This window comes from Hoplias malabaricus, chromosome 5, assembly GCF_029633855.1.
Source record: "Hoplias malabaricus isolate fHopMal1 chromosome 5, fHopMal1.hap1, whole genome shotgun sequence".
In the NCBI taxonomy this organism is placed as follows: domain Eukaryota; kingdom Metazoa; phylum Chordata; class Actinopteri; order Characiformes; family Erythrinidae; genus Hoplias; species Hoplias malabaricus.
Window position 1 is genome coordinate 12,494,168 of NC_089804.1, and position 63,919 is coordinate 12,558,086.

At 39.2% G+C, this 63,919-nt stretch overlaps 1 protein-coding gene across 3 annotated transcripts; it reads right to left on the bottom strand.

Moving 5' to 3' along the window:
• Window positions 1–4,637: 4,637 nt before the first annotated feature.
• On the bottom strand, window positions 4,638–55,013 carry prdm5 (PR domain containing 5). 3 transcript variants are annotated; one of them, XM_066671489.1, is made up of 17 exons: window positions 54,777–55,013; window positions 53,736–53,819; window positions 51,721–51,843; window positions 49,283–49,457; window positions 48,321–48,498; window positions 47,528–47,623; window positions 46,784–46,905; window positions 45,184–45,263; window positions 40,938–41,022; window positions 40,437–40,594; window positions 39,557–39,650; window positions 35,517–35,677; window positions 32,872–32,965; window positions 17,188–17,273; window positions 12,066–12,170; window positions 6,753–6,913; window positions 4,638–5,694 (listed from the first exon to the last, which is right to left on the bottom strand). In XM_066671489.1, the coding sequence occupies exons 1-17, from the start codon at window positions 54,873–54,875 to the stop codon at window positions 5,676–5,678; spliced, it is 1,920 nt and encodes a 639-aa protein (XP_066527586.1). In that variant the 5' UTR covers window positions 54,876–55,013; the 3' UTR covers window positions 4,638–5,675. The 3 variants fall into 3 exon arrangements, with proteins under 3 accessions (XP_066527586.1, XP_066527585.1, XP_066527587.1); XM_066671488.1 differs by having other exon boundaries at window positions 4,638–5,847; window positions 40,938–41,024; window positions 45,183–45,263; XM_066671490.1 differs by lacking the exons at window positions 4,638–5,694; window positions 6,753–6,913; window positions 12,066–12,170 and adding an exon at window positions 16,904–17,017 and having other exon boundaries at window positions 40,938–41,024; window positions 45,183–45,263.
• Between the last annotated feature and the right edge of the window lie 8,906 nt (window positions 55,014–63,919).

Sequence of the window (63,919 nt, forward strand, 5' to 3'; positions counted from 1 at the left end):
GTTTCTTCCACTCATTTCAACTTTATATCATTCTCATTTTTCTACTATTGCTCCAACATTATTCCTAATGACTTTCCTTTCTTTCCCCTTTCTCTCCTTTAACCACAATTTTCTTATTCCATCCAGTTCCATTCTTTCTTTTTCTGTCAATTATCTCAATATTTCTTATATATATATTTCTTTTTTCGTTTTTGCCCCATCATCCCATTCTTCAACTCTCATTGGTCCTATTGTTTTGTTTATCGTATTCCACATATTGGCTCTTTTTTTCCATATTCTCTCTCTCTCTGGGAAAGCACTGTTGTAAGCTTAAGCCCCACCCTCCTCATCTTTGCCATGTATTCAGTGGAAATTACCCCACTCCCAAAATCAAACAGAATAAAGTGGAATTAAGTTGTTGCACTTTTTCAGCTGGAATCCCCTCAGAATTGGGAAGGCGAGGCGTTCCAGAAACCGCTAATAACTCTCCAAATGGCAGGCCGCTGCCATGGGGCCTGAGCAGAATAAGCTCCACTGCCGAATGTTTGCCTTTGCTGAAGAATCCCCTGAATGGAATTCAGACACGTGGATTATCCGCTTACAGTGGCGTCAAAGTTCCTGAGAGATAAAATTATGAACAATTCGAACAAATTACTCGAGTGGACTGTATTTCACACCAGGCCTTCACCAAGCCTCAGGGTCTAACAGAAAGGAAGGAAAAGCTGCTTGGAGCAGGAATTCAGGAATCCCGCAATGCCTGGTCAGACTGAAAGACTCTATCAGCTACTAGCAATAGAGAGATGGCAGGGGAAATGTTTTCTTTGGACCAGAGAGAATCTCCAGACGAATGTGATTGGAGAATTGTTAGATAAAGCACAAAAGCATGTGCTGAAGCTTGACATGTCTGAAGAGAATGGCTTCACCACCTACTACTTTAATGGAGGAGAACACATTGTACAACCCCCTTCTCACACACACACACACACGTTTACTGATAATTCAGGGTGGAAACCCAGTAAGGTTGATATTGATGATCCCAGAAGTGGGGCAAATTACAAGAGAAACAAGAGAAGGCATCACACACTGGTCTTTATTCCTCTTGCCCCATGGATGGAATGATTCTGCTAGTGTTTAAAAGTGACATTCACGATTTTAATCAAAGAAATGTAATAAAATTCAGATGTTTCCTCACTATTTGCTAGCTCTCAGGTCTGTGTGCGCACTAGAAATTGGTCTAATGTTTTATTAGGCATGCATAAATGTCATTTTACTGTATTTTTGTACTTCAGAGGCATATAGTGTAATAATGTAATTAATAATTAAAACAATTTGGTTTAATTAAAAACTTTATTGTTCATTTTTGTAATTGTCCATCTTTTATTTCGTATTTTCCCACATTATCCCACCAATAATTTTAATTTCCCTTTTAATCTATCTATCAATAATTTAGTAATGCTACAAGCTCTTGATATGCATTTGCAGTGTTGTACATCTCTGATAAGACAGTTTCCATTATACGATCACGGTTGGGATGTTCTACACTTGGGAGTGTTTATTTATTGGCAGTGCTTATTTAAGAGCAGCAGAAGCCTGATCTATGGCATTGGGATCCATTTCAAAATTTGAGAGCAGAGAAAATAAATTATCAGGCAACAAACAGTGCTCTTGCAAACGGGAAAACATTTCCCGAGAGGAAAATCCACCTTGTTCGAGGACAGTCAAAACAGTGCGGCATGCTCACTGCTCTTGGTTTCTCCCCGCAGTTCGCTTTACTTATGGTGCCATCACTGATTGTGAAATAATTCTGACATTGTGAGCTGTCTGCTTATTAACACAGCAACATGCACTAGGCACAAGTTATCGGATGTTGGTATCAGAGCCTCGTTTGTGATTACGAGTACGAGTAAATGAACACGGTATCAGGTACATGTCCGATACCAGTATCAGTACTCATGCATCTCTAGATTTTATGAATCCCTGGTGTCAGTAAACGAGTTAATAATAAAAAAAAAACAAAGGTGCTCAGTCCAACACGCAAGGCTTTGTCTCTCCACTCACAGCAGAGAAAAGGTTTGGAGAAAACTCTGAGCTCTATTGCTCTAATCCTGCACCATGGGTGGGTGATATTAATTTTTTTTATCTGTAGATGGAACAAACTCTAAATTTGGGAGGGCGCTAGCTGCATGAAAGTAAACATAAACGAGAGAACAGCAAAAAGAACACACAAACAGAGTGAGTGAGAGAGAGAAGCACATTCATTATACATGCCGTTTTAGACTGTAAACTATGTAAAAGCATTCTGTGGCTCAGGGGAGCGTCCCACGCTACCTGTTTCTGTAGTGACGGCAATGTGAACTGATTGAGTGGTTTGTGTGGCATGGACTTTATGACACTCATGAACTCAGGGTGTGGACAAATGTTTGCCTGCGTGCACACAAACACACACACACACAAACAGGGACAACAACAGGAAACCAGTGTACCCAGTTTAAAAAAAAAAGTAAAGCATAATTAGAAACATACACACACTTGAGGGATATGAAGGGTGTGATCCACTGTCACCCTGTGACTGATGTCAAATTCAAGTCCAAGTCTTGTACACCACAGAGATGTGTGAACAGTGTTGGAAACCTACATTCTACAAACTACATAATCAAGGGTTATTTCCATTTATTCAGTTATTGGTTTAATGTGAAGTGCCTGTAATTCACTGTAAAATGATTAGTGATAATATCTGCCATTATGTTTCTGCCATCTCTCATCAATCATCCCATCAATAAATCAGAGTGCAAGCTGGGTTTCACTAGGCTGAGAACAGCATACTTGCTGTTAGTTTTTCAATTTTGAAGCTTAATGTTATTAGAGCAGGTGCTTGTACTGTATGTAGACTGCAATCTTTCCAGCTTGGCCCATTTCACTTGCCAGACCAAATTAAAATTTTGGGTTTAACCCCATTATAGTTTTACCAAAGATAAGCTACTTTATGGTAATAGATTACAGCCCAGTGTGTTTGAGCTGCACAACAAAAAACAAACAAAACCAACAGCAAAGTGCTCTAAAGCAGTGGCCCACACATGCCTCTACTCAAGCATGCAATTTACACATCTTAAATACCCTTTCTCACCCCCCACTGCTGAGATTCCTCAGACATGAGTGTGTTTGAGTGTGTGCTGGTGTATGGTGAGGTGTATTCTAATGCCACTGCACTAATCATGTGGCATTAACTGCTAACACAAATAAAAACACAAGCACATGTCTCCCCCCAACCACCAATGTGGAGCCTCCTCTCTATATGTGTGTGTCCGCTGTGGTCGGTGGGTACAGCTGGCAGCGTGGGACAGCTTAATCACTGTTGTCAGGGCCACGCCTGCGGGGACTGTGGGGGTTGCCGCAGTGACCTTGTTCCCGCGGGAATGCAGACACACTTAGGGAAGTGGCTCATGCATAGGAACATATATAGATCAGACAGATGTTCAGCACATAAACACATAGAGGCTTGTCGTGTTCCAAATGTGGGAAAAGCCAGGAGACCCTGAGAGAACTCTACAAGTTCTTTTCAGACCAGCAACACATTAAAACCCTGTCTCAAACAGGTACATTTATAGATCTGAAAACTAGTGCGTGCTCTGATGCAGCTGCAGTTATGGTGGGATGAAGTATTTCTGTGTGGCTGATGGAGATGGAGTGAGGGATTGTGGAGTAGATAGGGTGTGGGAGCATCACTCACTGAAATGTTTACACTACAAGTGGCGACTATTAATACAGTTGCATGGGAATGCTGCACACATCTGGATGGACAATGTCTGCTCTGCCCCACCTGGATTTCCCAATTTCTGCAGCAGGGAAAGGAGGCTCTTGAGAAAAGCCAATAACCCCTGGGAGCCAGAAGAGGAGCTGTTTTACAGGAGAACCTGAAAAACTGAAAGAAGGAATGGCTTTCCATGTAGACAGAAGAAGATAAATCAGCAAAGTAAGAGAGTAATGTGTTAAACAGCAGCTGGATTCTGCAATTTGATCACATAGCCTGGCCACCAACGCACAAAACAGAATTAACGCTAGAAGTTATAATGTGACAAAGCTCATGTGAATAAGGAGAGAGGAAAAACAGATCAGGAGAGAAAGCAGAAAATTGAATTGAATCTCAAATAAAAGGGTGAGTAGTCCTCATACCGTCCTCATTCTCTTTGCTCTGAGACAGTACAAAGAATATGCTGCACCACAAGAGATCTGAACAGCCTTAAAGCAACACTACTAGTATTTTTACCTTTAAATCACAGATTCAAAATCATTGTGATGCTCCACTGATCTGTAATAGGGAGAATAGAGCCTCTGTCATTGCTACTCCAGGCCCAGCCCTGCAGAAACTGCACTATGGAACCAGCCCCTCCTACCTTACCCTTGATTGTGCTGTAAAAACGAATTACACTCTGCAACTGTTGGGGCAGCCCATAAGAAATAATACCAAACACTACCCAGTGTTCCCTTAACTAAACCATGACTTTAACTCTAGCCTTTAACTATAATGTAATCCCCTGAAAATAGGAAGAAATTAATTCCAAAAGGCTGCATCCCTTGATTAGATATTGATATTAATAAGTACACTTTCATTCTATAAACATTAGAGGGTAACTATTTTAAAACCAATTTAATGACAGGTTTTGAATACCTTTATTTAGTAAAACAACAGGAAATTAAAATGTAAAATATATTTTATGTCAAATACATGCTCAGGTACTACATATTTCAATCACAGATTTGACAATTAATTCTGTACATTCTCAAAACCTGAATGATGTACAGGTTACAGGACTGTTAAGTCTGTGAAACTGTAAGGCATGTGCACTATGCTTTTATTCAGAGCTTAAGACTAGTAGGTGTTGTCTTTGACAAGTCGGTATCGGCTCAAGCCAAGCTAACGCTTTAATCAGGCTCTAACCCGCAGTTACCAAGCTTGGAGTCGGGCTTCAGTTAATGACTGTCGAGTGAACACTTGTAATCAACGCTCAAAGTACATATGATTAGCCTACCATCAACAGTTTACCCAGGCTCAAAGGTTTATAATTAGCAAAAGCAAATAGCTGCCTGGGAATCAGGGATTTTCATAAAGTGCTTATGAGGACACTTTAGCGCAAGAAAAAATAAAAACCCACTCAGTCTGAACAAGCACCAGCTCCACTTTATCTTGCTCATCTGGATTCAGTCTTTTTTCCATTATAATCTAACAACACACTTTTATACATTTGTCGACCAAAACCACACCCAAAACAGCAACATTTCTTACATTAATTATATTATTTTACAAATGAAATAAACAAAACAACCTGAACTTATAAAGCATAGATAGTTATTGGTAGATACAGATGTGTTGAAGTGTCAACAATATTATAAACTCCCATATATAAAATTCAACATTCCAGAAAACAATGGTAGGAGTAAACAACGTGCAACAGACATCAATGACCACTGAGCTCCTTCTTTGGTCGCAATAAAGATAACTAATCTAACAGCTTGTGATAGAAATAGATCATAAAAAACAATACTGACAAAACAATGTTGAATATACTTTTTGTAACATAACTGTAACAAGTGTAAATTTTCATTCCTGCTGAAAAATCTCCTAAGACATCTTTTATTTTCTTTCATATTGCATCGCTCCCATCTTCACTATTCAAAACCTCCAGAGAAACTTCACTGTGTTAAATAGCACCATCTAACCTGGAAAGAAAGTGGAAATGTGTTGTGCTTGTGTGTAACTGTGCAGAATGAATATCTGTATGCTTTACCTTTGAGGTAATACGGCTCTCTTTATGTTCTGGCTATTCAGCAGAATCATGCATAGCTGAGACAAATAATCAGGGTAGAATTGCACTGAAAAAAAAGCACCATTCAGTATTGAATTACTGCAGTATTGCTGAATACGGTAGTGTGTTTGTGTTTTTGTGTTTGTGTGTGTGGGGTGAATTGGGGTGAATTTATTTCTGTAGTTCAACATGGAATATACACAGTTTCTAGCTTTTTCACATATTCGTGTGACTGTGTGTTTGTATTTACTAGTTTAACAGTTGCCATTCTACTAGGTAAATCCACACCTATTGGTAGATGTATTAGAAAGTCCCGAATTTAGAATTAAGGCTTTTCCCTATGTCTATTAATCAGTACCTGCCTGGTTGGCCAAACCAATGTTCTCACAGGTTAACTTGTCCTGCAGGCCACACTTTGAGCAGCTATTATCTAGTTTTTCTTTAAGTGTCAGTATCTGATCACAGGCAAACTTAAAGCTCATGGTTCCTTCCCACTGAAGACAGGGTTAAGAGTGGCTGAAAATTTGGGAAAAGTTAGTTACTGACATTTAGAAAGTGCATCTATATGAGAGGTGTTTCTGATACAATGGGTATAGCACTGAGGCAGGAAACACCAGCTGAGGGTCTCTGGACTCCAGCACTCAGTTCCCAACCCCAATTCCTATTGTTTAAACAATAAAGTAGTACCTGACAAAATGGAAACATGGTGCATGTACTGTATAAATCATCGCTGTCCAAATAAAATGATCTACATCTAAAACTGCAACTTCACAGAAGGGAAATAACTTTAAATGCAATGGATTTAGGTGCATTTCTACTGGTCCGATCTAATGTGAAATTTTCATACAATATAAAAAGCAGCTGATATATTCAAATGATCTAGCAATATAAAAAAAAAAAAAACAGGGGAAAATGGAGAGAGAGATTTCTTCTCTGGACAGTGATGATATGCATGTATGTATTACTCTCTACCCATCAGTCTCTCCATGGACGTTTTCCATGTGCACTTTGAGGTAGTCATTGCGTGTGAACTTTTTATGACAGAGAGAGCATTCTGCCATTGGCCGGTTCGGATTGTGGGTCAGCTTGTGTCTGATCAGCATCTTCTTCAGACTGAATGACAGGTCACAAACCTACAGACAATCACAGAACAGAACAAATATGGATTGATAGGTTGAACTGGACAGTATAATGTCATCAAGTATAAGCTAGTTTCTAGAAATAATTCAAAGAGACAAAAAGGTGTGAACAAGTTTACTCTTTCTGTGATGAAAGAGAAATGGAAAACATGCTCTTGTTTGATTGGTGTAACATCAAGCAAGTTCTCTGTTCATCTTTTCATTGCTTCAGTATTTTAGCAAGGGTGCTTGTCTTTTTTTGAAGTGAATCAATCCTCTTGGGTCTATTTGTGTACTTGTTTACCCAAGTATCTGAGGGTGATAGCACCAATGCCTAACCCACCTGCTGCAGGATGAAAATCTACAGAAAATAATTCTGGTGGTGAGACTCAGAGAGCAGGAGAGTGGGGGGGTCTGATACATTTTGCAACATCTGGATTACATAATGCACACCAAGCACATCTAGCTACTGACCAGACTGTAGTGAAGCAGATGCATCCTTCATCCTTAATGCATTATACACACTATACACCAAATGAGATCAACTATAATATTTCACAATGTGTCCTGCTCTTTCCAATTAAAAATATACAATTTTAAATGCTATAATAAATGAATTAAAAATACAATATAAATGCATTGGGTTGATCTGCACTTATTTTTACTGTGTACATATATGTATTTATCATACTATGGTTGTTTCTCCTGTGTGGTATAATTAGTCTGTATGTATTTTTCCATTATAATCTAACAACACACTTTTATACATTTGTCGACCAAAACCACACCCAAAACAGCAACATTTCTTACATTAATTATATTATTTTACAAATGAAATAAACAAAACAACCTGAACTTATAAAGCATAGATAGTTATTGGTAGATACAGATGTGTTGAAGTGTCAACAATATTATAAACTCCCATATATAAAATTCAACATTCCAGAAAACAATGGTAGGAGTAAACAACGTGCAACAGACATCAATGACCACTGAGCTCCTTCTTTGGTCGCAATAAAGATAACTAATCTAACAGCTTGTGATAGAAATAGATCATAAAAAACAATACTGACAAAACAATGTTGAATATACTTTTTGTAACATAACTGTAACAAGTGTAAATTTTCATTCCTGCTGAAAAATCTCCTAAGACATCTTTTATTTTCTTTCATATTGCATCGCTCCCATCTTCACTATTCAAAACCTCCAGAGAAACTTCACTGTGTTAAATAGCACCATCTAACCTGGAAAGGTTAGTCTGTATGTATCATAATAAAGAAAACATATAATTATGGTTCCCACCAGTAGTTAGCATGACTTTATGCTGCTTTACTTTCTAAGTCATAGATAAGTGAGAGATGAAACTGAATCTGTAACATAAAGAGGACCACAACAGCAATCTAACATAGCATGACAGAAGTAGCAAAGCATAAACTTTCACTACCAGATGCTCCCTATAGATAAACCTAACATGTATACACATACACACAAAACCACTTGAAATAGCACTGCCAGCAAAAGCAAGAAGCACCAGTTAGAACATCAGCCAAGTCATGCAATAAATCATACACACTTCGACCAGCAACAGCCTGGTGCAAATGTGCAGCTAATGTGCACACACACAAATGAACAGGCAAAGTGAACCATTATAAAACGTGCATACCCAACCATTACATCCAGTCAATCATCTTAATACAGCAGCTAAGGCGTACAGAATCTGAGCCGTTAAAGGAAGACAGAAACGCACAGAGAAAGATTGAAAGTGTTGGGAAACAGCTGAGAAGGGAGGGAGACTTGGGGGTAAATCCGGTTGTTCTTTTCAAACTGTACTGAATGTAATCCCTCAACCCAAAGACACAATGTATAGAACACCTCCCATTCCCTCAAAGCTCCCTTTAGGAGCTGTGCATACGGCAAGAACTCACAAGGATTAGAGACTCTATAGTACTCTGTGTTGTGAATTTGCAAATGAGAATACCACCTGGAACGTTTTAGCATTTAGCAGTGGTGTCCTGAAGGGTTTACCGAATATTGTGGATGTTGTGCCTTATATTGACACTCACGGACATTGCAGTGTACATAGTGCATCTACAAAACACGACCTATCCTCACAGGAACACAGTACAAGTTCTCACGGAACAAAGAACAAGGATAAGCTATCATTCAGTCAAAATCACAGTTCTGGCTATAGGCAATCAAATGCCACTCTGCCCCACCTCTTCAATAGTTTTCCACACCACAGAAAAAAAGGTAGCAGTCATTTAAACTTGCTGGTCATTTAATCAAAACCATAATTTGCAAATTACATGTTACAGGCTTCTCTGAACCAAACCCTACAATTGTGTAGGATGTGCACCTGTGTACAGTTTGAATAAAGAAGCGGAAATTCTAAATAAACAAAATAAAGCAGGGTTTTTAAATTAATCTACTGATGAAAATGTTTCAGAATCAATTACTAGTACATAAATATGTTTTGTTTTTGATTCTGAAGCTAGGAAAGGACTGAGGCTGAGGCTCCCAACTGTTCCACATACGCAGGAGGGATTTAGAGACCCAAATCCATGAAATTCATTCGCAAAAGAATCCAAACAATGAATGCTGCATTATTTCTTAAAGCTCAAAGTCTCCTGCAGTTGTCTAAGTTTACAGACGCCAGAACATAACTGCTGTTCTTCACGTCAGCAAGTCTGAAAAAATTTTTAAAACGCGAACCACATTATAGCATTTTCTTTTTAGACTAATTCCACTAAAACCACTGCTCGACCAAAGACTCAAAAAACATGAGACGTAGACATGCCTCTGCCTTCTGGTTAGTGTGTAAAAATATCAGTGTGGACAGAGTTAAGCCTCATCACTGCAAACAGGTTTAAGAACCCTTTAAGGCTTGTGCTCCTCCTTGGTCACATATTAGGGGAGCATATGTTATTATTACCAGAGCATGATACTGTTTTTTTTTTTTTGCTAAATTTGCCATGAAGGAAGGTCTTAATCACCATTAATACCTTCAATAGAAGTGAAATATATATTTTTTAATATAATCAAAAGAAAGCTGGATTATGGGTGGTTTATGCCACTGATCATGGCTGTTTTAGGAGTTTTCTACGCAAACGGTTTCAGGGCTTAAAAGACCTGTCACGTCAGGGGAGAGAGGGCTGGAGGAAACAGCCAATTTCACTGGGTTATGTCTGTAGAGAGGAAGAAAAAGTGGTCAAGTTAAGAAATGCTTGTGGCTTGCCTGAAAAATCAAATAAAAACAGTGCGAGTGTTTTTCATTTTGTTTGATGAGATCAGTGAGATTGCCATGTGTCCTTTGTGTGTGTGAGAGGGGATTCTTTCTTACTCTCCTGTTTCACTGTGAAGGTGTTGCTTAGGAAGTGGAGGGAATGATGAGCATGTGCATGTGTATTTTTAGAAGATCATTATCTATTGGGGTTACCCAGTGTTGGACTAGAGCCAAGTACGGCTAACTATCTCTCTCTCTCTCTCATATAACATCTGCTACCATTAGACATTTCTGTTATGGCAGCCTGGCTGAGAGAGGCAGAAAAAAGTGAGACATCCTTTGTAATGAATAGCTGTGATTCCTGAACTGCCACTAACTGTTTCTGATGGATGGTTAGCTTGATGGCTACATTCTTGTTTGGCCGTCCACAACTTACTGTGCACCTAACTAGTTTTTTTTTTTCATTTTTTTAATCATTTTTCTTCCTGTTTGAATGTACAATCTGGTCTTCTGTGTTCTGCCAAATTATTTGCTATTTGTCAAGTTAACCAATGCATTCTCATTCATTCATTCATTCATTCATTATCTGTAAGCGCTTATCCAATTCAGGGTCGCGGTGGGTCCAGAGCCTACCTGGAATCATTGGGCGCAAGGCGAGAATACACCCTGGAGGGGGCGCCAGTCCTTCATAGGGCAACACAGACACACACACATTCACTCACACACTCACACCTACGGACACTTTTTGAGTCGCCAATCCACCTACCAACGTGTATTTTTGGACTGTGGGAGCACCCGGAGGAAACCCACGCGGACACAGGGAGAACACACCAACTCCTCACAGACAGTCACCTGGAATGGGAATCGAACCCACAACCTGTGTGACTGCGACACTACCTGCTGCACCACCGTGCCGCTCAATGCATTCTCACTTATCAATAATGTACAGTGCAGTTTTTGCCTCTTCTAAGGTTATGGAGGTGTCTCTGATTTATATGTTCTGTTATGTAGCCTCATCGTGACCTGCTTTATTGGTATTGATATATCTCTATTCCTCAACATGAGGGACCAAATAACTGAGAAGTATAAAGTATCCAACTTCTGGTCTGGTACAATAGCTGAACTATCAAAAATATTTGTGGCTCATGTATTATTTGCAGATTCCAGTTTGTATAAAAACAATTATTATCAATGCAACATTGGAATTTCAAATGAAAGTTTAGCACTGTGTGTGTGTGTGTTCAGGCAGGAACATCACAAAAGCACTATAAAAGGTCAGTTTGTGGTCTAGTCCCATATTATTCAGTGAGATTGTCTGCAGTCCCCTAACTGACAGAGAGTGAGACGAAGAGGTCAGGTGTTTTTTTAACTCTGTGGTTTGGAACCTGGCTACTTCTTGGTGTGAGGTCTGGCTAGTGTGTGTGTGTGTGTGTGTGTGTGTGTGTGTGTGTGCATGTCTGTTGAGGTCTGACCGGGATCAATTTGCACAGCGTAGTTTCGGACTTGTGTCCACCTGGCAGGACAACCTTCCTCTGTGGCTCCAACAGCAAAGTAACACTCCATCAATGTGCTCAGACCCACACCAACACACACAAACACACATCTGAATTTGTAATTTGAGTTACTGGCTGGACACACAACTTTCTTAAAACAATGCAGTTAAATCATCACTTTCAGATGCATTTTACTGCCATATTTGTTATGGTTGTAAACAACACAGTAGTTCTGTAATGTGTGGGAGTGTTGTGATAGCATGGGCCATGCCAATACAGAACAGGAGAGAGATTAAACCTAGTCATAGCTCCAATCGCAGGGTTGGTCAGAGTTAAAGCCAGACGTCATACAGCACCCACAAACTAATGAACAAACTACTGCACATACTTTAAGCTTACACTAAAGTTGTGTTTGTGTGTGTGTGTGTGTATAGTGTGGTGCAGTACTAACGTCACACTGGAAGGGCTTTTCTCCTGTGTGTGTTCGCATGTGCTCATCCAAACCTCGCTTCTGACTGAAGGCCTTGTTACACTCACTGCATTTATATGGCTTCTCCTGTAGAAGGGAGGAGAGGGGGGGGGTAGGGAGATAGAGTGATGGAGGCAGTGAGATAAGGAGAATGAGAAAGATAGACGATTAATAAATGTGAAATGCAGAAAAAATGATTCCAAGCTCATTTAAAATTACAAAATATATATTTTATTAAAATACATATTTTATTTTTTAAACATCCCATATCTAAGTAAATATACACATGTGCTCTGTTATGGAACTGAAGATTCTGTGATGTAAACAAATTTAGAAATTCACGGCTCTGGAAACGCACCTGGAACAAATTTTACAGGAAAATCAACCTTAACACAATCCCATTTCTCCGTTCTCTCTTTCTCTCTCTCTTTCACACACAAAAACACAACACAGACACACAGCTCTTCTTCTGAGAAGTACAATCCATTGGTATGTTTCACTTTAGATATTCTCTGGATAATATCAACACTACACTTAAACACTTCATTGAAAAAGAGTGCTGATGTGGTAGGGTGTTGGACACCCAGATAGCATAGACCCAACCCTGACCTAGCAGGTTTAGATGTCCTGGGAATGGGTGGACACAGGAAGTAAGGATCCTGGAAAACTGTGTTATCTTATAGGGTGGGCAAGGAGGGATAACTAACAAAAACACACACACACACACACACTGCACTGAAGATCACGTACAAGTGCTGGAAGAGTGTGCATGTCAAAAGATATGGCAGATAGAGGGTAGCCATGGGCAAATAAATGATTTTATCGAATACTGCGATAATTGAAACCAGTAGCGATATTAGGTAAAGTATTGTTCAATTTATTTTGTGTTCCATGTGACGTACTCTCTGGGAGACAGTAAAGAAAATGGACGAGCTTGAACTGAAGAAGGTTGTCACCGTGCCAGTGTGTCAATATTTATGTTTCCAAAAATTTGACGATCACTTCATTAATGAATTGTTAACACGATAATATATTTAATTTGGATAATTCTTGAGGCAATAATCATTTGCCTAAACTTACGTTATCGCCTAAGCCTAAGAAAGATGGGGGGAGAGAGATGTGTGTGTGGACTCCACTACATCAAGTAAGTTATTAGAGGAGTATTTTGTTGAATCTGTCAATTTAACAAGTATCAGATCAGCCATAAAAAAGAACCAGAGCTGGAGTTTCAGCCATTTGACACTGAAAAATATGCACAAGGTCCAGGTTCATGGACAGGGACTCAAACACTGCTGTGTACTGGAGGAGGATGCACAATGCACTCTGGTAAAACATTACATCTGCAGCAGCTGTCTGCCTTTACGTTTCCTGACCTTTGATCATGACATTGAGCTGTGCCTGTATGCCTGATTCAGTTTTAGCTGGCCGCCAAAATGACATTCAAACATTCTGAGAGCACAGAAACTCCTAACATTTTAAACAAAGTGTCTGTGTGAATTTATTGGTTTGAAGATGGCAAAAAATAAAAAAAAAAATAAAAAAAATAAAACTAGATTGCCAGCCTAGTTGTCTTTCTTCATTCGCAATGACATCATCAAAGTGTCGTTTTCATTGTGCCATCATCAACGCTGCTCCCTCTCTGCTGTGTGTCAGACGTCAGCTCATAACTTTCCCACCAAAGAGCGCCTGGCAGCCTCTCAGCAATCTGTGTGGATACTGCATGGAATCAGCCTTCTGCAGTCACTGAACTTAGTGATGGCAATGCTCGGTTTGGCAAACTAAAGCACAAAATGGAGCACAATAAATTGTGGATAGAACTGATCAGTTGCTCAGCTGCCGTTTGACTCTGGTAGATTACTTATAATGAAAACAGCATATTTTAAAAAAGCAATGTGTTTTGGGTAAATATGGTGTGCCCCATTTTCTCAACAGAACTCGAAATTGCCTTGTAGTTCATTCTGAGACTCTCACTTCCCCAACACTGTGATTGATGCACTGCTAAGTCTTAGACCAAGGTCCTTTTAAATATACATAATTTCTGTGTTATTTTGTCTTGATTGGTTCAGTCATCATATGCCAGTTGTATAAAACAATTTGAAGAGGTGGGGCAGCACGGTGGCGCAGCAGGTAGTGTCGCAGTCACAAAGCTCCAGGGGCCTGGAGGTTGTGAGTTTGATTCTCGCTCCGGGTGACTGTCTGTGAGGATTGTGGTGTGTTCTCTCTGTGTCTGCGTGGGTTTCCTCCAGGTGACTGTCTGTGAGGAGTGTGGTGTGTTCTCTCTGTGTCTGCGTGGGTTTCCTCCAGGTGACTGTCTGTGAGGAGTGTGGTGTGTTCTCCCTGTGTCTGCGTGGGTTTCCTCCGGGTGCTCCGGTTTCCTCCCACAGGTGACTCAAAAGTGTCAGTAGGTGTGAGTGAGTGTGTGTGTGTTGCCCTGTGAAGGACTGGCGCCCCTCCAGGGTGTATTCCCGCCTTTTGCCCAATGATTCCAGGTAGGCTCTGGACCCACCGCGACCCTTAACTGGATAAGCGCTTACAGATAATGAATGAATGAATTTGAAGAGGTAATCCAAGTCTTGATCCTGTGATTCAAAACATTACACTGGGATATGGATATACGAGATGTTTGTTAAAAAATTTGTTCTACATGTTTACATAAACAAATTTATTTTAATTCTATTTGTCTGCTCCACTATAAAGATTTATTTGCACTGAAGAAAGAAAGTAGAAGCACTGGAAAATTACTGCTTCTAGCTGTGTTAATACATTATCAATAAAAATGCAACAATTAAAAATGTATGTCTAGGGTCAAGAAATGTTGTTGGCTTGTAATTATAATAGGAAAAATCTTGCTGTGACATTTTGAATAACATGGCATATCACCAAAAAGAGAAATTCTGTGACATGTCCTCATTTTACCTTACTGAACATACACTGAGCAGAAGATGAGATAGGAAGTCCTTGCACACACAAGAGAGCATGTGTGACTATATTTGCTTAGTCACAGTAAGCTCCGGTTTACTGAAGCATAGCAAATCAAAGGGTATGAAGATAAGCTTTTTCATACACTTGGATATCCTTCAAAGACACACACACACACACACACACACACACACTTTTGCATGCATGGTGAATGAATTGTCGGGGGGATTAAAAAAGGGGGGGGATGGTGGGTTCAAAGGACAAGGCCAGAACTCTAGCTTACATTTTTAATGTGGGACAAAGTCTTATCAGATATACCTCCAAATACAGCATCAGTAAAACAATTTGCTTATATCTAAAAAGTAAAAGCTATTTATAATTTGCTGTAACAAGACTTTATAAAAACAATATATTTGTATATTTTAGTTTAAAATATAATATACATAACAGATCCAAACAATCTCAAATCTCAAAATGAAGGGTGAATTATCCAATCTCTACCTCACCAACCAACACACAGTCCAGTCTTAGCTGCCCTGACGTTCAATGTATATAAAAATCATGACTAAACTCTAGCTGGGGTTTAATCCAGGTGCCCTGGATTCCCACCCAATCCAAAAAACTCATGATGATATAGTGAGTGACTATGTGAGGGTGTGATGCCATGTGATGAACTGGTGATCCTAATGATTCCAAGCAGGCCCCTGACCCACCACAAGCCTGAACAGGGTAAAGCAGTTATAGAAAATGAACATAGTTCAGTGTGGAGGATTCAATCGTATGAATGGTATTTTCAATGCCGTGTGTGGAAAGCTGAATGAAAAGATAAAAATGAATAAATAACAAACAAACAATATTTTCTTTCAAAGTCTGCACATACATTCACTTTTAATAATATAGTGATCACTTCAGTACTGTTATGTTTTGAGACATTCTGCAAGATCTCTACTGAGGGAGAGCACTGCTGCTGATTCAGGGACATCATTTGAAAGTGTGTGGTGTTCAGTTGTGTGGGGGCTTTGATGACTGAAGGATGACTAAAGATAAAAAATCTGTGGAATCTGTCATTGTATACAGGGACTCTCTACATGTGTTTGGATTATAAAATAAAGCCAGGGCCAGGCATAATTACATAACTTGTTTGTTTAAAAAGAAAAAAAACACGCTACCATGTAAAACCATGTACTGTCCCTTTAAAACCATGCTACCAAGCTGTAGTCGCGTGATTCTGCCCCTATCTGGCACATGGAAACAACCTAAACGCCGAAGCCGACCAAGCGACTTCAGCAGCTCGTACCAAAGAAAAACACAAAGCACAGCGTCTGTGGTTTGGACGTGCTGTGTGTTGACTATGATTAAGACGAACAAAAAGAAGTCAAATGTAAACACTGAGAAAAAACGGTTTCAGCGACCAAAGCGCTCACACACCAAACATAAACAGTGCTCAGAAAACAAGGAACAAGTGCCCAGCAACATTAGAAAAAATATTCCAGATTTAATACTGGGGCATATTTACAGCACAAGCCTCATAACTGAACTATGGGTCAAAAACACAAAAACAAAAATATTCATCGTGATAAAATGTACAATTAATCATGATATTGATTTGTGTTCATATCGCCCAGCACTAATCTATCCAAAATATAAAGAACCAAAAGTATAGAAAGAGGGGACTGTTCAAAAGTGGTGAGGGCCATCTCCATCTGGAATGTATACATGGTAGAGGCATTTTCATAAACAACTAGAAATTGTGGGGCCTAAATACTCAGAGAAACAGTTTATTAAACAATTTTCATATGCATTAATATACCAACTTCTCTCACAAGCGCTTATTTTTACAAGGACATAAATACACACACAAACACACACACACAAAGCATGTAGGATGAGGGATGGGGAGTCATGAGAGGATGGGGAGTCATGAGAACCAAAAAAAAAAAACCTAAAATTCCATTTGGGCAGCATTTCAGCATCACTTCAACCAAAAGTGAATGGAACAACTCATGTTCTCACAGCTATGAATAAAGACAAACAGAGAGAGTAGACAGACCGCTAGACAGATATAGAGACAGTGTGCTTATGTGCAGATATATTTCATTTCATCGGTTAATCATTAACATCAGCTAGTCAAACGTTCCAGCTTTTCTGAGTGAGCGAGTGAGAAAGTGGAGGAGACTCGTCTTACCCGAGTGTGGGTGCGGATGTGCATCTTCAAACCATCATTCTTGCTGAAGGCCTTGTCACAGTAGGGGCACTGATAGGGGCGTTCACCTAAAAACACACACAGAGACACACACACACACACACACACACACAATCATCATGGTCATCATCATGCTGGAACACACCTTGTTAAAATTCAGCTGTCAAGCAAGTACGTAACAGCTGCACATCAGCCCAGAGAAATGGCAGAATGTGAAGTGAATCTCGTAAGAGCCTAGACGTGAGCTGAGATGCCATGATGGACAAGTTGGAACAGATAAAAATACTGTGGCACCTTTTACAAAATAAGACATTCATACAGACAGTAAGAGAAATCTACTGTAAAATCATAAAACAAATATTTTTCTATTCTATTATCCTGTAATATGCAAAAGTTTGGGCACTCTTGGACAAATGACATTTTGTTGTTTTTGAGTGAAATAAGCTCAATTGATTGGTTCTTACAGACATACTCTGTGGCCACTCGTTCTATAACATTACCACAGGTATCCTAAAAGCCCTTGTGCACAGTATTCTAGTGGGACCTGAATCCTCAGCTTGGCACCTTCCAAGGAAGACTTCAATTTCAAAGATGAAAATGTGGCAATTTTCTGCTGGCACTCTGCTTACAGCACATCCAACCGCCCAGCATCTTTTTACTGGCGCTTTTGCACTATGTAATGAACCCAATTTCTTCATTATGCAGTTTTGCTGAATCCCCAGTATCTTCACTTTACCTATTGTAAAAACACACATAACTTCTTCCCGTGTGGAATCAGTAATGTCATTCTAGTGGTTTCCTCAATCTTCATGATCTCCATCTAGCCTGACCCACAGTGGGCGGGGTCACCAAGACCCCACCCTACTGCACATCAAAGCCAGGCTGATGTGACTGGGAGAGATGCTATCTGAGCATGCTCAATGGAGCTGCAAACAGGGAGTGACAAGCCGTCAATCACAGAGGGGGCAGACACGTGGATCTGTTTTAAGCTAAACTGATTTGGATCGAAGATAGCAGAGCGCAGCTCTGATTAAAGGTCTGAAGGCCCGCACTATGAGCTAACTCTGGGGATACACACCTCAGGCACCTCACGATCATCAAAGTTTTGACATTTAGTCTGTTTGCTTATGAATGCTAACAACTACAACTGAAAACGCCTGAATTAACAGAAATTTGAACTTGATAATAACTTTCGTTCCAGGACAATTACAAACATTAAAGCTGCATTGTACATACTATACCTTATATAAAAGACTATACTGACATAGTACATAGTACACTGACATTGTTGACAAACATTATTAATGATTAACAATAAACATAAATATAACTTCAGTGTATGGTAATGTAAAGTAAATCCAAGTAAGGCTACTTATATCGATGTATTCATTATGAAATGTGCAAACAGTTACAGGTTTTAATATGGCACTGACAATTAGCTTTACTGCTTCAATTCATTTTTCAGTTTCGCATGCTTCTCCAAAAGGATTTCTGTAACTGTGTCCAGTATTTGCTGAGAAGCACACCTTCACCCACAAGGCAGTTACTACAACTGTGGTTGTGGCATGTATGGCTGGAATCACTTTGCCGAGACAGAAAACCTCACACAGGACTGTACTCCGCCTGCTGTGTCCTTCACCATTGGGAAGTGGAGAGAAACCCAGGCCCATGAAGCAAAGTCTTATTCTAATTTCAGCTCTTTCTGAGCTAATAAAGTAGGGGTTTGTTGGATGGAGAATGGCTCCCTTTGGAATAAGTAATGTGTCTGGCAACTGGGACAGCTCCTCAAGGAAACACGAAACGGCAAAGCATAACTTAATAAGATGCAGTCTTTAGAGAGATGCCAACTGTTCTGCGTGTGTGTGTGCGTGTGTGTGTGCGTGTGTCTGTGCTGACTATACAACAATCTAAATTCTAATTCATGTTGTTAGAGGAACCTCTTAAGAGACTAATTGTTGGACAGAAAAGCATGTTGTTTAATTAGATAAAGTGAGAGATTGTTGGAACCTGTTTTTTTTTCAGTGTGTAATAAGGTTAATTAGCTTGGCTTCAGGGGAGTTAACAGGGTAAGATCCTCATTAAGCTCAAGATTGCTCTCAAGGCAAATCTGTGGTGAAATTACCAGCTACACAAAATGGCATTATTTTAACCCAGCAGCACCCTCTGACTCTCACATTACTCGGATGGCTACATTGCCAGATCAATTAAAATTTGTTCATTGCCTTATTGATATAAATGCTTCCAAATCGGATGCTTGAAACAAGATTATATATGTCTTTAAATTGAGAGTGTAATTACTACAAACTGGACCTTGAGCAACTAAAAACTGCAAGATTGTTCATTTACTAGCCCTGTGATAATTAAACTTTCTATAATCAGTAATTCCAATGAAAGAACAGCTTCTGTATCACTGTATCTAAAATATGTTATATACACTTAGCAAGTACACATGTTTTTACCTAGGTTTCCACAACATATCATTGGTTAATCATTACTTATATATTTGCCTTAGCAATAGTCTAATTCTCTAATGTGTTTTTGTGAGTGATTTAAACTGGATCAAATAAATAAAAAGGACTATCTATCTATGTTGTTACCAGTGAAAAGTGCAAAACAAAGTGTGTTAGAGAAGTGTTATATTAGACATGAGTAACTTGAACATCTGTGAACGTACCACTGAAAGATATATAAACATTTTGGAATGACGAATGCTACTTTCAGGGATGTACATATTTATATGAGCATGTCACCAGCGAGCTAGAATCGGTACCGGGTAATCAGAATACTGTTGCTTAATTACAGATCTGTGTACTTTCTGAATCTCAATCAAGTGTCTGAACACCTCGACCTTCCCTCCAAATTTTGACTCCAAAAATCAAAACTGCAGACTTCAGCCAACCAGCGCAGACTTGGCTCAACTAAAAATCAGGGCTAAAACCAGGCTAAAATTGTGAAATGTAAACCATGGCTTGACACATGATGAAGCAACAATGAAGACACAACAGCAAAAACTAATTATTAAAAAAAAAAATCCCATTTTTTTGTAATTAAGTGTAGACCATGGTAGAGATGTTGAAGAGTTCAGAGATTTAACAGCCTCTAGTCAAATTCTGTTTCACCATTCCAGACATGTTACATTCTTTAAAGAGCAGACTGTTGACAAACAAGCAGATCTAAACCCCAGATGTCAAATGAGAATATCAGAGAGGAGTGCTTTTTGTGTGTGTAACAAGTGGAGTATCATGTTCAAGCTTGTATTTTATACTAGATGAGTTCTGTGGAAGACAGCAGTGAATTCTGGGACTTTGAAGGAGACTTGTAATTTTATAAAGCTTGTAAAGCTGTATTAGGCCAAGCCAAAAATACCCTATAGTCTCACACCGAGGAACAGATGGTCCTAGTCTGGACTAACAATGGTCATGTACTGAAGCCATATTTGACTACTCAATTCCTGCTGAGCCTTTACTCTTTGCGTATACAAGACTGTTGGCTTTTCTGTCTCAGAGCACCAACAATCTCTTAAAGGCTTAGGCAGTGTCTAACCGACAATCAGGCAATACTCCAGACAATGGTATCAATGTCTATTTTAATCTGACACACAGCCCACTTATTTCAGCCAAACTGCAGTCTGACAGCATCATCCAGACGCTCTAATGATGGGATTTTCATTTTATTGTTATTTTGATTTTGCATAGTCACTGAGGGATTAGCATGTGAGACAGCTAAAATGTGTGTGTGTCTGTGTGTGTGGAGAAAGAGACTGGCTAATTGATTTAACATGCTCTGTAAGCGAACACCATGTGTGTGTGACCCCTGGGTTTCTCAATAGTCTACCTTTAGCCCCAGTTGTCCCCAGTGGCCACCAGTGCCCCAGCAAGCCAATCGATCCATTTGGCACTCCCCTAGCCCGTGTGAGTACGTGTGTGTCTGGTGCACAGATGGCTGTCCCTGTCACATACTTTGCCCACTGAGCATTTTGCTGTGGTTATGCACAGATCTTTGTAGCACTATGGCTCCAGTCTGAAATACACCAGTCTTGTCCATCACAAGCTTGATCCTGGCTTTATCCATGTCAGCCACACAGCGATAAGACCTACACACACTCTTTCTAAAATCACATAAGGAATTAGGAGGGCAGAATGAAAAATTAACACAATATTGATGTGTTTTAGCACATAAATATTTGGCTATGATCGCTGACTTTAATGCCCAATTTATCCGAGCTGCTCATTAATGACAAAGGCTTTGCTAAAGATGCAACATTTGCTCTGACACTCTATAAAAGGGTATATTTAAAATTCCGATCTTGCCAGTAAACATCCAAACATCAATATTTGACATTGCTGCTTTTGATCACTGCATGGTTTTCACAATATATAAGACACACTTGTTTAGAAGTGGCTAAAAGGGGAGAATAAACATTATTTGGTCTCGCTGTTCTTTAAAGGTTTTCTGCATAAACTTTTTTATTTTTTGGAGCAAGGGTAAACAATCAATTTGATTGGCTCAGCTGAGAGAAGCCACTGCCATATTAAAAGGATTAGTTGTGTCTGACGTCTAATGCCTCATGACTGTCCAAAAAAGTAACTCTTCGCAAACATTATTTATTGTCATAAACTTGTTACAAAGTGGTTGCAGAATCAGACAGAACCATCAATTATTCCAGATCTGGAATGAGGTTCCCCCATTTGATGTTGCCTGCTGTATAAAGATGAAAATGCAACACAAATAGAGATGTGAACTTGTGAGAGATTTTAATTATTTTATTTATTCATTTAGGTTTTTATTTATCTATTTGTGGCAGATAAGCAGACAAGAAACACTAACCAAAAAGAATGTCTTGCAATTTGCGTGGAAAGTAAATAAACGAAGGATGGTCTCACTTTTGCACTGAATTGCAGGTACTTTTTATACTCTTTTACCATTAATTGAGTTCTCTGAAACATTTGTTTCAAATAAAATGATCTGTCCCCTTCTGCAAACATGAATAATTATGTTGTCTATAGGACGTTTAGGAGATGCCTGTCTGTGATTTTATTTAAAATAAACCAAACCAAGTCACAAAACACACCAATATTATATAAATATACACATGCACACAAAACACAGATCTCATTACTGTGTGTATACAAAGAGTTCTCAATTTTCAAAATATCCAGTCAACAAAACACAAAAGAAATGCTTCAATCGAGTACAAAACTCTCCACAACCTCTTTACAGCTGTCATCTTATATAGGGATCATACAGTGAAAACTGACAAAGAGCACAATTAAATGTGGAACAGTATACAATAGAGAAACATGGGGGTCATAAATATAGACAGTTTATATACAGTCTATTCTTGCAAAAGACATTTCCACTTACAGCTCAGAAAAGATGACTAAATACTAGCATACCACACACGCACACACACAAGTACAGAGGATGGGATTTCAGGATTCAGATGTTGGTGCTGACCATATGTATGCGAGTGTATGTCATGTCTCAACACTATAGCATACACAAGACTACTGTGAGGACACAGATTCCTACAGAGAGGACATCCAGAGGAATTATCTATAACCAGACACACACACCCAGTAATGGACATATGCATACGTATACAACATACATAAAGGAGGACACATGGTCTGACTGACTCGCGTTCTCTCTCTCTCTCTCTCGCTCTCTCTCTCAGACACACACACACCCCACACACATCCTCTTCCTATCTAAGCTAAACTGAATACATATGTTCAGCTTCCTTAACTGTACTATAATATTTCATATTGATACACTATCTCATATGGATGCCATAAAGTGCTCTTTCAAGACTGCAGCCTTGACATCCTATATCTTTGTGTCGTTTTATGTCTTCGCCTGTTAAGATTTAACTGTTGCATAAAACCACTTGGCAGACCAAAGAAAATGTCTATAATCTGGAAAACAATATTTTTATTTTCTACACGCACAAGCTCCACCACTTTAATTCTTATGCATTCTTTAAAAAAAAATAACTTATGAGCAGTGCACTGTCCTTACTCTTTTAAGGATGACCCCCATAGATTTCATTCTAGTAGCTTGAGGGGAATTATTTTTTTTTAATGATTTCAGCATAGAGTTTTGCAAAACTGCATTTGTTACCTGTATCACCAGCAAAATTCAAACACTGTTTCAATTTGTTTGTCTTACAATGGATTTTAAACTCATTAAAAATGCAAACCTGCGTCAATGGCCAAATCTTTGCCTTTTCCAAATCATGACTAACCTATGATGTCATTTTCAGCGTCTACATATTGTAAGTGTTTCCTTCAGGTCCTCCTGCTAGGCTGTCCCCTTGGCAACCTACATCACACACAGCAACAAGGACTGAGACACACTTCACTACTCTGTGACATTAACACAAACACATACACACACCTGCCCTATGACATATTGCTGGACCCCAGCTGAAAAACAAAGCATTCATTCACGCTTGATGCCTCAGATGTGTCTGAAGGGGCATTTAGTTTTAAAGGGGAACACCCAGTTTGGCTCTTTAAACATTCTAACCTCCACTTGCTCCTTTACATCACACGACATATTTCACTATGTAAATATGCTGATCTGAGATCAGGGTAAAGTAATGTTCTTAAGCCTACAATGCCACAGCCTATTGCATGTTTCAGCATTCCTGATGCAATTCAGCAGCTAAAAGAGTCATGATGTATTTCTGACCTAACCTCTATTTGCTGAAATAGTATCATACTTTCAGTTTTAATGAAGTTACTAAAGGACAGAGAACTAGTTAATTCAAAGACAAGTTATAGTAAAAGTGAGCGTTGCAGCCATTTATGTTTTTCTTTAAACATGTTATGTTTATTTTTACCATTTACCACTTAGGGGCGCAGCGAGGTGTAAAGCAGGCAGGAAGGGGGTTGGCGAGGAAGTCAACAGTATTTTGACGGTGACGTATATGAACACAAGGGGTGTGTGCATATGTCCACGGAAGTCTGAGGTTTAGAATTTGCAAAGGAGGGTTTTTTTATTTACTCCTGTTGCTGGAGTATGGAGTATCTGCTCACATAACTCTAAATGAAACGGGTAACAATAAATGATATAAATGGCATATCCAAAGTTTTAAATGTATTCATTCATTCATTCATTATCTGTAACCACTTATCCTGTTCAGGGTCGCGGTGGGTCCAGAGCCTACCTGGAATCATTGGGCGCAAGGTGTGAATACACCCTGGAGGGGGTGCCAGTCCTTCACAGGGCAACACACAGTAACTCACACATTCACACCTACGGACATTTGTGAGTCGCCAATCCATCTACCAACGTGTGTTTTTGGGCTGTAGGAGGAAACCGGAGCACACGGAGGAAACCCACACGGACACAGGGAGAACACACCAACTCCTCACAGACAGTCACCCGGAGCGGGAATCTAACCCACAACCTCCAGGTCCCTGGAGCTGTGTGACTGCAACACTACCTGCTGCGCCACCATGCCGCCTGTTTTTAATGTATGGACTTTATGATTTTGAATTCCTGCTGAAGAGAACGAGTCTAAATGCCGCTATTGCTGACTCAATATATCACTACGCAGTGGCTTACGTTAGCATTTTTTGTTGTTTTTGTTTTTTGAAAGTCACTACAACACCTAAGCAACTTAATGGGGAAGTTCATTGTGATTTACACCAGAACTAAACACGTATGCAGTTATTTATAAACACCTCTGGACAGTTTTTAGTGTAATACTTCCATGTTTCCATGTCTACAACTGCTTCATCCTGTTCAGGGTTGCAGTGGGCCCAAAGCCTACTCTGAATCATGTAGCACAAGAGAGGAACGCTCCCAGGACACCTAGAGGAAACCCCCACAGACACAGGGAGAACACACCTTACAATCACCCAGACTGGGCTCAAACAAACACACCTGATAAATTTCACTCACTAACTTAATAGCTGCCATCAGCTTCCTAAAATCAAATTTTCCCCCAAAAAAAAAAAAAAAAAAAAAAAAAAAAGTTTGCAATGTTCAATATATTCTCACTAAGACACGGTCCAGTCTCTTCTTTCTGGTTTGTAGTTTTGGGGTACAGGAGTCAGGACAAACTGCTCCAGTTTTTGGATGGTTTCAGAAAATACAACTGCATCCCTGGAATGCCCTGTTTTGATTACAGCAGCTGGTTATCCCTGTCAGCAATAGCAATATGACATGTGCTGATGTGGGCTCTCAAAACAGTGAATATATGAATACAGCTGTATAGGAATAAGGCTGTATGCCTTCATGCAAAAATGCAAGCTACTTCTAGCTTTCTTATTGCCTTTAGTTACATCACTGACAATCCCATCTTAAAGGATGTGTAAATATTTTGAGCTGTGGAAAAAAAATGGCTTTGAAATTAGTGGAAGGCCATAATCACTAAACTTATATTAAAAAGCTATTGTTTGATTTCCATCCTCTTCATCTTTTACTTCCTACTTTGAAAAAATGTAATAAATAAATAAAATTCTAGTTTTTTTTTTTTAAACTGTATTCTATTTAAAAGTTTAGAACAGGAAAAACATATCTAGGATATGAAGTGGGAAACTAATGTGTAAAACAAATTAAAGTAGGAGAAAGCTGTTTCTAAACAGTTTTTGGGAACAGTGCTGGTAAAAGGGTCCCCACCAAGAAAAAGTGAGTGACTCTTGCAGAACAAATACCCGTCTTAGCAGGCTGAATCCGTAGCGGCGCCTAAGAATGACCTCATCAACATACTGGAGCAAAAGAACCATCACAGCAGGCTGCTGGCACTTGGGCAAGCTGATTTTGAGTAAATCCTCCCTGCTCTGGGATCTGTTAAACCAAAGCCTATGCCACCACTCATACAGTGACAGGCATATATTTAGTCATATACAGTCCCTGTCGCAGAGGCTGAAAGAGTTATCCTTCACATTCGTGGGAACTTTAATGTCAAAACAGGAAATCCTATGCCTGGAGTCAGTCCCAACGATGCGATGAATGCACTGAAAGCTACATTAATTTTTTGATAGAACTTTGCAAATATATCCATTCCTTTTAAAAGCAACCTTAAAAAAATAAAAATCATCAGTAATTTTGGCATTGCTTTTGTTTTAAAAGCTGTTGTTAAGACCAGTTTTTCCTCTAGCCCAAAATTAACTAGTCAATCTAGAGAAATGTGACCCATTATATAAAGCATTGTTATAGAATTAAGACAACAACAAAAAACAAGCAATGTATGTAATTACATTAACATGTCACAGACGAACTGTTCTACTCATAGAATTCCTATCAAAGTGATTGGAGCTGTTTTCAGCATGTGAACTTCAGAAAGCTTCTCACCAGTTAAAAAATTTTGACTTATGACAAGAGTCTGGTTTTAGGTTTACAGGCTAAAGACGTTTAGTTTAAGGATAAGACTAGCTTTAAGCTTTCAAAAAGAGTGTTTTCTATAATAACAAACATTGTTTATAGACTCTTCCTTTGCAGGTTGACACACACACAGGGATTAACCCTTTTGGTCTGTCAGCACTGGTCTTCAGCACTCTCAGGAGGGAGCACAGGGAGGATGCTATGGTGTTTCTTGTTAATCCTTAACTGACTTCCTGAACAGCAATGTCCCTGAGATAAATACTCACAATAAGTGGAATAAGATCCTCCTAAACACATTATGTAAGAGCTTGCCCATCTGTTTAAACTATATACTTCATTATTTATTGACATTGTATAGTGGGGGAAACACTGCAAGGGAGAAGGAGAGGACAGAGACAGTGGGAGAGAGGGACAGAGAGAGAGAGAGAGAGAGAGAGAGAAGTGGGAAAAAAAGAGGCACCCTAATAAAAATGAAAGGAAGCCTGGGCTAGAGAAATGGGGGCCAGATTTACAGGCAGGACAGGTCAGAGGTCTTGTTGCTGGATGCCTTCTTGGAGTGCTCCTTTCTTCCCTTTCCCTTCTTTTTACCCTCCTCTTTTCTTCTCTTTAGGTGCATCCCTCTCTCCCACCCCTCCCACTGCATTCCCCAACACCCCTCTCTTTGTTTATCTGTACAAACACACTTAATATGAAGCTCTATACACTTACAAATGAAAACACAAACATTCTCACATTCACGATGCCACCAAACCTCCACAGATTTATCTTGTTGTCATGGTCATTTGTCATTTTTACAGCAGACACATTTATATGCATGTGTGTGTGTGAGAGTGTTTTTGTGTTAAGGGCTGTAGTGTTAATAATGGGTGGGTTGTGTTAAGTCTGTGGACAGACAAAGGGCCTCTAACCCCATAAAACCCAGAATGTGTCTGATATAGCTCATTAAATCTGTCTACAGTGGTCAGAGCCTCACAGAGAGGGGACTCTAAAAGCAATCTCAAAGCCACACCTCATTTTGAGGCTTTATAAAAACTGAGAACTGACACTTTATCATAGACTCATTCTGTTTAAAATGGCTGTCATGTTTTCCTGCTTGCAGTCCACCTGCAGTGGACAGTTTCATCTTTTTCCTTCACCCTAGCTTTTCATCAAGTTCCTATTGATCTGAAGTAGGTGGTTCAAATCAGAATAAGCCCAACTCTGGCAGATTTCAGATACATTGACAGTTTATTTTTCAGTTTTAAGCCTCTGACATAGAATCAGATTTTCCGTTACAGGATTTGTGGTGTTTTTTTTTTGGTAATGTTTTACAATGTTTAGGCATGTCACTGGATATACCAGCCAAAAACCCAATCATAATCCTAATAATATTTTATATTTTTTCCTGGTTACCTTTATAAATAGTCAGAGAGGTCATAGTAATAGCCTACTGCTATGGTGCTACGGCACATTTTCAAACTTGTATTATAATAAACTGAACAATGAAAAGCAGGCAAAGGAGTGCATTTATTTCTATATTGTGTCTACTTTGTCCATGATAGTCCCACAATACTTTTGGCCACTTACAGCATGAGAGAAAGCATACACACCACCCAAATCCCTATTAAAAGTAAACTGGCATTCAGAAGACAAACTGGTTAATAACAAAATAAAACCCAATTCTACTGAGCTGATGTATCTTACTTATTAAATACTCTTAAATATATATACCCAAAGGGAGATTGAAAAGAGTTGATTAAGATGTTGAGATGAAAGGTTATTGGGATGGGGGATGGGGAAGGCAGGAAGCAGTGTTTGTAAGGTTTTTTTGTTTGTGTCCGCACACATATGCAAGTGTGTGTGTGTGGCCTGAGCTAAAGCTGTTGCTAAAGTTGTTATGGCAGCACACAGGAATGTCTGGCTCTCCATTATCAAGGCTCTCTGTCACTCTTTCTACATTTGAGAAGAACACAGGACAGCAGCATTCAGTATGGGAAGCCGTTCAGGAAATAATTATAATGTACTTTGTACATATATATTGGTTTATGGAGAAACTACTTGGTTTAATGGCACATACATTGGTTTTAAACTGTTGGTTTGTATATATTGGTTTGTTGGTATATATATTGGACTCTCAGTACATACATTGGTTTATTAGCATATACATTGGTTTCTTGGCATATAAATTGGTTTGTGGGTATATATATTGGTTTGTGGGTATATATATTGGTTTGTGGGTATATATATCGGATTACCAGTACATACATTGGTTTTCCAGCGTATATATTGGTTTGTGTATATCGGTTTGTTGGTACATACATTGGTTTGTGGGCGCATATATTGGTTTGTTTATATCGGTTTGTGGGCATATATCGGTTTGTGGGCGCATATATCGGTTTGTGGGCGCGTATATTGGCTTGTTTATATCGGTTTGTGGGCATATATCGGTTTGTGGGCGCATATATTGGTTTGTGTATATCGGTTTGTGGGCATATATCGGTTTGTGGGCGCATATATTGGTTTGTGGGCGCGTATATTGGCTTGTTTATATCGGTTTGTGGGCATATATCGGTTTGTGGGCGCATATATCGGTTTGTGGGCGCGTATATTGGCTTGTTTATATCGGTTTGTGGGCCCGTATATTGGCTTGTTTATATCGGTTTCTGGGCATATATCGGTTTGTGGGCGCATATATCGGTTTGTGGGCGCGTATATTGGCTTGTTTATATCGGTTTGTGGGCATATATCGGTTTGTGGGCGCATATATTGGTTTGTGTATATCGGTTTGTGGGCGCATATATTGGTTTGTGGGCGCGTATATTGGCTTGTTTATATCGGTTTCTGGGCATATATCGGTTTGTGGGCGCATATATTGGTTTGTTTATATCGGTTTGTGGGCATATATCGGTTTGTGGGCGCATATATTGGTTTGTTTATATCGGTTTGTGGGCATATATATTGGTTTGTGTATATCGGTTTGTGGGCATATATATTGGTTTGTGTATATCGGTTTGTGGGCGTGTATAATGGTTTGTGGGCGCGTATTGGTTTGTGGGCGTGTATAATGGTTTGTGGGCGCGTATTGGTTTGTGGGCGTGTATAATGGTTTGTGGGCGCGTATTGGTTTGTGGGCGTGTATAATGGTTTGTGGGCGCGTATTGGTTTGTGGGCGTGTATAATGGTTTGTGGGCGCGTATTGGTTTGTGGGCGTGTATAATGGTTTGTGGGCGTGTAATTTGGTTTGTTTATATCGGTTTTTGGGCGCATATTTATAGGTTTGTTTATATCGGTTTGTGGGAGCATATATTGGTTTGTTTATACCGGTTTGTGGGCATATATATTGGATTCTGTGCTGCATGGTAGAAATTTGCCGCTCAGTGCTGTTCAGCGAGTAGCCTGTTTTGATTGTGCTGCGCGATTTTAATGAACCTCAGTTTGGACAAACTTTTGACATATTCCAGATAAAACCGAGTGGCCCGGTGACCGAGCTCCGCGATTATAAATACTAAATAAAGGTCATAATAAAGATAACAAAGCTCAGACTAGCCGATTGGATTACGTTCTACAACAATGTGTTTTCTACGACGCTGAAGTTAGCTCCTGATTCGCAGAGCCGCGGTGAACGAAAGGGACTGTTCGATGTGTACATAATGCTGCGCACATTGCTTTTAACGCTTCATGGACTAATGAATAGCGCTAAATACAGGAAGTAACAAACTGTTTACCCTCACAACACACAAAACAAGCCATAAACATGTACGACATCTTTTCTTTGTTCTTTTACACAATTGACAATTATTTTGTTTATTTAATACTAAAGGTCTCTGCAGTTTAAAATACTTTAAAGAATTTTTATACATTATAAAACAAATAAATAGTAGGTATGTTAAACACATGTTTAAATATGGCATATTGAGCAATTATGTACAAAAAAATAAAAAAATAATAAAAAATATGAGGCTGAGTTTCTGGAGGGACTGTGAGGTTCTTAATCACTTTGGGCCAGCACAACTACACATCCTAGGACAATTTCCCCCTGTAAGGAAAACATGGATTTAGCCTGGCCCGACCGAAATGATTTCATACTTTAAAACTTTAAAATTCCCTCCAGAATCTCAGTTTCACATTCATTTTGTTTTTTTGGTGCACAATTGCTTAATATGCAATGTTTCCAGATTAAAATTGAAGTATCATATAAACAAACCAAACGTCGATTGAGTAAAGGAACAAAGAAAAGATGTCGTACATGTTTATGGCTTGTTTTGTGTGTTGTGAGGGTAAACAGTTTGTTACTTCCTGTATTTAGCGCTATTCATTAGTCCATGAAGCGTTAAAAGCAATGTGCGCAGCATTATGTACACATCGAACAGTCCCTTTCGTTCACCGCGGCTCTGCGAATCAGGAGCTAACTTCAGCGTCGTAGAAAACACATTGTTGTAGAACGTAATCCAATCGGCTAGTCTGAGCTTTGTTATCTTTATTATGACCTTTATTTAGTATTTATAATCGCGGAGCTCGGTCACCGGGCCACTCGGTTTTATCTGGAATATGTCAAAAGTTTGTCCAAACTGAGGTTCATTAAAATCGCGCAGCACAATCAAAACAGGCTACTCGCTGAACAGCACTGAGCGGCAAATTTCTACCATGCAGCACAGAATCCAATATATATGCCCACAAACCGGTATAAACAAACCAATATATGCTCCCACAAACCGATATAAACAAACCTATAAATATGCGCCCAAAAACCGATATAAACAAACCAAATTACACGCCCACAAACCATTATACACGCCCACAAACCAATACGCGCCCACAAACCAATATATGCCCACAAACCGATATACACAAACCAATATATATGCCCACAAACCGATATAAACAAACCAATATATGCGCCCACAAACCGATATATGCCCACAAACCGATATAAACAAACCAATATATGCGCCCACAAACCGATATATGCCCACAAACCGATATAAACAAGCCAATATACGCGCCCACAAACCAATATATGCGCCCACAAACCGATATATGCCCACAAATCGATATACACAAGCCAATATACGCGCCCACAAACCAATATATGCGCCCACAAACCGATATATGCCCACAAACCGATATACACAAGCCAATATACGCGCCCACAAACCAATATATGCGCCCACAAACCGATATATGCCCACAAACCGATATACACAAACCAATATATGCGCCCACAAACCGATATATGCCCACAAACCGATATAAACAAGCCAATATATGCGCCCACAAACCGATATATGTGCCCACAAACCGATATATGCCCAGAAACCGATATAAACAAGCCAATATACGCGCCCACAAACCGATATACACAAACCAATATATGCGCCCACAAACCGATATATGCCCACAAACCGATATACACAAACCAATATATGCGCCCACAAACCGATATATGCCCACAAACCGATATAAACAAGCCAATATACGCGCCCACAAACCGATATATGTGCCCACAAACCGATATATGCCCAGAAACCGATATAAACAAGCCAATATACGCGCCCACAAACCGATATACACAAACCAATATATGCGCCCACAAACCGATATAAACAAGCCAATATACGCGCCCACAAACCGATATATGCCCACAAACCGATATAAACAAACCAATATATGCGCCCACAAACCGATATATGCCCACAAACCGATATACACAAACCAATATATACGCTGGAAAACCAATGTATGTACTGGTAATCCGATATATATACCCACAAACCAATATATATACCCACAAACCAATATATATACCCACAAACCAATTTATATGCCAAGAAACCAATGTATATGCTAATAAACCAATGTATGTACTGAAAGTCCAATATATATACCAACAAACCAATATATACAAACCAATATATATGCTAGGAAATCAATGTATAAACTGATAATCCAATATATACTCACAAACCGATATATACAAACCAACAGTTTAAAACCAATGTATGTGCCATTAAACCAAGTAGTTTCTCCATAAACCAATATATATGTACAAAGTACATTATAATTATTTCCTGAACGGCTTCCCATAATTCAGTGTGTCCCAATGGGGGAGCCATTAGTCTATATTATCCATAAAATTGGACTGTTGAAAATACTGTTTTAAACTACTGTGTATAAAACTACTATTTCTTTTAACCAACTAAACTGTTTTTTTATCTACACAATACAGGAATATTCACATATTTTTATGGTATGAATATACAGTAAAAGGTTAACGGTATAAAGTGTGTATGAGGATGCTGTGAAAAGGCTGTATTTGGAGAAAACCATGTTTGAGGCAGGTGTACTAACCTGTGTGGCTGCGGATGTGCACTCGCAAAGTTCCGTTACTAGCAAATTTCTGACCGCAGTATGGACAAATCTTCTCTTTCTCTCCTGTGTGTGTCTGGTGAAGAAACAGAAAACTAAAACATTATCTACAATGAAATATTATCTGAACAATTACACAAAAATACAACATCTAAAAACAAAACTTTTGATTTCAAGAAGAAAAAAACACCTAAGGGAAATTGCTTCTCTGCATTTGACCCATCCGTGGTAGTGAACGCACAAACACACACTAGAGAGCAATGTTCACACACACACAACCGGAGCAGGGGGCTGCCAACCACCTCTGCGCCTGGGGAGCAGTTTGGGGGTTAGGTGCCTTGCTCAAGGGCACTTCAGCCGTGAATGAATTTTCTCTTGCTGGTCCCCGGAATTGAACCAGAGACCTCAAGCTCATTTCTCTATCTTCAAGGCCACAGCGGCCCCCAAGTCTAGTGTAAATGAGACATTTCCCATACAATTCAAGTTCATTTAGATTCATAGGTCTATTTTAAACAATTTAATTAAATTTTTCTCAACACTTCAGTAATACAGCAACAATTTAGAACATTTCTTCACTCTTCTGCAAATGAATTACTGAACTTTTATGCAATGTGAGTCATTACAAATCAAATGAAGTTGTTAATTAAGAAATTAAGTTATAAAAACCTTAATTTTATTGTGTTGTGTGTGTGTCCAAATGTGTGTGCCCACATAATAAAAACTGAGTAATCTTAAGTCAAAAGTTATAAATAATGGTTAAAAAAAAAGAAAGTAAAATAAAATCTTAGCCCTTCCTTTCCCTCCCTTCATTTCTCTCTCCTTTGCTCCTGTTCCTCACCTTATCCACTCAGTTCCTTTCCCCACTCCTTATCTCCTCCACCTCATCTCCACCTCCCTCTTTAATGCCTCCCCCATTCCACTTTTCACTTGACCCAGCTATTGTCACACACACGTGCATTTTTCCCCATACAAAAAAAAAAAATAAAAAATATATATATATATATACAACATAATTTTTACAGTATTGCACGTATCATTTAAATTAAGTCCATACCTACAATATACGCAAATCTATTCTTTCTGCTGGTTCTTATAACAACACAGTATTTCTCAAGAGCCTTTAGTCAGTTTCCAAGAGAGTGTGATTTCCATCTGATCTAAAATAATATTACCTTCAAAACCTAGCATTTATTTTATCTGCCATGAAAGCTCCACATAGCTAACATTCTGCATGCCTTGTGGTCTGACTTTGACCTGTGTTTTACTTTGGAGTGAGAGATGACAAGAAACCAGGCTACAGTATGAATCTGGATTACTGTACCTGCGGTGGCGATTTAATCAATGTAAGGCCGTACAAAGACAAAATGAACTAAGCTGAAATGACAGTTCTTTTAGACTAAGCCTGATGGAGATAAGAAGCCAGAACACTCATCACAGGCCAAAGGGAAAAAACTGAAACCATGCTGAGAACAAACCCTACAGAGCTCTAACTAGAAGAACTACAGGCCAGTGAATGCATGCAATTACTGAGATAGACAACAGATCCATTTCCTAGAATTAAATGAGTAATGGAGGTCATACATAACCATATATAACCAATTATGTACAATAAAGCTGAACATTGTTGGTTTCCATTAGGTAACAAAAATGTGAATAAACTTAATTTAATCACAATGCCAATGCCTTTATAAAACCCATAAAACTATTATGCTGTGTTTGCATACTGTTGATCAAAAAATAGTCATGGCGAAATCATTATTGATGTGTAGTTGGTATGACTCACTTCTTCCTCCAATAAGTATATCAAATACACAAAGTTATTTCTAATACTGGAAATACATAGGAAATTTGTGTTTTGTTATACATGAATGAACACACCAGGGCTTCAAATCAAATGCCTGCCCATGTTTACTAAAAATTCAAAATAATTCCACTGCTATGGCAGACAGTAAAAGCAACGTAAATTGAACTCTTATTGGAACATTCCACTTAGTGCTTACTGCCGCAGTCAACAAATTTAATAAGGCCGCTCCACTGAAAACAATGGAATATCTGGTTTGCTGTTGGCTGCCTAGCACCATCATGTCAACACAGCCTAAAGTAACTGAAGGTTTTTGCAGCAGAATACACCATAAAGTTGCACTGTCCTATAACTAGAATTAACTAGAGTTCTATCACCTTTTAACATCAATAGTGTCTAAGCAAATGGTGCAAAATCTTGGTTAATGCTTTATGGTTTTGAAACATTTCACTTATATTATGATTTCTTGTGTCTCTGAAATATACTGTTTTTAAAAGCTTGCTTTTACTGTGTGGTTTCTGTAAGGTTTACTTAGTCATTTCATGTGGTTCATTTACATTTTTGTTTCAAATACATTAAGGAAAATCTGTATAAACTATGAAATGGTATCATTTTTATTGTTATGGCAATAAATGCTCAAAATGACTATGCCTAAATGGTACTGTACCTACAATGGTTCATTACAAACAAGAAGAACAATAAAGGCCTGAACTATGATGATGCTGATTCACATGAAGTCATATGCAAAAAAATATTTTACTGATCATCATGACACTCAGACTATCAACAAAACATGCAATTTTTTATGACTTTGGATGTACACTACCTTCTTGTGACTCTTGAGCACAGATGGAGTGACGAAGGCTTTCTCGCACAGGTCACATTTGTATTTCTTGTGTCCATCATGTACAACCTGAATGTGCACATTGAGTGTGTCCTTTCGCTTAAATGTAGCATCACACTGGTCGCACTTGAACGTCCTCTCACCTGGACAGGGGTGGGGGAAAAACAAAAAGAAAAACAGACAAGACACAAGGAGTCAGTGCCAAAGAACAATTTCCGTTTCTGTCAACACAAAGAGACACTTGCTTTTGTTCTGTGTCTGAAAGCTCCGTTCAACTTTGCCATTTGACAGGGGGTACCACTTTGTGTCCCAGCCGCTTTGTGGCAGCCACTTTGCTGCCCAACAGTCTGTCTAGCTTTGGAAATAGTTCTATTATTGTCTTTTTTAGGCACATACCATTCTTCTTTTAAAGTGAAGGACAAGGGTGTCTGTGCTCATGTCTATCATAGAGGCAAATAAAAAAGGGAATGAAAAATGGGGTGGTAAACAAATAAAGAATGAAGGGTCCATCCACTTCTCCAGAGAAGCTACAGTGCCCTTCAAAAGCCTGCTTCTGCCTCCCTTCAACTCAATAGGACACCACACAACAATGGGGACTTTACTGAAAACATGGATGATGACAAAAAATATCAGACACTTCAATGTCTAAATGTTAAAGAATGGCATTAAGTTATGAACAATAAAAACAGAGCCAATCGGTTTTAAACATCCTGGTTCTGTGTTTTAACATAAGATTTAGAAACAGCAACAATTTTTACAATTAGTTCTACTGGATAAAATAACAATGACGCACAATTAGACTTACTTAATTACTTAATACAACTTAAACACTATACAGTCTAATAGAAATCCATTTAACTATTTAAAATCATATATGCTGTTATAAACGGCAGCAACAGAGCTACAGTCTAAATGGACGCTAACGTAGTGGATCCCTATGATTGATAGAGTGGTCCGTAAGTGCAAGTAAATGGTAGGGGATAGTGGGATAAGTGCAAATGAAAGATGAGTGTACATCTTCCGCAGACAAAATATGAACCATACTCCTTCTCAGAGTGTACTCTTTCAAAGCAACTCAGCTAAAATGTGGCACATATGCTACAGTTATTGTTTGATGACATTCCCCTGGCCTCAACAAGAAGCACAAGAATGTGAACTGGATTAATCTGATCTCTTTTCATTACGATCTAATCTAGTCCTATGATAGTTTTCCTGAAAATTCAATAGGCTAAGTCAGAGTTTCAGAGTTTGTGAATAACAGACGCATCCCAATGAGAACCCTTAGATTCTTCTAGGCCTTTAGAAAAGGCCTAATATTTTCTTGAATATTTTTTTAAGTTTTATGTGATTTTACTGTGTTGTTTAAAATAATAAAAGATTATATGAATGTACACTGATTGACCATAACATTATGACCACCTTGTTTCTACACTGACTGTCCACTCTCACAGCTCCATTGACCATACAAAAGCACTTTGTAGTTCTACATATTACAGACTTTGGTCCAGCTCTTGCTCGGCACACTTTATTTTCAAACTTTCGCCCTGTTCTTTAAAGGCTAAGCATCAGTTATATGAAAGTATCAAACAAATAAATACAGTGGAATTTGAGTTCCTAACTTGTGTTTAATGATAGTCAGTAAACATGTTATTTCTTACTAATTCAAGGAATGAGGTTGTGACGTAGATGGTGGACAACAACTCTAGAAGTTGCACTTAATTTAATGCAAAATGACAAAAAGGTGTGTTGTTTTTGGCTGCAATCATTCAATGTACAGTGGGACATCTGTGCACAAATGGCCCAAAGATCCCAAAATATCCAGAAAATGGACTAAATTTGTCTACTTTAAACGGGCACTTTGGAAAGGACCATCCGCTCACTCCGTTATCTGTAGCTCATTTCACTGGCGCTTTTCCAACAATATGGGCATGTAAGGAGACCAACGAAAGGTGTTCAAGAGCCTCTGTAACATGGAGGTAAACAGGGTAAGGACACTTACTTTGCCTGTTTTAGTTGGTGTTAGTTAACGTTAGCTTGACCTGCTAAACTCGGTGGATCAGATAATACTCGGCTACGTAGCTGCATTACGGAGGTTTATAGTGTCGGATGAATGAGTTCGACTTCGATCACATTTAATAAAATTGTCAGTTTTAAAGCAAATTAAGCTGCTGTTTTCATTTTAATTCATACTTATATATGTCAGTAACTACAATAATGTGAAATATTCATGGAGGTCCACTAAGTGGTGCTTAGCCTTTAAAGGTCACGACCACCACAGAGCAGGTATGATTTGGTTGGTGGGTCATTTTCAGTGCTGCAATGACACTGATGTGGCGGTGTTGTGTTGGTTTTTTTTTACACTGATGCACGAGTGATTCAGACACAGCAGGGCTTCTTGTGTATTTAAACCTCACAGTGTCACTCCTGGATTGAGAATAGTCCTGCAATCAAAGACATCCAATCAACAGCGTCCTGTGCCCATTGATGGGGAACTAGAGGATGACCAATACTGTGCAGCAACAGATGAGCTACTGTCTCTGACTTTACATCTTCAAGGTGGACCAATGCGGTGGGTCTCCAGTAGCACTACTGAGTCTGATCCACTCGTGCCATGCCGGTGTCCCAGCAGCGCTGAGAATGATCCACCACCCAAATCATACCTGTTCTGTGGTGGTTCTGTGTGGGTCCTGATCATTGAGTGAAATCAGAATAAGAAAGTATGCAGAGAAAGAGAAAGACTACAGTCTGTAACTGTAGAAATACAAAGTGCTCCTGTGTGGTCAGTGGAGCTGAGAGAATGGACAGTGAGTATAGAAACAAGGTGGTGGTTATAATGTTATAGTTGATTGGTGTATCTTGAAATATGCAAGAGAAATTATTCAATCAAAATATTGTAGCCCAGAATTTTTTATTTCATATTTAATTATCCATAATTTCACACATATATGTTTTTATGTGAGCAATTAAAACTAGGTACGGAGATAATCCTACATGTGTACACAAGCTAATGGCTTTTTATGAGGTGTATCTAAATGTGTAACCCCAGTTAGCCAGTTGACCTTGTTAAAGGTGTAAAGACTATTTAATTGATTTTCCCAAAAGCAGCTTTAACTTCACGAGAAATATATAGCAGCTGTGTTCTCCCAGTAAGAAGCACATACATACTCAAATATACACCCACAATTAGATATGTCTAGTACAAACAAAATATGTATTCATATCTCCCTTTCTCTCTCTCTCTCGCTCTCTCTCTCTGTCCCTCATAGAGAACCCCTGCATAAGCCCCTATAACCCAGTCCTGCAATGACAGAATAGGGCAGTGATAGGTCTCTGGGGAGGACAGCAGGAAATGCCTGCAGCACTATAATCTCCGTGTCATCAGTCTAGACTGGGCAGACCAGAGGCCAGCTCCATCCTGCCTGGATCAGGCAGCTCCACACACCCTAGCACATGCACCCGTCTCCCGCAAATGGTGCCATGGTCTGGGCAGCAGGAGAGAGCTTGCGGGTGGTCATTCAGTTAACTACCGAAATCAGATACAGAACCTGTTTACTCTTGGACTGTGTTAAAATGTCATGAGGGAAGATTTTTCAACTAAACAAAAACAGTTTAATATTAAATATTCAGGTTCATTTAAATGATCACAGAGGAGATTTGTATTTGTAATTTAATATGACTGTGCAATGTTTCACAGTCTGACAACAGTAATTGTGAAATGAATGGCTTTAACTATCTGAAATAATCTGAAACTTCCTTAGTAACTGTAGCCCTTTTCAAGTCTATCACCTGCCAGTTAAATAACACCTGCTATGAAATATGGCTGTGCACCTCATTGATATTGTATGTCATGCCTGCGGTGTAATGCTGACGTTAAAATACAGGCTATAAACTTACAGCTCAGGTTGTGAAATGCAGAAGTATTTGGGAATTTAAAGAGTTGGTGAGAACTCACTCTGAATTTGTGGCAGTGTACTTCTGAAATTTTTAAAGCTATGATACACAATTTATTGTTTGGCACTTACTGTTGTGGATCAGCAGGTGACGCTGTAGAGAGAATGGTGTGCGGAAAAGAGCCTTACACTCCTCACACTGAAATGGCCTCTCCTCTGAGTGAGTCTGAGAGAGAGAATGATAATAATTAGTGTTTTACTGCTTATTATTACCAGACAGCTATTATTTTTGTGATGTGATGGCCACACGATATTTTGTTACTGTCTCCCCTGAACTGTGTGGGGTTTTGGGGCTAACACTAACGGCAGGAATAAAGGTCAAATGTCAGTCAGGGTTAGCAGAGGTGAGGGTTCACCGACAGCTTTGACTGAGGCTCCACAGTGGCTGATTGAATTGACGATCTCCATTAAGATAAGAGGCTTACAGATTCTGCTCCTTATTTACTCATCAATCTGTCTGACTGCAGCGCCCGTCTCTGTGTGTTGCTCTCAAATCTCACAGGTTAATTAATCTGTTCAGGTTAAACTTCTATTTGTGTGTTCAATCTTCCATCTTCCTCTCGTTTCCCTTACTCTCTCTTCATCTCTCTGATGGAGAAGATCAGACACACTAGCTTTCCTCAGTCAGAGTTCTATACAAAAACATAACTAAAGTAAATGGTTAAGAATTGTGTTGTTTGTGAGTGCACATGCAACTTTGATCATATTTAAAGGCATCGTCATCTTGTATTATTTTTATTAAAGTAATGCCAACTGTCTCCCATTATTTGACTGTAAAATCAGTTGTTATTGTATTAACAGCTCGAGTTTATTCTAATAATGCTGTTTCTGTAGCCACCACTGGTGAGACCAGCTACTTTATTGTTTCCATTTTCTCAGGTGCCTCAAATGTGTGCTCTACATGGACTATGTGTTCGTTCACAGACGCACACAGGCAGAGTGAGTGAGGTACCTTTTTGTGATTCTTGTAGACATTTCGGTGGGCAAAGGCTTTCCAGCACAGCTTGCACTTGTATGGTTTATCTTCACTGTGAATGATCTTATGAGCTGTAACCTGATCCAAGCGCTTAAAGCTGCGACTGCAGATCTCACATGTATAAGGCCGTTTCTCTGATGGGTGAATACACAACAAAATGTTTGGATGTTAATTCATTTTCTATACATAGTACGTGTTTTCCAGTGGCATAACTACCATCAGTCTAAGTGAGGTTATCACACTGGCGCTCTGAGTAACCAGGCCGCCTAACGTCTTAATGGATTTTTAATATCAGTTACATCACTTCAAACTCATGGGTAGATGAGAGTTAATAATATAAAGAATATACTTCACCTGTTAGCCTTCACTGGGACAATTTTTGTGGAAATTATAGATATTAATTTACCGAAGCCATGAGAGCAAAATAACGACACCTAACATATTCTCTGTGAATGGGAGTATGGATATGAATGATACCTGAATGTGTGATCATATGCCGTTTCAGCTGATTGGTTGATATGAATTTCTTGTCACAGGCTGGACAGTCAAATATCTCATGGACCTGCACAGACATCATGAATCAGTCAGTCTAACATACGAATTAAGTATACCCATTCGAGTGCACTCCACAGCTTTCAAAGCCTTACTGGCTTCCTCATTTTAATAAGCAGGGAGCCTGCCAGTCAGAGGAGTTCCAAGTGTTGTGGTTAAGTATTTACAGGCTAAAAAGTGTCAAAAATGAGCAAGGAACCGGACCAACATTTACAAAATACATCCAGAGGTTCTCCGGGCTTGCAAAAACAAAAACTAGAATGAATTTCACCACGCATTGCCAAAATATACATCAGCATTGCAGTCTAGAACCACTCTGTGTATAACGACTGGAACATGTATAAGTTATTTTAATTGTGGGTTCAGGATTGTTTCAGGGCTTCCCTTGGGTGCGATTCAGTTGCCCATTCACAGTCTACAGCCTTGAAAATATCCTCAGACCGAATTCACCAGGGAAGACACAGAGGAACATTAAAGCGCCTAGGAGCCACACACATACACAAGCATGAACACACACAAAAACATTTTCACAGATGGAGAAGTAATTCAATGACTTAGAGGTTTGAACAAAAACTCTGCCCAATATAATAATACTTAAGAATGTTTGTAATATGTCTCTGCTGAAGAATATTAACATGAATTGCTACGGACCACACAAGTTCACAAGGAGAACTGATACGACTTTTTAAAAATAGGGGATATTTTCTCAAAAGTGAAAAGGTATATTTAAATAAAAAAAATACAGAATGTTCATTAAAAAAAATAAGGAAACCATTTATAATGATAATAAAAATGGAGTGCAGTTCTGTCATCTTTCCATGTCACTTAAAACCTGGTAGAATACATGTGAGGTACAGTAATATTTGTACAGTAAAGTGTTTTAGGTTGCTCTGCTCTTACACGGTGAATTTACTCTGGGTTCAAGTAAAAATTAAACCAAATCTGCACCTGGTAGATAAAAACTAAAGAATGTCTGCAGTGTAATCATTAATCCTAATCTTTCACTCATTCTAATAATGGCTTTATGGAGTGGGAATACAGGGCCCAAAAGACTTCACCGGTGATAATCATTACAGAATATTTATTGTGACCAATTCTGAAAGTGCATTAATATATTGGTATATTTGTGAGATTTTTTGTTTCACTCTTGTACAAAAATACTAAAATAATATATTAGAAATAAACCCAGAAATTAAAGACCCTTAAACAGATTTAGAGTCTTTCTGAGGATATAAAGTGCACATCAGCTTCTCTCACATTCGTCCAATTTTCACCCTCCTGTTCGGGACTCTGCTAGAGCTTTGCTGAATTAGCTGGACTTTAATCTCTCCTTCCGGCTGAGGACGTGGGCCTAAACCCATCTGAGAAGCAAAAAGTCCTGCCAGACAGCTTTAGCAAGTACCACTGAAGTTTAGCTTTCATATGTAGACATGTTATTCACCCAGTTAAAGCCAAGTGGAGGCTGTGAAAGCTGCAATGAGTGAAAGAAGTGCCAAAAATAGGACTGATCAGGACTCGACTTAGTGGACAAAAATGAAATGAAAATCTTAGGCTCTGAGCAAAAGAGAGGTACTGTAAATTCAGCAGTTTCTAATTAAATTCAGGACGTTTTTATGGAGTTTCTTACCAATGAAGTTGTCAGCTCAACACACTATTTACTTAAGTTGCAATAATACATTTTATGTCTCCTTCTCCAAAATCCTGTTCAAATCCTACACTGACATTCATCTTGAATGACCTGATGCTAAGTGGACAGTGAGATTTAAAGCTGTGTATATCTTGCATTGCCCTGTGCCTGGAAAGCAAGTGACCATGTAAGATTGGATTTTGTGAATGGACTTCACAGTGCACCATCAGACAAAGATTTTCATGTAAAGGTGTAGTGGGCACAACTAATATCTGTACTTAATGCTGTTTACCTCATGATTACATCAACTAAGGTGTATGTTAATATCAGGTTGGAACCTAGCCAATATAGGACTGTGTAAATTGTGTAAAATCTCCCACATCCGTCCAGTCAACAGCAATGTGCAGTAATAAAAATATCTATATCAATGTGCAGCAAAACAATGAGATTGTTTGGACAACTAGGTTCAAACAATCAAGGCTGTTGATTAATAGAACAACTGAACCATTTAGTTTATAGCTAGCACTAGAAATTTGCACTTTGCGACTGTCTGTGAAGTATGTGGGGTCCAGGCAAAGCTGGAAAACTGATGACAGCCCATTTTGGTGTTAAGCAAAAAAACAGCTAATTTACCAATCATAAACAGTAATAATACACGCCAAAAGATATATATCACATACCTCATGATTGTTCCAGTTCATGTCATTTATGTAGCATTATACCACCAGCCTGAATCATGTTATATGAAATTTCATCCATATACTGAACTCTTATTAGCATACTACAATACTGCTGTACAAAGCCCACCATCGGGGTAATCACATGCAAAGTATCAGCTCTATGGGTTGAGGATGCAAATTCATGTGTCAAAGTTCAAAAACTTGAACTTGGTGTGAAACTTCACTACAATTTTTTTTCATGGGTGAATTCCTGTAAAATTAATGGGCCTTTTTTGATTAACTAATGTCTAGTCTTACAGTGGCTTTATTTGAAATCATCATGCCATTTCAAAGAGGGTGAAAACTACAATGACTTTGGCTATTCCAACATCCTGATAGTACTCACAAACGTTTCTAAACTTTTCTGAGCAATATTCTGCCAAATTATGCAGGGTTCAAAATCAAGGACAAAACTCATCTTCTGTTCGGACTTACAGTAGAGTGATCCTAATATGTGTTGAGTTATGTCCCTGTCATCAGGAGATGACTCTGGAGTGAACTGATGTCAATAGAGCGAGTTAATTCTCCCCTGAGTCAGAAAGTACCAGGTGGTGTCTGGTCATTTAGGGTGAGCTATGGGATAAATGGAGGAAGACAAACCGCTAGGCCACAATGGGTCGTATTCCAGCACAGCATACATGTGGCAAACTCGTTTAAGCTTGAGCTCTGCTCTAGGACAAACAGTTTAGATAAACCACCGATGCTGAGTTTGTTTTCAGTTACTATGTATCAGTTTAAACAAGAAGTGCTGAGACAGAATTCAGCAGCATGTGACAGTGTAACCTCTAATTGAAAAATATTTGTCCTCAAAGGACATAACTGCTTTTCTAGTTTACCAAAGACATGTAACTTTCATTTGTTTTTTGTTATCCAATACAGCCCTATTAATATAACTATTTTTAAGAATTTGTGCATATTAAAAAAAAATCAACTGCAGAAATGCTCAGCTTTGCCTGCAATGATGGCTTTTATATTAAACCGTATTTATAATTTGAAAAATATTCATTTCTCAACCATCTTTGTTGACTATGACTATGACTATGACTATGACATGGTATTGCAACAATCAAAAGCAACCCAAATTAGGTTTTAGAGAACTGATGGTATGGCAAAATTTTTTGGTTAATTAAAACAGCTGAGATCCACATTTCAAATGTCTTTGAAAATGTAATTCATTTCTACTGTGTTTGGTGTGTAAAAGCTTTAAGACTTGGTTAATGATCTTATTTTAGAGCAGGTTTAGTCTCAGTTGGCATTGTGGGAACTACGCTAGGTCCTTCGGCGGCAGTAGAAATCCTGACGCCAGGGCTAGCAGCCGATAGTCTGCTCTCTTTGGCTCTTAGATTTCACAGGGGCCGTGGGGATGAGCTCATGAAACAATAGACGACCTTTTCTCCGCACACTCGCGCCACTGGAAAAATGTTACAACGTCAACATAAACCTCACCTCCTGGAGAGAAAGACAGAGACAGCAAGAGAGATAGAGAGAGACATAGAGAGAGAGAAACAAAGAGTGAGAGAGAGCCAGACAGACAGAGAGAGAGAGATTGTAGAAGTCTGAAAGAAATGCTGGGAGGGATAAATATATTTGGAAAGCTGGAATGTGAGATAGTGAGAATCATAAGCCTGACAGAAAAGAGAAGAATAGGAGACTCACGTGAAAACACAAGAGAGACACAAGAGATAGATTGATGGAGTGAGTAGAAAGAAAAATGAAGAGTGAGGCAAAGAGATGAGTGTGGGGAAAGGAAGTGGAGATAGGTGAAAGAGGGAATAGTAGAAGAGAGAGATAGATGGGGACAGAAGGAAGAGGAGAAGAATCTGACCTTGCGATGCTCCTGCAGGTTGACTGAAGATGAACATTTCTTATTGCAGATGGTGCATATGAGCTTCCTACGTGCACTACCTGCAGAGAATCACACACACACACGTCAATGTAGAGGTTAACACTTTACAAGGCTCCTGTGATCCTGGAGCAATGATTTTTTTTTTCAGTATATTAGATTTTACAGTAATGAGCTGTTATTTGCAAATAAAATTAAGGAAGTGACAAGTAATTTTTCCCACTGGACCAGAACATCCCAGCATAACTAGTTTTTGTGTCAGTTTATGTTAATTAGCTTTTATTTCATTATTTGCATTTCCTCTGACAGGAGAGGAAAAAATGATGCTTTTTGTTTCATTAATATAGGTATCCCAATAATAATACTGTCATTTTTTGTGGTTATTAAGACTGGCCTAAATGTATGTAACCTGTGACATGTTGTGTCTAATATAAGCTTTGTAAAACAATGTAATGCTGTTCAAATATTAGTGTCATCCAGCTCTCAGATTAAAATGGCTACATTTAGATGACATTCAACAATATGTAATACATCCCTGAAATGTCTATGTACAGTATAAAAGGTTTATTCTAAAAATATGTATTATAGTGTGGTGCAACAGAGCTGTATTTACACAATAATTCACAATAAAAATAAAAGATTTACTTTTTGGACTGACTTGTGATATGTAGTATCAGAACTTTAAATAAATTAACAGCACTGTACTGAGGAAGCTGAGGAAGCTAAGTTTTTACAGTCATTTTACAAGTACATTTTTGTTGAAAGAACAATAATTACAGAAACTCAGACACAGCAGTTACAAATCAAGGTTAAAAAGAAACATTTCCAAAACAATTTACAGTCCATCTCCAATTTCTGACAGTTTTTCCTGAGTTAAAAAGAAGGAAGTGGAAAAGTGTGTCATTAGTACCACAAGGTCCTTATTTATTTTACTTCCACATGCACTGAGCTGTATTAATGTATGCTAATACATTTAAAACCATAAACTTTCCAATAAAATATCTGACCAGATTTATACACATAAATGCGTTTCTGTGGTCTACACATTATCCAAAGGCCACCACATATGTAGTTTTAATAAGAGATTTGTGTTAACTGGTTCACCCCAAACGCCCTTAAACAGCACTTTAAAACATCTTTAAAAACTACTATATCATTTTATAACTGAACTGTATGTTTCACTGTGTGCCATATAGACCTTCCCAGTTTAAGGGCTTTTACCTGGTATAATCTGCTTTGAGCTATTCTATTAAGACACTTCTAGTAAACCTAAACAAATGAAGAAGGGAGGAGAGGAAGAGTGAAAGAGAGAGAGACAGCTCTGAGAACAAAAAAGAATTAGAACAAGGAAAAAAGACAGGAACTATGATGGCTTTTTCTATTTACTGCCCGCAGTAAAGCAATGCATAACAGTTCTCTGAAGAAGCGGAATGAACAGATTAGCATGGCTGTGGCAGAACTTAGATTATCAGTCGTAAGACTGGTGTAATTACACAGTGGGGGAAGTCATTTGGGAGGCCTAACCACTGCTATGAGAACACAAATGCCATTGGTTCATATGTTCTTGTGTCTGAGTTTGTACCTGTGTGAACATTGCCTTTATGTTTTTTCAGGGCATCTTTGCTTTTGAATCTTTTTCCACAGCTCTCTGCCTTGCAGATGAATCTTGCATCTCCTTTGCAGGCTTCCTTGTGCTGCTCAAAGCTACACATAAATACGTTAAACCAAAGAAATGCACAAAGTCATTCATGTATTTTAACAAACACATACATTATTGTATGACCGACATATCATATACCAGAAAACAAAGGGATAGCTGGTCAAAAATAATCATTCATTCATTCATTATCTGTAAGCGCTTATCCAGTTTAGGGTCGCGGTGGGTCCAGAGCCTACCTGGAATCACTGGGTGCAAGGCAGGAATACACCCTGGAGGGGGCGCCAGTCCTTCACAGGGCAACACACACACATTCACTCACACCTACGGACACTTTTGAGTCACCAATCCACCTACCAACGTGTGTTTTTGGACTGTGGGAGGAAACCGGAGCACCCGGAGGAAACCCACGCAGACACAGGGAGAACACACCAAACTCCTCACAGACAGTCACCCGGAGCGGGAATCAAACCCACAACCTCCAGGTCCCTGGAGCTGTGTGACTGTGACACTACCTGCTGCACCACCGTGCCACCCCAAAGATAATCAAAATTACCAAAATGAAGACAGTCTAAAGTACAGATAGATTTTCTTTAACTTTAAAAAGATGGAACAGTTGGGCTATTGCGGTTAATAATGTTCAAATGTTCTGTGCACCCTTATGTGTACCTAGACTCTGAAGAAAATGAGCTGTGACAGAAAGAACACTGGTGGATTTTAGATGCATCTCCTGTTGAACCTGGGCTCTCAGTGCAGTGGAGAACACTAGAAAAAAAAACACAGACACAGTTAGTTTGAAAACCCAGGGTCAGATTAGATGTATTGTTGATTTTCTAGGTGAACCATATCACCTACACAACAAATGTAAATGTGCAGTGTGCAGAAATTGAATAAAGTATACAAAACCTTGTTTTTATTAGTGTATTATCACCTTCAACTAAGAATAGCTGTATTTTTGTTAACTTAGAATGAGACGTATCTACATAGGGGGGTTGTGTGCTCTTCCAATAGAGGCCACCATGTTGAGCCACCATGCGTCTGCAGTAGCCCAGACAGACAAACCAAAAACTGGCTCCAGAGTGTGTCTTTCAAGTTTTTACTCTGAGGCAGCAGCTTGGAAAGGGAGGGGTGTGGGGGTATTCAGGTGATTGCAATCTGCAGCCTCATCACTAGATGACACTAAACCTAACAAACTGTACCTTTAAACATTACATTTACTTTTCAGAGTTTAAAATTTTTGTAAAGCAGTAGTGCATTACAAGTTTGTCTTTGTAGAGAAATGCATTCTTATTTAAATTTAGAAAATAAAACAGAGTTTGATAAAGAGTGCCCAAACTTAAAATGAATAAAAAAGAACAAAAAAAACTGTTTAATGGTAGAAATCTGAAAAGCCTTTAATAACATAAGTAATGTCTAAGCTGGGATTAGTGCTGTGTTTTTGTGTTTTTGTGTGTGTACTCACTGGCGCTGGAGTGCCTGTTTGACAGGGAACTCTTTGCCACAATTGTGGCACTTGAACTCTTTGTCCTCTGCACTGCCTCTCTGGTGCAGACTCTGCAGGTGCTCAGCCAGGACTTCCTCACTGGGAAAACTGCTCTCACACAGCAGACACGGGTGATCCTCCTTCTTTATTACGGCCTCTACAATCACACACATACACACAGACACACACACACACATACCCACAAAAGCCCACCCACCCACACACACAGAAACACAATTTACGTATGCCTTAAGCAGGGCTTTTAACTGATTAAATAACAGACCTTTTAAGGCTGGCATAAAAAAAGGGTTACTTCTGCTGCTTAATCTGCTCTTCAACAGATGTGAGTGCTGTTGCTGCATTTGTTTCATTATACAAAGCCAGACGTTCACACATTTTATGCATTTTGTGTTACAATCATTTTGAACAAGAAAACACCTCCATATTAAATTTAAACTTCTGTATTGATACAAATTAATAGCAAGAAATTACCTGTCCGCTTTGCACACTGAATGCAATGTCCAGTGAGAGCAAGAGTGGCTGCATGTTCCAAATAATGCACCAATATATCACATCTATCATACACACAACGTCCCGAATGGAGATAATAATATAAAACATTTAAATCAGTTGTGGTGAAATTTCATAAAACACTTAAAGGGGACACAATATGAAAAAAAAATCCCCCTTTAGATGCATCTGCATATTTCTGAATGTCTGGAATGCTTTTTTTAGCCCAGAAACTATGTAATAAGACAACCGAGTCAGTTATGTGTGTACTTTAAATAAAATGAGCTGATCAGATTTGTAATAAGGGAAATAATAACTGCAGTTCAGAACAAAAAAGAAAGCCTTTGGGCTTTGCTTCCTGCTGCCGCTCCCTCAGGACTGTGGGCCGACAGGCTCTAAAACCACCCTTTCTGAAGGGTACACACACCAACCTGGTTCTGCGCTGAGGATCTTTGCCTCTTTGCTGTTCTCATCTTCATCTTTGATAATCTCATCCTCTTCCTCATCCTCTTCTTCCTCCTCCATGTCACTATCCAGATAACCAATCAGGAGTTCCGTATCTGTCTCTATGTCATCCACAGCTAGATAAAAGATGTTCTCCCCATCCTATCAAAAAACAAGCACGCATATTTTATCTAACAGATCCATCCACTGGGCTGTGTTATAGAACTTGGTGGAAAGAAAAAAAAATCAAATGTCTTAACATGATTGAGACAGAAACTGCACTTCAAATTACTGGTCTTGAAATACTTAATGGGTTTTGATAAGTTTGGCAAGTGAAAGCAAATAAAATATGTAGCAGTTCAGTAAACTTTTCACATTGCATTTGCGTAGTATATAACTGAAGTAAATACAAAGAGTTTTGAGGGGAACCTTTCCTAACACTAACCACAGTGCTCACTCTAGAAAATGAAGACATAAATGAAGATAACCAAACACACATCCAATCAAAGGCTGAAATGAGAATATAATTATAATGAATATAAAACCCATCTGTTTCTAGGTCTGTGCTTCAACATTTCAAAGTGATGCTGTGCAGACAAGATGAAGCAGCTAATGAAACACACACACACTGAATGAACATCCGTTTCTCTTGATTAAGGTCAGAGGTCAAGCTCTGGGAAATCCTAAATTTGCCATTATCAGATCTCCGTCTCTGGAAAGGTCAAACTGACATCACTTATCACTCATCTTCCTTTATTCTTTCTGTCAGCACTGTAATGTTAATGGTAGAACTGGTCCATGTTACCAAATTGTTTTAAAACTGAAATAGTTATCCAGAGAAGACCCTTGATCAGCTCTAAAGCATTTTTAGCATCTCATCAATCGCCAGACTAAAATACCCACTATTTAAATTAGGAAATATGAAATATATCAAATTTATATTTATATATCACATATCATAAATTATTATTATACAACTCATACTATTGTACAGCACATTACACTAAATGTATATAGTACCATGACCCTTCAAATCAAATTCAAATCCTTGGCCTAAAAGCTTTTTACTGATTTCAAATTATTTTTTTAATCTTTATTTCAAATTGATCTTTAAAAATGGTCGTTCCTTCATTATTAAGGCAAAATGAGAAAGAAGAGACAGTAAAATATGAGACAGTGAAAGACAGAAGAAAGAGAGAAAGAGAAAAGGAGTAAGAGAGAGAGATGAAAGGTATATGTGTGTATGTTTGAATACGTTTCTCTCCTCTTATCTTGGTCCAGGTCTCATTACACCTTCTTATCACACACACACACCCCTTCAAAGCCGTCCCGTCACACACACAGAGTAGGGCACATCAACACACCGCTACAGCAGACATAACAAACACACTCCCTTTCCAGCTCTCTTTGCTCTGTTGCGCTGTTTCTTTTCCTCAGGAACGTCTCTGAATGTTCCTTCCTAATCTTAGACAAGGGCTTTAAAAAGTGCTTTCTTTTTCCATCTCTCTGATAATGATTAAAAACATTTTAAAATTATAGTTCAAATATAAACGCATTAAAAACAATCTAAACATGACTAACACCAATTCTTTTAAATCTTTAAATTCAGACTCTCCAGCAGCTTGTCAGATTCTGCTGCTAAAGGGCACATTGTATAAATTAGTACTAAAACAAAAACTGTTATACATCACATTATACAAATCAGTCAAGTAATATTCCCACACCCTGATGATAACATTAGTCTTACAATGGCATGACCAAATAGGAGTCTAAGCCTAGCATACTGAACCCATTTAGAGATTCTGGGGCTTCATAAAAACATTAGATCTGTTTCAAGCACGCAAACAGACTGGAGAGCAGCAAATAGTCAGGGAACATCCTCAAAATTTTATAAAAAGTGTTTTTTGATTCAAATCGTGAATGTCGCCTTTAAGATTAGCAGTGGGAGCCAGAGTAAATTTATTTAGTCTATTTGACTAGACATTACCACCACTGCAATAATTATATTTTTATGAGGTCCTCTGTGGTGTGTTCACTGTAAAACTAGAATTACACAAATCTTCTGTTCAACTGCACACAGCTCAGGTGAATGTTGTATGCTATCTTTTCCACCATTCTTATTTAACCATGGTTCTTTCCCATTGTCAAAGTCTTACAAGTCTAAAGTTCTTCATACTTCCTTTTCAGAGTAAAAGAAAACTGACTCCGGGTCAGTCTCTAGTATCTATTCTGTAATGAACACTGACAGACAGCAACAGAACTTGATCCTAGATCAGTGCTCTTTGTGACTATTGATAAATATGGGCCCTGTTCTGTATCAGAAGGATCTGTCTGGCTCTGTGTTTTCAGTAGAGATAAGGTTTTCATTGGGATAAGTTGTTGGGGAGCTACTGTCTTTTAGCCCTGCTCATCTCAACTCTCATACCTGAATTGCAGCCAGGTTCTTCTGCTCCTGAGATGGGGCCTGGTGCACGAAGCGGAGCCAGTTTGCGTGCCGTGGGTTGCTGGCGTCTAGTATGTACAGCACGTCACCTCTGTTTCCACGAACCTGCAGCACACAGACAGACAAATGCTTATTACAGCTTAGGCAGGCAGAACATTATAAAAATAAATAACATGTACCTAGTATTTTATTTTTATAGGGGAGGTATTCTACATACACATTTGTAATTTTTTCCCCCCTGAGGTCCAAATGTAGGTCATTTTGACCTATTTCATAACAGATATACCTGACCTCTCTATCCCTATCCCAAGAAATAAACAGGCTGTTTCTGTTCCTGTGTCAGATATCTGTAAACGATGTGTGTTTTGATTTGCTGTACAAGGCCTTATTCAAAAAGTAGTTTGGACTGGATGTACAAAACAAGTAGGTCCATATGAACATGTATGAAAGTGTGATGAAAATGTATATATGTCTAAAAGCCAAAAATCAGCAGAATTGCTGTCAAAAACTTGCAAATCTTCTGACATATTATGCTTTGTACATTAGTTTGGCTCAGTCATGCAATCCATGGTTAAGAGTGTAAACATTTAATTATTACAAAGTGAAGCAAAGCAGACATGTCATCTGTTGTTTGACAAAGTACTACAATTGTTCTACGCTGCAATATTAAAAACACATTCCAACACCTATTCAACAGTGTAAGATTGTCCTTCTTTATTTTGATCAAAATAATTTATCAAACTACATTGTGCGTTCAAAAAGCCACACATATAGTGGAAGCCTTTCCCATAAAAACTGTATTTATACTAAACATTCTTACTTATCCACCTCAATACAACCTTCTGCCAACACTTCATTCTTTAAAAATGGGGAAAGAAAAAAAAGTTTTTTGACCCAGACTTTCATGTTTGTGTGTTATCACTGCATCCATAGCAACCCATGTACAATAGAATACAGCTACACTCCGAGATTTAACAATATGCAACGTATCAGTCAGCAACTGCTTCTAAGAAGCAAAGAAATTATCTTCCAGCTTCTGTTTTTGGATACAAATTATTATTTTGCATGACTATCCCAGCTTTAATGGAGTGAAATGACGGCTAACGATGCCTCACTCTCACAAACTATGAAATGATGGTCTATCTTAATTGCACAGCTGCAGTGAAACCATCCAGCACATGAAAGTGAAGTACAGTAAAAGATTACATGCCATGGCAATATATCAGAGTAATCACACACAGCACTGTAATTTAAGATTTAAACCTACTGTACATAGTGCATTGGGGTGTCATTCAGATAGGCAGATGTATAAATCACTGTGTAATGTGGCTAAGCCTGGTATGATATAGGCTTTAATTAAACCGTCACGTAGCTGAAAATAAAAACTCGTGGGGCGAATATCAGATGCCATCTTAGAGGGAGCGTGCACAGGGCAGAGGGGTTGTGTGCTATGTGCCCATGATGCTCTTTGGCAAGCAGAGCCATTATTACAGAAACGGTGGAGGCCAAAAAAGCATAGCTTAAAGAACCTGGTCTACATGCCTGGTCTGATTAACCACCATCTAGAAAAGCCAAGTCAAGCATCTCTGCAACCCAGTATTGTGCTGGCATACTTCAGGAGTGCAAAACCAATTTCAAATCTCTACATTTTAGCTATGCTTTTATGCTTTTCTGGTCTGAAAATATTGGTTTAAAACAGGACCTTGAAAATGGAATCTGGAAATTACTGATAAATAACTGATAAAATACTTAGCAGTTCAAATGTTAGATAAAATGCCAATAATATTCCTGTTCTGTATTAAACAATTAGTATAACTATAAAACTAAAATTCAAAACAGTATAAAGTGCTGTTATCTCTAATATTATTCATGTTAATTATTAAATTATTAATGTGCAGATATGTTCTAAGTGGATAACTGTGAATTTATCCTATTTCAAGACATTGACAACCATGAGTTGACACTCTAGATTTGCCTGACCTTTTAGGTCCACTCACCTCCCACATGAGCCTAGGGTCCATGCTCTCATCCAGGTCACTGGGCATTCTCTTCTCCCCTGCAAATGGACCAAACTTCTCACCCTGAAACAGAAGACACAGATGGTGTGACAGACTTAGACTTGCATGCTTGAGTGTTGTTTTGCGTTATAATGCTTGTATTATTTCAAACACACAATTGTAATTCTTGTTATTTCAGTGCAAGACAAATTCTGAGAGGGTGTGCTAGTAGAGAAGCACAGCTTGAATATATCAGCTCCTTTGTCAGATTTCACTTTATATCTATTGTAATGTAACAGTAACAGTTTCACTCTTTGAAGTGGAATGGAAAATCTGAGGCAGAAGAAAAAGAAACAAACGGGCTTAGTGGTGAACATCTTTGGTTTTGGCCAGTGTCAGTTAGTACACTAGTCATTGTTGTTGTTTTCATCCTCAAAATGTGTGACTACAAAGTTGAACAAGGCTGTTTACGTGTTATGAATGCTTATTAATGTATGTTTATGAAGTTAATGAACTAGATTTACACCAGTTACAAACCCTAGGAGGACTGCATTGTTGTAAATGTGAGTACTTGAAAACAATAGTGGCCTCTTTCTTTGAATAAAATCAGACCAGTCTGTTATAATGTTTATTCTCTTGTACTGTGTGTAGGTTTATGATTCATCATCCGGTACAGGAGAGATTTGTGCACATACAGGGTTTAACTTTACAGTAAATGGTGGTCGAAGTCACAGAAGTGGAGGACCTGGAAGGAAAAGGCTACCTTTAAACTAGCGCATGAAACAACGAAAGGAATTTATGTCGGTCAGTTACTCTCAGCGAGACACATACGTGGCACTTCACGTCACCGCTCACCGTTCATGGAGAAAAACGCAGTTAACTCGGAGTAAGGGGCCAAAGAAAGCCGAAATTAAACTTATACATGCACGGAAAACACGTCTTTAGTTCCTCTGAGATGTTTAAGGGCGCCGCATGTTAGTGGCTGCAGTTTGTTGTAGATGTTTTCCCCTCTCTCTCTCTCTCTCTAAAAAGTGAACAAACCTTCTTGACTCTCCTGGCCGTGTACAGCCCCACTCCGTCTTCCACTCTGGAGGATTTCAGAGAGAACCTGTCGGGCACGTACATGCCCAGCATGGTCATTACTCTAACGCCAAACCCTCGGAAGAAGTAGAGTGTTGAAACGAAGTGAGAGGATGCGGTATTTTAGCGGTTCACTGAAGGTAGGACCGAGGCGAGCCTCCGCTAACCGTCCCTCAGAACACCGACGCAGCTCGAGCTTCCATGTTGCTCCAGTAGTGAGAAGGAAAGAGCGCCCTGATTGGTTGAAAGTTTTCTTCAGCGCGCCGTGATTGGTCCAAAGTTTGTAACCAGGGGCTACGCATTCTTGACTGAGGCGGGACTGAAGATGCGCCCAGATTTCTTGAGGTTGAACTGAAACTGAGGTCGATTAACCTGGGGCTTTTACACACAGCAGGATTTATCAGTGAGCCGGATAACTTAAGTCCAAATTTGTGGAATGTCCAGAGGGAATGTGCCTTGCTTAAATTTGAGCCTAGGAACAGCGCTGCTGTGTTCTGCTCTGCTCTGCTACACGCACTTACTCACTCTTTGCATATTGTGAATATCCATTCATTCATTGTCTGTAACTGTTAGCCAGTTTTTAGGGTCGCGGTGGGTCCGGAGCCTACCCAGAATCATTGGGCGCAGGTTAATGTGAATATTATCAAACCATAATTTTTTGTGAGGAAATTATTTTTTCAATGAAATGTGGACTAACTAAATATACTAAACACTCATAGATATGCTCATAAATACTCATATATGTTTATATTTACATACACACACACACAAATCCTAAGGCACTATTTCAGTGTTTATTGTTTATTACTTAAAACATCACAGCATTGTGATGCTCCACTGATCTGTAATAGCAAGAATAGAGCCTCTAGCTTTGCTACTGTTGACTCAGCACTGCAGAATCTGCACTATGGAACTTTTGGAGGAGGGTAGGAAACCACCCGCCCCTTAATTTCAGGACAGTGCTGTAAACGTGAAGCAAAATCACCCGATGTTATCTAATGTTGCTTAAAATTCAGCCCAGAGTTGAGGACTGAGAAATGCCCCATAGCCCTTTTCCTATAGGACAAATCCGACTTGAGGTTTAAGGTATCTGACTAAACTGAGAAATCCCGCTATGTGGTGTAGCCTCTAGGTCAAATTATATGTTTTATATTTACCAAAGGAATATAAGCTACTACATCCTTTACAGGCAACACATTTCTACAAATATGAATGCAACAAGTTTAACAGATGTGAGATACACTGATGCTAAATGCTAAAGAAATAGAAGGATGAATTACTTCAGAGGTGTTTGGAGAACAGACTACATTTATTGCACATTACAGTGAATTGGTCTTTTGTAATATACTGTCTTTTAAATCATTGGTAAATTAATAAAACCTACATGTCCTTGTGAAGGCAGCCTAATTTCAACAACTTTACAGCACGCCCTGTTTGGAGTATTTACTCACGCTTCTGATATCAAAAACCTTAAATGTTCCACCACTATTTCAGACAAGAACACTCAACATAATCTAAGCACTTAACAGAATAATGGGCAGCTACTTTAATCAGTGAGCTCAGCACTACACCGATTCTCCCTGCTAGAGCTACCTAAAGGCCTAGCAAAAACAGGAATAATGGGAGTCAGGTTGTTGCCCGGAGCGATGTGAGGGGAAATGGATATGATATCCAGAGATCAGAAAACATGTGGACAACCAGCTGTCCAAATGAACTTACGTGAGAGAAAGAGATGAAGGCCTACCCTCAAACACACACATGCAGGCACTCATCATGAACACACATATAAACACACACATCTGAGCGGGCTTTTATGCCTGGACCGTTAAATGTAAACCATCGTCTTATTTTGCATGAGAGCCCTTTGTGTAATCAAGTGTGCATGGCCTGTTTGACTCAGATACAGAGAACGTGCTAGGTGTGTTTTGATGACGTGTTTGCTTACATCAGAGCGTGTTACTGAAGGCACACCATCCACAGATCCACACTCTCCTTTAATCAGTGCTCCGTCAGTGCGCTGAGCAATTTGTTTACCCCCTCTGCCGCCCATGTTTATCTCAGCCACTTCCTGAGCGACCACTTTTCCAGCCCCATGCCTGCTTCGATTGGTGGAGGGCGAGGTCATGTGGCTGCCTTTGGTTAAATTGGTTACACTTCTGGCTTCTTGAAAAAGAACAGAACAATATGCTTGTTTATTTGAGCCTTGGTCTAATGGAGCAAACACAAAATCTCACTCACTCCGATGCCTCAGTGATAGATGTGTGCCTCTTTGAAGAAGAGAGAAAAGACGCTCAAGATGAGTTGCGCAGTTGCAACAGAACACTCTCAGAAAAAGAAAAATCACACAGAATGGCCCACTATACAACTTTTTCATTCCTATCAGAACAAAAACTTGTATCTCCAAGTTTTTGAATACAAATTAATGGAACAAGAAGGACGACAAGTCATTCTGGACCACTTATCTTGGTCCATTTTTCATAAATTGTAAAAGGGGAATATTACATTTATTTTACACTGGTTAATACAGTTCTCTAGAGTTTTTAAATTATTTCTGTGTCATGCTTTGGTCAAAACACCACATAGAAACTTCTCACCCTGTCTACACAGCCCTATTCAGATGGGCCGGTTTCAGTACCTGTTTTAGTACAAGGGGTTCCAACTTCCAATGGTTCACACTTCACAAAACACAAGTCATAATGAAACTAGTAATTAAAAAATCTGTTAAAAGGATTAAATGCTGTTTTTAAAATGATCAAATCACTTAATTGTGAGCAGAACTGTTCTAATTTGCTCCACATAATCAAGCTTCTGCTCTGAAATAGGGTGGCACGGTGGCGCAGCAGGTAGTGTCACAGTCACACAGCTACAGGGACCTGGAAGTTGTGGGTTCCATTCCCGCTCTGGGTGACTGTCTGTGAGGAGTTTGGTGTGTTCTCCCTGTGTCCACGTGGGTTCCCTCCGGGTGACTGTCTGTGAGGAGTTTGGTGTGTTCTCCCTGTGTCCACGTGGGTTTCCTCCGGGTGCTCCGGTTTCCTCCCACAGTCCAAAAACACACGTTGGTAGGTGGATTGGCACCTCGAAAGTCTCCGTAGGTGTGAGTGAATGTGTGTGTTGCCCTGTGAAGTACTGGTGCCTCCTCCAGTGTGTATTCCCGCTCTGCGCCCAGTGATTCCAGGAAGGCTCTGGACCCACCGCGACCCTGAACTGGATAAGCGGTTACATACACTGAATGAATGAATGAATGTTTTTTCAGCATTTTCATAACATAATTCCTGTCTTTGTATGAAAACCAAAAGTGCTTTGTTGTGTATTTTCTGTGACAACCTTTGACCTATCATTTTGATATGTCATAATTCTGTAATAACTTGTATAAGTGATCAAACACACACAAGTATTGCTGTGCTTGTTACTATGTGTGCTTGTGTGTGTGTGTGTGTGTGTGATGGACAGAGAAAGGCAGCAGTTCTAATGGTGGTCTTTGTGTGGCCCCCTGCCCCCGACCCCAGTGACCTCTGACCTATGGTGACCCTGCTGTCAACGCGGCTGCTGTAAGGAGTACTGAAACGATTAGGATCCAGCAACCCCAGACCTGACTCCATCACACACACACACACACACACACACACACACACACACACACACACACACAAACACACAGAGAATCACTTTCACTAACACAGTCGTCATTTTTGTGTTACTGAAAGGGATCACACACACACACACACATATATATACACACTCTTAAAAATAAAGGTGGCAGGAGATCTTTAAAGCAATGGAACATACACCATTAAGGTTTTGATGTAAAATGGACTAAATGCTGTGGCCCTGAGTATTAATAAAACGGTTCAGAACCAATACATACTGAAAAACAAAGCAGAAACCAGTATCCTCCCCCCAATCCTCCACATTGTGAGGAACGCTCAAGCTAGGTACTTGTCTCTCAGTGCTTGCAGGAACTAAGCTGAGGAATGACTGTGAGCCAGATTGGACAGAAAAAAAACACTCAGTTTACACCATGGCATCTCTCTCTTTCACTCACTCTGTTCCTATTTCTCTTTTTCTCAGAGCAAATATTTTCTCTTCAGGGAAACCTCAGTTTGGCACCACAACACTCCCTCGGCAGAGGATTTTCCCTCTGAGCTCTGAGCGTGCATATTTCCACAGGACCCCAGTGCCTGATACCAAACCATCTCCATGAGGCCAGACCACTTTATTGGTTCGTGTTTCTTTTCACGTCAAAAGCTCAGAAGAATCCCCTATTCCTCCAATTCTAATCCCACTGAGGGCAGTCGTCTCCTGCAGGGTCCAGACTCAGCAATTAATGGTTTTACTTTGTTGGAACACAAAGTTGGTTGGCTTGGGGGGCCCTTGGGACAATGGGGGAACGCAAGAGCGAGAGAGGAAGTGAATACAGAGATCAGGGAAGAGCAGGAGAAGGCAGAGATGGTTGTGCAGATTAAGCGTGAGAAAATTGCTGCCATCTGATGAGGACGACTCCCGACCACCCCTAAAGAGGGACTACATGAAAGAAATTTCTCACACTTAAACATGGTCAGGAACCACAGCGGTGGCCCAATAATTTTACAATAATCACAGCTTCAGCCTTGCCCTTGTATGCAGGATGAAGCAGATAACTGGGTTTTTAAAACCTGGTAAAGTTGCAAGCGATAGCTAGCTAAGTTAACTGACACAGTGGCTCATGAATGGCTCTCAAAGACTCAGTATACAGAGAAGCATGGTTAAGAGGTAAACAATATCAATCAGAAGTCATTGTACACTAGTTTTAGTTTATATGTTTTACAAAAGGTTTTGGAATTTCATGCATTTGCCCCAGGTCTGACCATGTCTCTACTACGAATTGGCCATGTACAAGGATCCTGTTGCCCACCAGATTCATCTGAAAATGTATGGCCAAAATTTACTAGGGCTCTATGGGTTGGTTTCTGTCACGTGGTTCAGACAATGTGCGAAATCCAAAGAGAGTGCAGGAGGTGAAATACAGAACTGAGAAGATCAACTGCTTTTCCGGTATGTCTTGAGAATTCTAATGAAAATATATTGAAGTACACTCTCATAAAAAAGGTATAGTCATGTACAGTATTGGTCACTAAAGGTGCAAACAGTGTAAACGTACCTTCAACACCACAATGCCTCTTGACATTAATGTAAAGTGGTTGTCCATCACAAGTGGACACCCAGAGAATTGAGCAAAATACAATACTTGATTCTCATAGACCACACAATCAAGTCACTTCTCCAATTCCACATCTAATGGTATGACAGATACAAACTGGCACCTGCTGCACCAGTTAAGGTGGAATGGTCAAAGTGGCGAATAAAACGCTGGCTTTAGACGTTTTGAGAAGTGTTTATTGTTTTGCACAGATCTGTTGGTGTTGTAGCTGTGCACTGGTGATAGATTTAAAACAACATCTACAAAAAACACAACAAAACCCGAACAAGAATATTCTGATCAGGCAGCTGCCTTCAGTCTCATCCTGGTTCCAATGATTTAGACATTTACATTGACACATATGATTCCTCCAGGTCATATCCAGAACTTTTCTGGGTTACTTTGCATGTCTAAAAGTGGATTGGGAATTTCAGAAGAGCCATAACATTGTGGCAGAAGGATGTACTTGTTAAGGTCTGCAGTTTTGTGATATTATTGAAGGAAAATGTGCCGAAGTGAAGCTGCACACATTCCTGGTCAAACAGAGCAGCTTGTTCTGACCTCTTTCATGACCTTAACTTGGACAGAACCCCACCATACTGTGTCCATGTGTGTGTACTGAACGTGAAAACAACGACCACAGAATGGCATCATTCTTTAGTTTAGTCACTTACCAAAGCCTATGCTGCTATCAAGACAACTCAAGTTGGCTCCATCTGCTCCCAGAACCCAACTCTTCAGAGAGTAATTAGCTTGGCTGATTCAATTCTAATCAGTGCAGAATTAATCCAGTCATCAAGTTCAGATTTAGAAGTTGGTTGTATTTTTTGTGTGTTATGATTCATGTAATCCCAAACTCATTCATGGTGATTGAGGTCTGGGTCCTAGGGTGATCAGTCCGGCAGCATATATTTAATTTGTAGATGTTCTGCTTTTGTGTCTATTTCCTTTCTCATCTCTCGCCAAGACGGAATTTGAGCTGTTCGTTTTCTGTCTGATTACAAACAGAATCACACACGTGTGCCACAAACCGAAACACTATGTTAGTGTTTTTATGTGGTAGGAGAGAGCATGTGTGTGTGTGTGTGTGTGTGTGTGTGTGTGCGCAAGACTTCAGAGACTTCTTCACAAATGCTCTCTAAATGTGTCACTGAGATCTGAGTTCAGATTTGGGACACACACCTACATACACTTATCAGGGCTCCAAAATATCTACAGGCACCTCCGTTTTTGAGCTTTCTCCAGTTTACCACAAAATAAGTGACAAAAACAGAAACAAAGAAATCCAGATGAGGGTGGAACAAATGTAAAAATTCACCATTAAATGCTGAAAGCATGAGGTCTGGACACAGTGTATTCCTGGAGGATATTTATTGCTCTCTCTGTTTTCCCTGGTCGCCTTTTCCCATCGATCTGCTCTTCCAGTTTCTCTCCTCTGAAATGTAAAGCCTCTACTTTTACAGCTGTGCAGTGCCGCAGCGCAGTGTGAGAGCGTTTATTCAGTCTATCTGAGCCTCTTCCTCTTTTTATGACACCAATGTGAATTGCTTTTACAGTGAAAAGTCCTGTTTTGATAGCACTATTATCATTTCTCTCCGAGTGAGTTTTGGCCACAATCGGTGTGCAACTGTGGTTAACAAATGTTCCAGCACAAGAGATAAACTGAGGTAAAGGGATGCTGTGCGGGAGTGTGTGTGTGTGTGTGTGTGTGTGTGTGTGTGTGTTTGTTTATGTGTGTTAATAAGATAAATATGGTTTGAAAAATAGAAACAATTGTCTAAATATGTTAATGCCATTTAATCAGATTGTGAATGTGAAATCTCCCTTACAAGTGCTGTACACCTTCCTACAGAGCCCTACTGGTGATTCTTAAAATTAATTTTTGGCAGCATACCGTCATCACAAAGTCAAGACTATGACATCTCATTCCAAAGCAGAATAGATTCAGTTTATAGACAATGAATGAATGAATGAATGAATATTTCCACAACAAAACTGTGGCTATAATTTAAATATGCTGTTCTCCTTACAATGTAATATTAAGTCATGTCCATTCCCACATCTAACAAAATCATGGCCATGTATTTCTGATTGAACTGTCTCATTACCACACATTGCTAAATTATGCCCATGTTCTCATGTCGAATGGGTTTGGGCCGTGTCTTATTTGTATTACGAAGGGATGTCACCATTCGGGTTCTGTACCTGCCGTCACATTTGTAAGCCTCATTTGTACAAGGCCATAATCAGCATTCCCAGAGCAAACCAGGCCAGCCCAGAGGAGCAGGAGGTTAATGTAATCCAGGTGAAACTGCATGTGCATAAGTGTATGTGTGTGTGTTCTATAGAATCTGTTTTACTGTTTGAGAGAGGGAGTTCTTGGGACCTCCTAAAGTAGAGGTTTTTTTTTAGTATATATAACATATTCCCAAGTTAAACTGCAGCTGTGCCTTTTTGAGTATATTTTTGAACACTGTTGTCCCACAGTGTACCTGGAGAAATCTCTCCTTGTCTTTAAAGCATGATTATCTTGTTTATGAGGCTGTTTAGCATTCTACTCTTTGTTGGTTAATTAGAGTGACCATACTTTTTTTTCTGAAATAGAGGTCACTTAGGGCAGACAAACGCATGCCTTTATGGACAGATAATATTCCTTTCCATTCAACTTAAAAAACAAGAACAAATAATAACAATCTATAAAAATAGTTTATCTTTTCAGTTGCTGACAGTGTATGTTAATCATGGAAAGCCTGTTATTTTCAGTTCACCATGAAAGCACCAGGTTGAGATGACATTAAATAGGGTGACCAGATCTGAGATGGTGAAAAAGAGGACAGGGTGGGTGGGGTCACGCCTCTCGCTGCCGTTGCATGTTTAGCTGAACCTATGTGTGCTTTTAGGTCACTTACACCTTTATTTGCTACACAAAACATGGGAATTTCTTTTTTAATTAATCCGAGAATTTACATTTACGTTTCGGCATAGCGGCTCGAGATGAGGGTGGGTACATGAGCTTTGCCTGACGTAAACAAGGACTAAACGTGACGTGCAGACTGACCAATTAAATTTTACAGAGAAGGTTATCGACCAATAACGGTAGCTCTACAGTCAGACCGTCCAATCAGAATATATTAGGCTACTTCACCACGCCTCCTTTTCACTCAAGCGAACCAATCGGAGTAGGGGAGGGCGGGACTAGTTTGTGAACGATACGCTTCTCGAAATTCTATGTAAGCTCTAGAAAAACTGAATCCCGGACGTTTGTGAAATTCCTCCCGGACAAGTCTAATAAAGAGGTTCATGTCCGGGTAAAAGAGGACGTCTGTTCACCCTACTATAACTCTCGCGCCTTCTGCTCACCTTTCAACAACGTCATCAAAGTGAACACTTCAATGAAGGGTTTAGGGCTTATGGCAAGAAATGGGACGGGGGAAAGCCTACAGACAGCAAAATCCCAAACATTTTTCCCACTCATTTTGTGGGTCGCAAAAAGAGTACTTGTCCGGGGGGGAAAAGGAAGCCTAGTCACTCTAGGTTAATGTCATCTCAGTTAGCTTAGCCGTGTTTATGTAATTTATGAGGAGTCTCTCAGATTTTCTGCATAATTAAATAGTTAATATACAAATTAAACTTTCAGTGGTTCATAGGAACCTGACATCCAAAGACTTGGATGCCTTGTAAAGCACCACCACATTACGTCATTACATGGATTGATTACACCGCCTGATGCCCAAGACGTTGGTTTTGTCAACTATTTAGAGTTAAGCATGATACATGCAGGAGATAGTGAGGCAAGATAGTCCCCAAGACGCGTATTTTTAAAAATTATCTGTTGAGGTTCAGGAGGAAATACACAGCTAACAGTATCACATCACACATCATGGGTATGGGCTGGTTTACACTGGGTTTGTTACAGGATCATATTCCT

What these genes read in the sequence shown, in the direction of transcription:
- prdm5 (XM_066671489.1), bottom strand. Translation starts at nt 54,875, where the DNA reads ATGACCATGCTGGGCATGTACGTGCCCGACAGGTTCTCTCTGAAATCC. An exon ending in AAACAGGCACTCCAGCGCCA is followed by an intron (nt 47,624 to 48,320) that starts GTGAGTACACAC and finishes TTTTTTTTCTAG; the next exon opens with TGTTCTCCACTGCACTGAGA. An exon ending in TAAAGGCAATGTTCACACAG is followed by an intron (nt 45,264 to 46,783) that starts GTACAAACTCAG and finishes GATTCTCTGCAG; the next exon opens with GTAGTGCACGTAGGAAGCTC.